Genomic DNA, 70,324 nt, shown 5'->3' with positions numbered 1-70,324 from the left:
ATTAATAATTTTGTTAAGGGAAGTAAGTCTTTACGCAAGTAAATCCTCACGCATGTAAAGTGGTGGTCGCTGACATTAGCGGTGAGGTAAGAGCATAATTTATCCTTGATTGAAATCCTTCTGTGTTGTTTGAATCGGGGTTGCACGATGGTTAACTCCTACCAACCTTCCCCCTAGGGGCATGCGAGTAGTACTTTGCTTCGAGGGCTAATAAAACTTTCACAATAAGTATATGAGTTCTTTATGACTAATGTTGAGTCCATGGATTATACGCACTCTCACCCTTCCACCATTGCTAGCCTTTCTCGTGTCACACAACTCTCACCGGTGCATTAAACCATCCTTATACCTTCCTCAAAACAGCCACCATACCTACCTATCATGGCATTTTCATATCCATTCCAAGATATATTGCCATGCAACTTCCATCATCATCATATACATGACTTGAGCGTTCATTGTCACATTGCTTTGCATGATCATGATACGTCTCCAACGTATCTATAATTTTTGATTGCTCCATGCTATATTATCTATTATTTTGGACAATATTAGGCTTTATTTTCCACTTTTATATTATTTTTGGGACTAACCTATTAACCGGAGGCCCAGCCCAGAATTGCTGTTTTTGCCTATTTCAGTGTTTCAAAGAAATGGAATATCAAACGGAGTCCAAACGGAATAAAACCTTCGGGAACGTGATTTTCTCACCGAACGTGATCCAGGAGACTTGGACCCTACTCCAAGGGAGTCCAGAGGCGGTCACGAGGGTAGGGGGCGCCCTCCCCCCCTAGGGCGCGCCCCCTGCCTCGTGGGCCCCTCGGAGCTCCACCGACGTACTCCTTCCTCCTATATATACCTACGTACCCCCAAACGATCAAATACGGAGCCAAAAACCTAATTCCACCGCCGCAACTTTCTGTATCCATGAGATCCCATCTTGGGGCCTGTTCCGGAGCTCCGCCGGAGAGGGCCATCATCATGGAGGGCTTCTACATCATCATAGCCCCTCCGATGAAGTGTGAGTAGTTTACCTCAGACCTTCGGGTCCATAGTTAGTAGCTAGATGGCTTCTTCTCTCTTTTTGGATCTCAATACAATGTTCTCCCCCTCTCTTGTGGAGATCTATTCAATGTAATCTTCTTTTTGCGGTGTGTTTGTTGAGACCGATGAATTGTGGGTTTATGATCAAGTCTATCTATGAATAATATTTGAATCTTCTCTGGATTCTTTTATCTATGATTGGTTATCTTTGCAAGTCTCTTCAAATTATCAGTTTGGTTTGGCCTACTAGATTGGTTTTTCTTGCCATGGGAGAAGTGCTTAGCTTTGGGTTCAATCTTGCGGTGTCCTTTCCCAGTGACAGAAGGGGCAGCAAGGCACGTATTGCATCGTTGCCATCGAGGATAACAAGATGGGGTTTATTTCATACTGCATGAATTTATCTCTCTACATCATGTCATCTTGCTTAAGGCGTTACTCTGTTTTAACTTAATACTCTAGATGCATGCTGGATAGCGGTCGATGAGTGGAGTAATAGTAGTAGATGCAGGCAGGAGTCGGTCTACTTGTCTCGGACGTGATGCCTATATACATGATCATACCTGGATATTCTCATAACTATGCTCAATTCTGTCAATTGCTCAACAGTAATTTTTTCACCCACCGTAGAATACTTATGCTCTTGAGAGAAGCCACTAGTGAAACCTATGGCCCTCGGGTCTATTCTCATCATATCAATCTCCATCACTTTATTATTGCTTTGCTTTTTTCTTTGCCTTTTACTTTTTTCTTTGCATCTCTATATCAAAAATACCAAAAATATTATCTATCATCTCTATCAGATCTCACTCTCGTAAGTGACCGTGAAGGGATTGACAACCCCTAATCGCGTTGGTTGCGTTGAGCTATTGTTTTGTGTAGGTACGAGGGACTTGTGTGTGGCCTCCTACTGGATTGATACCTTGGTTCTCAAAAACTGAGGGAAATACTTACGCTACTCTGCTGCATCATCCTCTCTTCTTCGGGGAAATCCAACGCAAGCTCAAGAGGTAGCATGAAGAATTTCTGGCGCCGTTGCCGGGGAGTCTGCACAAAAGTCAACATACCAAGTACCCATCACAATACCTATCTCTCGCATTACATTAGTTGCCATTTGCCTCTCGTTTTCCTCTCCCCCACTTCACCCTTGCCGTTTTATTTGCCCTCTCTTTCCCAATCCCCTTCTCCTTCTCTTTCTCCGTTTGCCTTGAAGTCTTTCTTGGCTCGTTTTCTCGCTTGGTTGAAATAGTTGGGTATTTATTCCTAAACAAAGAAGCTAATATCTATGGATCCTCATCCTCTTGCCAATCTTTTTAAGAGATCCAATTATTATGAACCAATTCCTAGTGATTTGGATGCACTAGATTATCTTTATAAGCTTTGGCCTGAAATTCGTAAATCTGAAAATTGTGATAAAGTGCTTCATGAAGTGATTCAGGATAGATCTTTGAATAAAAAGCATGATTGCAATGATGTTACTATAAATTCTCTTGATGTCAATTGTGCTAATAATATGCAAAACCCTAAGCTTGGGGATGCTAGTTTTGCTATGCCTACTATTTGTTGCAATGATCATGATTGGGGTGATTCTTCTTATGATCTTGAAAATTTATTTAAGCCCCATGATGAATATGAAATTGATAATATTGTTTGCAATAATATTTAAAGTGGGTTTGGAAGAGTGTCGACTTTAAATCCCACATATTTAGTTAATGTTCAATCTTATGAAATTTTTTATAAAAGTGGGCTTGGAGAAATCATGACTTTAGTTAATGATAATCCCACTATTCCGGAAGAGTGTCAACTTTGCATGCATGTGGATCATGTTGAGAATATGTTTTGTGATAGCTATATTGTTGACTTTGCCTATGATCCTACATGTAATTATTATGAGAGAGGAAAATATGGTTGTAGAAACTTCATGCTACTAAATTACCTCTCGTTATGTTGAGATTGCTATTGTCTCTTTCCGCTTCCTTGCATATGCTAGTTTTTGCTTGCTACGATAATTTGTTTGCCTATAATATGCCTATGCATAGGAAGTATGTTAGACTTAAGTGTGTTTGTCACATGTTTTATGATGCTCTTTTTGTGCCTCAATTCTTGTCTTTCTTGTGAGCATCATTGAAATCTCAATGCCTAGCTAAAAAGGCTTTAAAGAAAAGCGCTTGTTGGGAGACAACCCAATATTTTTCCTTGCTGCTTAGTAATAAATAACCCATCTACCTTCTGTTTTGATGTGGTTTTGTGTTTTAATTAGTGTTTGTGCCAAGTTAGACCTATTGGATCTTCTTAGATGATAGTTATTTGATCTTGCTGTAATTTCCAGAAACTTTGCGCTCAGTGACTGAATTATTAAAAATCACCAGAACGTGATAAAATACTGATTCCAATTGCTGCTGATCAATAAACAAATGGTATAGGTCGTCCAATTTTTGTAGAATTTCTGGAGTTCCAGAAGTTTGCGTTAGTTACAGATTACTTCATATTGTTCTGTTTTTGACAGATTCTGTTTTTCGTGTGTTGTTTGCTTATTTTGATGAATCTATGGCTATTAAATAGTTTATAATCCATAGATAAGTTGGAATACAGTAGGTTTAACACCAATATAAATAAAGAATGAGTTCATTACAGTACCTTGAACTGGTCTTTTGTTTTCTTTCTCTAACGGAGCTCACGAGATTTCTGTTGAGTTTTGTGTTGTGAAGTTTTCAAGTTTTGGGTAAATTCTTTTGATGGATTATGGAACAAGGAGTGGCAAGAGCCTAAGCTTGGGGATGCCCATGGCACCCCCAAGATAATCCAAGGACACCAAAAAGTCAAAGCTTGGGGATGCCCCGGAAGGCATCCCCTCTTTCGTCTACTTCCATCGGTAATTTACTTGGAGCTATATTTTTATTCACCACATGATATGTGTTTTGCTTGGAGCGTCTTGTATTATTTGTGTATTTGTTTGTTAGTGTGCCACAATCATCCTTTCTGTACACACCTTTTGAGAGAGCCATACATGAATTGAAATTTGATAGAATACTCTATGTGCTTCACTTATATCTTTTGAGCTTGATAATTTTGCTCTATGTGCTTCACTTAGATCTTTTAGAGCATGGTGGTGGATTTGTTTTATAGAAACTATTGATCTCTCATGCTTCACTTAGATTATTTTGAGAGTCTTAATAGCATGGTAATTTGCTTAATAATAATATGCTTGGTGTTCAAGATTTGTGAAACTTTCTTTTGAGTGCGTTGAATACTAAGAAAAGATTGATGCTTGATAATTGTTTTGAGATATGAAGATGGTGATATTAGAGTCATGCTAGTTGAGTAGTTGTGAATTTGAGAAATTCTTGTGTTAAAGTTTGTGATTCCCGTAGCATGCACGTATGGTGAACCGTTATGTGATGAAGTCGGAGCATGATTTATTTATTGATTGTCTTCCTTATGAGTGGCGGTCGGGGACGAGCGATGGTCTTTTCCTACCAATCTATCCCCCTAGGAGCATGCGCGTAATACTTTGCTTTGATAACTTCTAGATTTTTGCAATAAGTATATGAGTTCTTTATGACTAATGTTGAGTCCATGGATTATACGCACTTTTTCCCATCCTTCCACCATTGCTAGCCTCTTTAATACCGCACACTTTTCGCCGGTATCATACACCCACCATATACCTTCCTCAAAACAGCCACCATACCTACCTATCATGGCATTTCCATAGCCATTTCGAGATATATTGCCATGCAACTTTCCAACGTTCCGTTTATTATGACACGCTCCATCATTGTCATATTGCTAGCATGATCATGTAGTTGACATCGTATTCGTGGCAAAGCCACCATTCATAATTCTTTCATACATGTCACTCTTGATTCATTGCATATCCCGGTACACCGCCGGAGGCATTCACATAGAGTCATGATTTGTTCTAAGTATCGAGTTGTAATTGTTGAGTTGTAAGAAAAATAAAAGTGTGATGATCATCAATTTTTAGAGCATTGTCCCAAGTGAGGAAAGGATGATGGAGACTATGATTCCCCCATAAGTCGGGATGAGACTCCGGACGAAAAAAAAGAGGCCATAAAAAATGAGAAAAGGCCCAAATAAAAAAATCAGAGAAAAAGAGAGAAGGGACAATGTTACTATCCTTTTACCACACTTGTGCTTCAAAGTAGCGCCATGATCTTCATAATAGAGAGTCTCTCATTTTGTCACTTTCATATACTAGTGGGAAATTTTCATTATAGAACTTGGCTTGTATATTCCAATGATGGGCTTCCTCAAATTGCCCTAGGTCTTCGTGAGCAAGCGAGTTGGATGCACACCCACTTAGTTTCTTTTGTTGAGCTTTCATATACTTATAGCTCTAGTGCATCCGTTGCATGGCAATCCCTACTCACTCACATTGATATCTATTGATGGGCATCTCCATAGCCCGTTGATACGCCTAGTTGATGTGAGACTATATTCCCCCTCCTTTTGTCTTCTCCACAACCACCATTCTATCCCACATATAGTGCTATATCCATGGCTCACGCTCATGTATTGCGTGAAGATCGAAAAAGTTTTGAAAATGTTAAAGTATGAAACAATTGTTTGGCTTGTCATCGGGGTTGTGCATGATTTAAATACTTTGTGTGGTGAAGATAGAGCATAGCCAGACTATATGATTTTGTAGGGATAACCTTCTTTGGCCATGTTATTTTGAGAAGTCATAATTGCTTTGTTAGTATGCTTGAAGTATTATTATTTTTATGTCAATATGAACTTTTGTCTTGAATCTTTCAAATCTGAATATTCATACCACAATTAAGAAGATTTGCATTGAAATTATGCCAAGTAGCACTCCGCATCAAAAATTCTCTTTTTATCATTTACCTACTCGAGGACGAGCAGGAATTAAGCTTGGGGATGCCTGATACGTCTCCAACGTATCTTTAATTTTTGATTGCTCCATGCTATATTATCTACTATTTTGGACTATATTGGGCTTTATTTTCCACTTTCATATTATTTTTGGGACTAACCTATTAACCGGAGGCCCAGCCTAGAATTGCTGTTTTTTGCCTATTTCAGTGTTTCGAAGAAACGGAATATCAAACGGAGTCCAAACAGAATAAAACCTTCGGGAACGTGATTTTCTCACCGAACGTGATCCAGGAGACTTGGACCCTACTCCAAGGGAGTCCAGAGGCGGTCACGAGGGTGGGGGCGCCCCCCCCCTAGGGCGCGCCCCCTGCCTCGTGGGCCCCTTGGAGCTCCACCGACGTACTTCTTCCTCCTATATATACCTACGTACCCCCAAACGATCAAATACGGAGCCAAAAACCTAATTCCACCGCCGCAACTTTCTGTATCCATGAGATCCCATCTTGGGGCCTGTTCCGGAGCTCCGCCGGAGAGGGCCATCATCACGGAGGGCTTCTACATCATCATAGCCCCTCCGATGAAGTGTGAGTAGTTTACCTCAGACCTTCGGGTCCATAGTTAGTAGCTAGATGGCTTCTTCTCTATTTTTGGATCTCAATACAATGTTCTCCCCCTCTCTTGTGGAGATCTATTCGATGTAATCTTCTTTTTGCGGTGTGTTTGTTGAGACCGATGAATTGTGGGTTTATGATCAAGTCTATCTATGAATAATATTTGAATCTTCTCTGGATTCTTTTATCTATGATTGGTTATCTTTGCAAGTCTCTTCAAATTATCAGTTTGGTTTGGCCTACTAGATTGGTTTTTCTTGCCATGGGAGAAGTGCTTAGCTTTGGGTTCGATCTTGCGGTGTCCTTTCCCAGTGACAGAAGGGGCAGCAAGGCACGTATTGCATCGTTGCCATCGAGGATAACAAGATGGGGTTTATTTCATACTGCATGAATTTATCTCTCTACATCATGTCATCTTGCTTAAGGTGTTACTCTGTTTTTAACTTAATACTCTAGATGCATGCTGGATAGCGGTCGATGAGTGGAGTAATAGTAGTAAATGCAGGCAGGAGTCGGTCTACTTGTCTCGGACGTGATGCCTATATACATGATCATACCTGGATATTCTCATAACTATGCTCAATTCTGTCAATTGCTCAACAGTAATTTGTTCACCCACCGTAGAATACTTATGCTCTTGAGAGAAGCCACTAGTGAAACCTATGGCCCCCGGGTCTATTCTCATCATATCAATCTCCATCACTTTATTATTGCTTTGCTTTTTTATTTTCCTTTTACTTTTTTCTTTGCATCTCTATATCAAAAATACCAAAAATATTATCTATCATCTCTATCAGATCTCACTCTCGTAAGTGGTCGTGAAGGGATTGACAACCCCTAATCGCGTTGGTTGCGTTGAGCTATTGTTTTGTGTAGGTACGAGGGACTTGCGTGTGGCCTCCTACTGGATTGATACCTTGGTTCTCAAAAACTGAGGAAAATACTTACGCTACTCTGCTACATCATCCTCTCCTCTTCGGGGAAATCCAACGCAAGCTTAAGAGGTAGCAGATCGTAAGATAGCTAGCATGGTATTTTCATGGCTTGTCCGTTTTTTTATATCTTTGCTATGCTAGATCATTGCACATCCTGGTACACTGACAAAGGCATTCATATAGTCATCATGTATTAGTTTTATCGAGTTGTAAGTAAATAAAAGTGTGATGATTATCATTATTAGAGCATTGCCCCAGTCAGGAAAGGATGATGGAGGCTATGATTCCCTCACATTGGGATGAGACTTCGGACTTACAAAAATAAAAAGAGGCCAAAGAGCCCAAAATAAAAAAATAAAAAAATGATGAGAGAAAAAGAGAGAAGGGGCAATGTTATTATCCTTTTACCACACTTGTGCTTTAGAGTAGCACCATGTTCTTCATATAGAGAGTCTCTTGAGTTATCATTTCCATATACTAGTGAGAATTTCATTATAAAACTTGGCTTCTATATTCCGATGATGGGCTTCCTCAAATGCCCGAGGTCTTCATGAGCAAGCAAATTGGATGCACACCCAGTTAGTTTTCAGTTTGAGCTTTCATACACTTATAGCTCTTAGTGCATCCGTTGCGTGGCAACCGCTACCCCTCGCATTGATATCGATTGATGGGCATCTCCATAGCCTGTTGATCAGCCTAGTTGATGCGAGACTTTCTTCCTTCTCCTATTGATCCATACCACCGCATTCTATTCCACCCATAGTGCTATATCCATGGCTCACGCTCATGTATTTAGTAAAGTTGAAAATGTTGAAGCGCGTTAGAAGTACGATCCAATTGCCTGGTTTGACACCAAGGTGTTCGTGATTTATACTTTTTGCAGGGAAGACTGAGTGTGTCATGCTTACCACAATTAAGTGTAAAGAGGTTGTTTCCTTGATCTCCATTATTATGAAAGGCAATGATGAATTACATGCATGTCTTGTATTATTGTTTCGATGTCAAATGATAAACTGTTGCCTTGAATCACTCATGTCTTAATATTCCTTCCATGATTAGATTATATGATCAAGATTATGCTAGGTAGCATTCCACATCAAAAGTTATCTTTTTTATCATTTACCTACTCGAGGACGAGCAAGAATTAAGCTTGGGGATGTTGATACGTCTCCGTCGTATGTATAATTTTTTATTGTTTCATGCCAATATTCTACAACTTTCATATACTTTTGGCAACTTTTTATATTATTTTTGGGACTAACATATTGATCCAGTGCTTAGTACTAGTTCATGTTTGTTGCATGTTTTTTGTTTCGCAAAAAATCCGTATCAAACGGAGTCCAAACGCGATTTTTTTGGAATATATGTGATTTTGGGGAAAAGGAATCAACACGAGATGATGCCCGAGGGGCCCACAAGCCCTAGGGGCGCGCCCCCTACCCTGGGTGTGCCTGGGAGGCTTGTGGCCACCCCGTAAGGCGGTTGGTGCCCTTCTTCGGCCGCAAGAAAGGTAATATCCGGATTAAAAATCGTGTTACAATTTCAGCCCAATCGGAGTTACGGATCTTCGGGAATTTAGGAAACGGTGAAAAGCCAGAAAACAGGGTCGCGAAACAGAAGAGAAACAGAGAGATAGATCCAATCTCAGAGGGGCTCCTGCCCCTCCGCCTCCATGGAGGCCAAGAACCAGAGGGGAAACCCTTCTCCCATCTAGGGGGAGGCCAAGGAAGAAGAAGGAGGAGGGGACTATCTCCCCCTCTCTCCCGGTGGCGCAGGAACGCCGCCGGGGCCATCATCGTGACGGCGATCTATGCCAACAACTTCACCGCTGTCATCACCAACTCTCTCTCCTCTATGCAGCGGTGTAACACCTCTTCTCCCTGCTGTAATCTCTACTTAAACATGGTGCTCAACGCTATATATTATTTCCCAATGATGTATGGCTATACTACGATGTTTGAGTAGATCCGTTTTGTCCTATGGGTTAATTTATGATCGTGATTCGTTTGAGTTGTATGTTTTATTATTGGTGATTTCCTATGGTGCTCTCCGTGTCGTGCAAGCGTGAGGGATCCCCACTGTACGGTTTGCAATATGTTCATGATTCGGTTATGGTGGGTGGCGTGAGTGACAGAAGCACGGACCCGAGTAAGTAGGTTGTTTGCGTATGGGAGTAAAGAGGACTTGATACTTTAATGCTATGGTTGGGTTTTACCTTAATGATCTTTAGTAGTTGCGGATGCTTGCTAGAGTTCCAATCATAAGTGCATATGATCCAAGTAGATAAAGTATGTTAGCTTATGCCTCCCTTATATAAAATTGCAATAATGATTACCGGTCTAGTTATCGATTGCCTAGGGACAAATAACTTTCTTGTGACAAAAAGCTCTCTACTAAAACTAACTTAGTTGTTTCTTCATCTAAACAACCCCTATTTTTTATTTACGTGTTCTTTATTATCTTGCAAACATATCATATCACACCTACAAAGTACTTCTAGTTCCATACTTGTTCTAGGTAAAGCGAACGTTAAGCATACGTAGAGTTGTATCGCTGGTTGATAGAGCTTGAGGGAATATTTGTTCTACCTTTAGCTTCTTGTTGGGTTCGACACTCTTACTTATCGAGAAAGGCTACAATTGATCCCCTATACTTGCGGGTTATCAGGCCTCACCTGGAAGACGGTCGGCGCTTCACTATTAAGCTCGACGAGACCTTTGATGTTTGTATGGTACGCAACGATGAAGAGTCTTTTTTCATAATTAAGCATGCCTTCTGCTTCTTCAATGTGTAATTCCGTTTTTTACAATTCTACTAGTGCATCCCTTGCCATGCAAGACGTTATGTCCTGGAGAAGCTAGATTTCAAAGATCATGAGAATATAGAGACAAAGAGAGTTCACCTCAGGACCCATCATGGTTATGCTTTTGCCGTAAAGCTATACAATGCGGAGACCTACTCTCATTTTGGTTCCTCGAATTGGGAAACACTATGCCAGGCGTATGGTTTTCAGGAGGGTATGCATGTCACCTTCGATCTTGGTGATCCTGAAATGACATCTACGAAGATAATATAGACATTTTGGTCGATGTTGATACGCTTCCACTTCTACCTCTATGTGATTTTCTCAAACATATTTATTAAGTAATTTATATTGTTTATTTAAAGATAGTTGACATCTTATTTTCATTGATAGCTTATTTCCAATATTCAAGAAATGTACAAAAAGTAATAGACAAAATCTACTACACTTATGGGTCTGAGCTAACTTGAGAGGAGATAAATCATTTTGTTTCATGGATTAAAGATGTTGAGTATTTTAAGACATGTCGTAATACTTCTCCAAGTTATGATCAATACGTGTCACTAGTGCATGTGTTGAACTACGGTAATATCCACCGAGATATCATGGTAAGATTTTTCCTACTATGTCACCCGTGCATCTTTTGCATACATTCTTCTGAAGCTAAACCACATTTTGTTAAGTATGTTATTATGATGTTCTTCAACAGAACCTCCCGGCGGATTGTGTGCCTCGTCTTATGGAAATGAAAGGTCAAATGAACATTATTAGCTTACGGCCAAGGTGGCCTATGTGTCACTTTAGTTCATACACAATTCATAAAAGAGATGGCATCCTCATGATCAAAGACTGGAGGAAAGTTCTGAATGATCGTAGGGAACTACTTGGGGGCAACATCAAGCGCAACCCGCAAATAGGAGATAGGTTCAACTGTATTCTCCATAATGGAGATTCAGGTGTTTACCTGTTTTATGCTATTTTACCTTTGAGGGAGTAGCAGGTCTTAGGTAGTTATGTGCTACATTGTGCTGGAATGATGAGCTAGTTCTTATATGACTATGATTATGAGTTGTTATCATCATGATGGTGCTGAGCTTATTCTTATATGACTATGATGATGAGTTGTTATCATGATGATGATGAGTTATGTGCTACCTTGTGCTAAAATGGTGAGCTAGTTCCTATATGACTATGATGATGAGTTGTTATTATAATGATGATGATGATGATGATGAATGAGTTCTTATATGAAAATAATGATGAGTTATTATGATCATGTTGAGTTATTATATCATTGGGTGGAAGAAACACGGATTAGATCCATATGACCAAAAGTTGGATTAGTCGTCCTACTAATCCAACTTTTGGTCACATGGATCTAATCCATGTTTCTTCCACCTAATGATCATATAAATAGTAGTGGCCTGGGTCAGAGCCAACGTCGCTACTACTTAGCAGTAGCGCTAGCTCATAAGCACGCTACTGCTATCATACTATAGTAGTAGCACGACCAGCACTACTGCTAAAGTTAAGTTGTAGTGTCGTAGCAGTAGCGCTGGTACCCGCGCTACTACTAGGCAAAAAACCAGCGCTACTACTAGGGTTTTTCCTAGTAGTGTTCTCCCCGCGAGCAACTAACGAAGTACTCCTTCGGGAGCCCCTCAAGGGTCATCTGGGGTGGGCTTTGGCGCGCTCTCAGCCGTCGTCATGTGTCGCTCTCTGGGTGCTACCTTTGATTTTTTTTGCACGTGTTTTTCATTTTTTAGATAATTTTTTGCTTCTTTTGGCTTTTCGGTTTCCCCCCGATTTTTCTTAGTTTTGGACCCATAAGATTGATGAATAAACATGTTTTCTTTCTGTTTTCTTCTGTGCGTGCCTCTCGAAAATGGAAAAAAATATTCGTTTTTTTCCTGCGCGAAAGACACGGATTTGCTTTCATGAGGAACAGTCGTGCCTCTTGGAAACTGGGAAAAACGACCGTAAGAGACACAGTCATGCCTCTTGAAAACGGGAAAAATATATCTCTTTTTTCCTTACACGAGAGATATGGATTTGCTTCTGCGAGAGACATAGTCGTGTGCTACCTCTTGAGCACTGCGATTGATTTCCTTGAAGAGGAAAGGGTGATGCAGCAGAGTAGAGTAAGTATTTCCCTCAGTTTTTGAGAACCAAGGTATCAATCCAGTAGGAGGCTACGCGCGAGTCCCTCGTACCTACACAAAACAAATAGCTGCATGCAACCAACGCGATTAGGGGTTGTCAATCCCTTCACGGTCACTTACGAGAGTGAGATCTGATAGAGGTGATAGATATTATTTTTGGTATGGTATAAAGATGCAAAGTAAAATAAAAGGCAAAGTAAAAAAGCAAAGCAATAATAAAGTGATGGAAGATTGATATGATGAGAATAGACCTGGGGGCCATATATTTCACTAGTGGCTTCTCTCAAGAGCATAAGTATTCTACGGTGGGTGAACAAATTACTGTTGAGCAATTGACAGAATTGAGCATAATTATGAGAATATCTAGGTATGATCATGTATATAGGCATCACGTCCGAGACAAGTAGACCTACTCCTGCCTGCATCTACTACTATTACTCCACTCATCGACCGCTATCCAGCATGCATCTAGAGTATTAAGTTCAAGAAAATAGAGTAACGCCTTAAGAAAGATGACATGATGTAGAGGGATAAATTCATGCAATATGATAAAAACCGCATCTTGTTATCCTCGATGGCAACAATACAATACGTGCCTTGCTGCCCCTACTGTCACTGGGAAAGGACACCGCAAGATTGAACCCAAAGCTAAGCACTTCTCCCATTGCAAGAAAAACCAATCTAGTAGGCCAAACCAAACTGATAATTCGAAGAGACTTGCAAAGATAACCAATCATACATAAAATAATTCAGAGAAGATTCAAATATTGTTCATAGATAAACTTGATCATAAACCCACAATTCATCGGTCTCAACAAACACACCGTAAAAAGAAAATTACATCGAATAGATCTCCACGAGAGAGGGGGAGAACATTGTATGGAGATCCAAAAAAAGAGAAGAAGCCCATCTAACTACTAACTATGGACCCGAAGGTCTGAGGTAAACTACTCACACTTCATCGGAGGGGCTATGATGTTGATGTAGAAGCCCTCCGTGGTGGATTCCCCTTCCGGCGGAGCTCCGGAACAGGCCCCAAGATGGGATCTCGTGGATACAGAAGGTTGCGGCGGTGGAATTGGGTTTTTGGCTTCGTATCTGATCGTTTGGGGGTACGTAGGTATATATAGGAGGAAGGAGTACGTCGGTGGAGCAAAGGGGGGCCCATGAGGCAGGGGGCGCGCCCTAGGGGGGCGCCCTCCACCCTCGTGGCCACCTCCTTTCTTTCTTGGCGTGTGGTCCAAGTCTCCTGGATCATATTCGGTGAGAAAATCACGTTACCGAAGGTTTCATTCCGTTTGGATTCGTTTGATATTCCGTTTCTTCGAAACACTGAAATAGGCAAAAAAAACAGCAATTCTGGGCTAGGCCTCCGGTTAATAGGTTAGTCCCAAAAGTAATATAAAAGTGGAAAATAAAGCCCAATATGGTCCAAAACAGTAGATAATATAGCATGGAGTAATCAAAAATTATAAATACGTTGGAGACGTATCATCGTGCCTCTCGAAACAAAAAAAATATGTTTCCTTTTTTTCCTTCTATGAGAGGCACAAATTTAGTTCTCGTGGAAGCACAGATTTACTTCGCGGGAGGCACAGTCGTGCCTCTTTCGAATAAGAAAAAAAAAGATCGTCAAAACCTATCAACATAAAATCTAGTTTAAAGATCTCGACGCGAAGAATCCAACAACGAAAATGATTCGAGATTTATACACACGCAAAGGTGGGAGTGACCTATGCATTTATTTATTTATTTTTAGAAGAGTGCTCCTGGTCACTGCGCCCACCAGCCTGTACAGTGGACACGGCCCAGGCCCACGAACAGTACCGAAGCACACCTCCACCAGTCAGTCGCCTCCGACGCCGGCGCCTTCCCCCCTCTCTCGCGCGCGCCCCTCCCCACGGACTCCGGCAACCGGCGGCCACCCCGCCCACCCGATCCACCAGATCCCTTCTCTCCCCCTCGGCCGATCCACGCGGGCGGCGACCCTCCGTAGCCATGGTGAGTCCATTCCCCTCCCCTTCCTCTCTAGATCCTCCCCTTCCCTGCGCGCCGCCGCCGCCGGATCCTCCCCTTCCCGCGACTCCGTTCAAATGGGTTCTTGTGTCTCCGCAGGCCAACACGCTGCGGCTGTACCTCACCTGCATCCGCAACACTCTGGAGGCGGCCATGTGCCTGCAGGTACGCACCAGCTCCAGGATCGCCATTCCGCTCGGCAATTTCTTGATTTGCTCAAAGAGAAAATTGATGTCGCGCGTGCTTGTTCCTTGTGCCGCTAGAATTTCCCTTGCCAAGAGGTCGAGAGGCACAACAAGCCGGAGGTGGAGCTCAAGTAAGCCAATTCTTTCACCTGGACACCGTCTCTGTATTCAGAGCTTGTGTTGGTTCTTTCTCTAAGTGATTCGGTTCAGACCAGTAGAAGATTCTGCGTATTATAGATCAAAATCGACGCAACCTTTTTCTCCTGCAAAGATAACGGCCTTCCGCTTCTATTTTTCGTATGTGCATTTGTGTGTGAAAACCTAGTAGAAACAAACTGGAGATGTCTCCAGTTTATTCATAGGATGTAAATTTCAAAGACAACAATCTAGATTGCACCGATACGGTTACGCGTACCAGTATGAGCGCGATACAGTTACTTAAATACATCATCTCTGAAAGGGAAAAGCGCCAATACCCGGATACGGTTGACTAAATATGTTATCAATTAAGCATCAAACCATTTAGCATATATTTAGTCAGTGCAGTCCATTATCTTCTACCTTTATCCATGATTCCAACAAAAGCAAGAACCAGCAGCCAAAGGGTAGCCGCAATTTACCAAACATAAAAGTTCAATTAGAGAGAAAGGGAGGAGCAGGAGAAAATCAGCATTCTACAGGATAGTGGGGAAAGGGGAGCAGGAGCACCGGGAAAGGAGCCCCCCACCGGCACTACTAGAGCCTGAGAGGTATCGGGGATGTATGGTGAAAGAATCAGTATCAGAGATGGTATCCGGTACGGATACGTTAGTTGCTTGAAGTATCGGTGTTTTCTTGACAACAATAGTGGCACTATCTCTGGCTTCCTTTGATAGTTTATATGCCATTGTATCCCTGCAATCGCATTCACATGTGCCCATGTTCCCTTTTTGTTTACACCTCCCCTCCCTGAAGCTCATGGATGCGAGTAAATCATGTTTTGCTGACATCGTCTTTTTTAATCCCTTTTACAGGACTAGCCCTGAACTTCTGCTGAATCCGGTAAGGGAGATTTCAGATATTGATTCTGTGATGTTGCTAAGAAAATCTTGTGAGAGTAATTCCCTTCTATATATGAATTTGATTTTTATCCATGCGTTCTCCTTTTCTCATACGGATTTTACAGCAATTTTTTTCCCAGCTGCAGAATATTGTGGTGATTAGACGGTAGTGAAAAAATTGTTTGAAATGCCTCTTTGTAATATTTCGTTATGCACCAGTATTGTTCATTCCTCAGAATGGCAACACTTGTTCTCAGTTTGGAGCTAAAATTTCTTTACTGTATTGTGAAGTGAGCAGAATATATATCTGCAGACACCTGCCCAAGAAGTATATGGTAATTGCGTGTCATTTTAAACTTCTAACAGATACACTCTTCATTAGACTATATGCTGGAAATCATGAATACATTGTTCTTAGTACTTTAGTTAACGTTGTTCTTAGGCAAGCAAAATTCAGCCTCACAGGACAGTGGATGTTCTTTCATCTTTCATCCTGTCCTATAGTGAAATTTCCAATGTTCCCTTTATAAGACCTGGTCTTTGGCTAGGCGATGACAAGTAACATAGGCCAGCACTGATGCCAATTAGGTACTTAAATCAAGATATAAACAAGATGCTTATACGATAGTATTAAACTGGAAAAATCACACTTTCTCAATTTTGTACTATTCAAATGGCTGTGAACTCGACATGCTAGAATTTCTGATTTATGTACATGCGTAGCATATTAGAGTATAGGATCGAATATTGTTATTGTGTTCTAGAATACTTGCCTGTAATTATTTATTGCGTTTGAGAACACTTGCCTATAATTAAATAACTCGGCATAGCAAAAGTTATTGAATGTATTATTAAAGTTCCCTATGTGAAATTGATATGTGCTACTCCTTCCGTCCCGAATTACTTGTCGCAGAGATGGACGTATCTAGACGCATTTTTAGTTTTAGATACATCCATTTCTGCGACAAGTAATTCGGGACGGAGGGAGTATTTGCAAAACTCTGAAATGGGTGACACAGAGCATATGCGATAAAGCAGAAGTCTAATGAAAACCATATTGTTTAACACTGCTGAAACCTACTGAATCAATTGGTGATATCTTGCATATGTAGTCTGTACCATCTCTTTATGACTATGCTTCTCTGGAGATGAACTTGAAATAAAAAGCAGTTTCTTCAGAATGGTGATTCATAATCAAGGTTTTCCTCTTACAGGTGCTTATATGTCGTAATGAAGCCGAGAAGTGTTTGGTAGAGACTTCAATCAATTCGATCCGTATAAGCTTGAAGGTAGTGAACAATAGCTGGTGGATACTATGATAGTTCTTTTCAGAACATTGTAGCTCAATCATTTGTGATCCATTATGCCATCATATACTTGTTTTCTTATTTGGCAGGTTAAGCAGGCAGATGAACTAGAAAATATTCTTGCAAAGAAGTTTCTTAGGTTTTTGTCGATGAGGGCAGAGGCATTCCAAGTGTTGAGGAGAAAACCAGTTCAGGTATTACAATACTGTGTGCATGCATTACTTCTGTACCTCTAGTAATCGACTACTTGTAGTAGTACACAAACTTTATTCAACTGAAGTTGGGCCAGTAGGGCTACTTGATACTAGGGGATTACACATAATTGTCTTTTCTAACTAATTACTCTATCCGCTCTGAAAGTTAAGAGGTCTATACATTTTAGGAATTTAGTTTGATCAGCAGTTAGACTTGGATTAAGTGTTGAAACTGGAAATTTCAAGTGTCAAATTGAAAAACTTGATATCAGCAATACAGTATTCAGGACAACTAAATAGTAGTCTCTATGTTGCCTGGAGTTTTACCAGCTTTCGAGTTTTCCATCTTGATGACCTTCTCACAACGTTTATTAGCCATGTGGATCGAATTTGTTTTGGTACTTGCGGGAATGTTAGTGTACAGCATTTTATCCAAGGACACCATTGGAAAATGACTAACTTGGTTTTCTTTTGTTTCAGGGTTATGATATTAGCTTCCTCATAACAAACTACCACTGTGAGGACATGCACAAGCATAAGCTCATAGATTTCATTGTTCAGTTTATGGAGGTAAGTAAAGGTCTAGTAAATGAACAGCTGACAGCAAGAGTAAGTTTGGACATGTTTGTAGTTTCTGAAATGTTTATCTTACGTGCCTCTATGTAAAATAAGCACTCAGCAGTTTGTACTAAAATCACAAATGAATCCCTTATACAAATAATTTTAGAGTACATCTATCATGAAACGGCTGTGCGCCCAGCTTGGCGATTGCCCATAAAGTGTTGCCAGTCTTGGATTGCCCATTTTACAAGTGAAGAAGAACGAAATGCAGAAGACTCACGATCACGTTTTTCTTTCACAGTAGAGCTAAAAAAAATTGCCCATAAAGTGCTGCCAGTCTTGGACATGCTTTGACACACATATGCTTCTTCGTGTTGTAGGACATTGACAAGGAGATCAGCGAGCTCAAGCTGTCGGTGAACACACGTGGCCGGCTGGTGGCAACCGAGTTCCTAAAGCAGTTCATCTGATCTCGCTATCCGACTTCTCATCGCGGAAGGACCAATTCTCCATTGGGAGTTTCTCAGCCTCCTCCTTGGAGGTGTTGGCTGCTCTCCTCAGGTTAATGAGCTTCTGGAGTATTGGTGCACCCGGTCGATGACAAATGCAAGGAACAGTGTGTGTCCTGCTAGGAGCGATGAACTGTTAGAAGTGTGGTGCCAGGTTTAACTATGAATGTGTATTCTACTCTACTTAATTGTTTGATAGAGGACAATATTAGTGTATTAGACATGGAAAAAAATGGAGTTCTGCATTTATCAGAGTGTAGCCTTAATGCCTGGAAATAAAATCTTTGGAGGTCCTTTTTCGTCATTTTAGTTCTGAATGTTCCTATGTATGAACTGTAATTTGAAGGAATATTTGTGTGCTTGTATGGATACAGTACACTGTATGCTACAGAGTACAGACCAATATACCAAGTCCAAATGGTACACCATGACTTCAGGCTCTCCCGTGAAACATTACTTGACATCGCAATAATTATTTCAACTGCAACGGATTCAGTTGCAAGCAGGGCTTATATACGAACCTAAGTGAATCATGGAAACCAAAATTAGATCATCTTTGATTTTATTAGCTGCAACTGACCTAGTTTGCGCAGGATGATTTCCAAATTGTAAGATCTCCAGTGCAAAGATAGTACACTGGTTACTGGTAATAAAAAAGACCAACAAAAAGGTAAACAGTACTACGATTTAAAAAAGGGAAGTTGTTTTTGGTATAAAAAAATGCAACTCTTCTCAAGATGCAAGCCTTCTTAACAAAAACAAAATGTACTTGTGCATATTATGATTTTCCTTTTCTGGAAGCACGGTGAAACATTATAGAAGACTGTTCAAAAACTAGAACTACTATAGATGCTAACCAAAAATGATCCCCGTGTGTGCAATTTTTCAATGATCGTGTCCAACTGAAAACAACTATGTGTGCAATTGAAACTACTATAGATGCCAACAAAAAATGATCACCGTATGTGTAACTTCCGAATGACCGTATCTAACTGAGAAAAATTATGTGCGCAATATCTAAAAGTACTATAGATGCCAACAAAAAATGATGGCTGTGGGTGCAACTTCCCAATTATCGTATCCAACTGAGAATAAATATGTGCGCAATTAAAACTAGTATAGATACCAACAAAAATGATCACCGTGTATATAATTTTTGAATAATCATGTCCAACTGAAAACAACTATGTGTGCAACTAAAACTACTATAGATGCCAACAAAAAATAATTGCCATGTAAAATGGTGTGACGATCTGAAGGAGCAAACTCAATCTCTCGAGGAGAATGGAATGACAGAAGAATCAGCTATTAATGTGTAAATATTGAGCAGTAGTAGTCCGTTTGTTCAATCAAGAATTAGTAAAACACTACAAGAAAGAAAGGGGCGTCGATTTCCGCATCTCCCATGCCCTTCCTCGCCGCTGATCGATGAGATTTGGGGGAATTCTGTCTTGACAGCGAACAGGGGAGGTTGAGCCCTTCCCGACCAGGTGGCACCTGGCACACGCGCCTAGCGATCAGGATGCTATCGTGTGGCCGCCCGAGTCGTCCAAATAGTGCGTATGCACTTTTTATTACAGTAGCATTTAGGCAAAATCTTTGCGAGAATCGGAGATAAATTACTGCATTCCAACACATGGTCTAATCAGTTCTACAAAGCGCATTCCGAAACCCGATATTTCTCCCATATCCATCTCACCATCCCTGACTTTTCCAGTGCCTCAAAACAAACTACAGAGCACAGAGTACATCCATCCATATCACCATAAGTTAGAGAGGGGAATGAAAGCCAAGGACCACATCAAGAGCCTTGGCGATGAGCGCTTCGAGTTCGAGATAGTTACATGCCGCTGGTCAACCAGTTCAGCCTTTGTAGTGAAGCTGGGACTGCAGGATCTGGTTGTCCTCCAGCAGCCGGTCGTACTCGAGGAGCAGCTCCTCGGACTGCTTCTGCAGGGCGTTGACGTGGGCCTCCGCGTCAGACGCTTTCCTCTGGTGATCTTCAGACTCGGATTTCAGCTTCTTCATGTCCTCGCTCAGCTTGGCCATGTCCTGCTGAAGCTTCTTCATCTCGCTGGCTGACTTCTCCTCCTTCTCGCGCAAGGACCGGTTCTCCATTTGGAGCTTCTCAACCTCCTCCCTTGAGGTGTTGGCTGACTTCCTCAGGGTGATGAGCTTCCGAAGGTAGTGGTGCAACCGGTCGATGACAAATGCGAGGAATAGTGTGTATCCTGCAAGGTGCGATGAGCTGTTAGAAGGTTGAAAAAAGATCCGGCATTCCAACTCAGTATCAACATCGATAAAAATGAATGTATGCTGCATTCCTGTCGAACTACAGCCTATAATGTCCCATGCCAACTGCTCAAAATAAAATCTTCTAGGAAGTGATCTTTTGAGGCCTACCTTTCGACATTTAGTTCTGACCTCCCCACGTTCAAGAACGAAAATTACCAGACCAGACTAACAGCTTAGAATTTTGAATGAAATGGCATGCATTTCACTTGAAACTAGCTCACATGATTACTTATTGGTGCCTAGTTAATTCATTAACTGATAGTGCTGCTCTTAGCTGATAGTACACGAGATTCTGTTTCTACAGGCCAACAATCCCCCTTTATAGTTGTCTGGAAAAAGTACACTGCAGATTCAACAAATCCTCCACCTGTATAGACCCAAACCATATATACCAAAGTCCAAATGGCCCTAAATTGCAACTGCGCCAGAATCAGTTTTAAACAGACCCTAAATTCCAAGTTCGGTGAATCATGAAAATCAATATTAAATTTGCTCTATCTTTTTGCATGACAAAAATCATCCCTTAATTTTATTAACTGCAACTGCCTACCTTGAAGATGATGATTTCCAAATTGCAAGCAAGATTTATAACGCAAGAACAGTATACTGGTATGACTGACTACACAAGTAAACAGTACAATAATTACTAAAAAAAAGTAAGTTGTTTTCTGTACAAATAAAATGCACCTTATTTTCAAGTCCTGTTTATTGATCTAAACCTTCATAAGGAGTCATGAACGAGTAAGATAGTTGCCTATCTAAATTTGCAACGTTTACAGGCCCTAGAGTTAAGACTAAAAGGGGCCTTTGACATACCCCTTAGTCGATGCATCAGAAGCCTGAACATTTTTACAGAACTAGGTGTCCAATCCTCACCAATAATGGACATGATGTTAATTTAAGGCATAATATTGCACGCCATTAATCAAAACAGATCTGTCTCTAGACAGCTTTACTTTCAGCTAAGAATCTGTCACCCAAATTCCGGCCAAACATGAAAGCAGCATAAAGCCTATGCAAGCCTAAGCATATCAGTTCCTGTTATATTGTATCCAACCCAGGCTTGTATAATATAATGGGATCCCTAATATAATATTTCTTGATCAGTTGACCAACACCACATGGAAGACTAATGTTACCAACACGTAAATATAATAGCCACATTCTTTAATTACAGAATCAGATTGCGGTTATATACTAGATTTCCAGTTTCAGATTGAAAATGCACAAGTTACAGATTGCAATTTCTATACTCCGTAGTGGAACCATAAGATACCAAGTGGATTCACAAACATGTATGCTAGGACCTGAGACAACATTTGGTTGATATAACCCTTTATTCAGTACATCAAAATCCTGAACATTTTTACCAAACTATTTGTCCAATCCTCACTTGTAATGTCCAAACTCCGGCCAAACATGAAAGCAGCATAAAGCCTATGCATAATATAGCATGGCATTAATCAAGGCAGATCTGTCCCTGGACAGCTTACTTTCAGCCGTCCAAACTCCGACCAAGCAAGAAAGGAACATAGATCTGATGCAAGCCTAAGCAATATCAGCTCCTATTGTAGTCAACCCAGGCCACTACAATATAATATTTCTTGACCAGTTGACTAACACCACATGAAGGACTAATGCTACAGACACATATAAATATAATAACAGGATTCTTCAACTACAGAATCAGACTGCAGTTTTGTATTGGATTTCTAGTTTGAGATAGAAAATGCACATGTTACAGACTGCAATTTCTATACTCCGTAGTGGAACTATAAGATACCAAGTGGATTCACAAACATGTATGCTAGGACCTGAGACAACATTTGGTTGATATAACCGTTTATTCAGTACATCAAAATCCTGATCATTTTTACCAAACTAATTGCCCAATCCTCACTTGTAAATTGTAATGGACATGATGTTAATCTAAGTCATAACATAGCATGCCATTTAGCAAAGCAGATCTGTCCCTGGACAGCTTACTTTCAGCTAAGAATCTGCCATCCAAACTCCCACCAAGCAAGAAAGGAACATAGATCTGATGCAAGCCTAAGCAATATCAGCTCCTATTGTAGTCAACCCAGGCCACTACAATATAACATTTCTTGACCAGTTGACCAACACCACATGAAGGACTAATGCTACAGACACATATAAATATAATAACAGGATTCTTCAACTATCGAAAAAAAGGATCAGACTGCAGTTTTGTATTGGATTTCTAGTTTGAGACAGAAAATGCACATGTTACAGACTGCGATTTCTGTACCACATATCGGAACTATAAGCTACCAAGGGGATGCACAAACATGCATGCTAGGACTTGAGACTACATTTAGTTTGCGCATTGTTCATGGCCTATTCTAAAGTATACAGTGGAATTATAGATCTATGAGAACGAAAACAGCATCTAAAATGGCACCTTCATCTCCAAAGCTACCCCCCTTCACAACCTAAGCAGCAAATTCCTGCTTGTAGTCCATAACGTGTGATTTACATTGTAATTTACATACTCCTAGAATGGACTGCAAATTACCGGTAGGATCCGAAATGCTAAACGCACAATCTTGAGAGAGGATAGAACCTAATAGCAGATACATTGCATATTGTAAAATACAGATTGGTATAACAACACTTTTCTGTACTTGACAACAGGCGAAAGCATCGGAAATGACTAGTGGTTGCTAACTAGCAGTTGCTCGGCCCCTTCAGCAACTAAGCAGCAGCCACCACTATCCCAATGCTAACTAGTAGGATAGGAGTAGTTGGTAGCTAGCACCATGCCATGAGCAAATCAAGAACTAGTAGCAGAGGCATCTGGTGCTGTGGGAGTAAGAACATGAATCGAAGAAAGAAGGCATGCTGACCGATGAGGGATGCCTCGAGGAGGTGCGTCCGCCAGAGCACCTGGTCCATGGGGCTGACGTTGCCGATCTTGTGGCCCCTGTTCTGGATCCTGACGATGGCGGCGACGCTGGACATGAGGATGACGGAGAGCGTGCAGGCGAGCGTCTTGACGGTGGCGGGGCCCTTGCCGGTCTTGACCTGCTCCACGCCCCGCATCGCCAGCTCCCGCAGCGGCCCGATCTTGACCATGAGCAGCAGCGCCACCGCCCCCTCCGCGAACAGCACCAGGAACAGCAGCGGGATCATGGCGGCGGCCGCTCGCAGATTAACCGGATGTCGGGTCTCCTTGGATTCCGCCCGGGAAGTTAAGGGCGGGGCTTTTCAGCGGAACAACAACCGACCGGGTCTCTTCCACGGCGCGAGGATTAATTGGCGGAGGTCGCTCCGCCGCGCGAGTACGGCGGGAGGTCGTTTTCCGGCGGAGGAAAAAGATGGCGAGCGAATCCAGTCGGCGGGGAGATTCAACTTCAACTCGGAGGCGGAGCGGACAAGAACCCACCACCACCTTTCGTTCCCCTGGCTGTCCTGCGAATCGAATCAAGTCAAGAGGGTGGCGCGTCGTCGGCGAGCAAAAGGACGGAGCAGCTAAAAGGGGGAAGCAAATCAATTCATTCTTCGGGAAGGAGGAAGAAACCCCCACCTCGTCTCTGCCAAGAACCAATCCTCCTCCGGCGGCCTGCGGGCGGGCGCGGATCACGGGAGGATGGAGCGAGGAAAGGGGGGTGGGAAAGGGGGCGGAGGGGCGGCGGCGAAAGGCGACGGGGAGGGAGCACGCGCAGTAGCGGGATGGGGGGAGTGGAGTGGGGTGGGGAGTGTGGAAGAGCGTGAAGCTGGTTTGGCCCCCTCTGCCTGCCTGCCTGCCTGCCTGCTCATTCCCAGCCAGTACTACTCTTTTCTTTTGGACTTTTTTTTTCTGTTCTGTTAAATGAAAAATGATAAAGTGAGTAATAATAGTTCTTTTGGCCTTTGGGCTCTTTCTTTTCCATTAACAAAAATGATAAAGTGTGCTTTTCATTGTAGTGAGAATAATTCACAATGTGCTTGATGCCGCTGCAAATCTTGGAGACTTTAGGCTAAATAAAAGTCTCCCCCACATGCATGCTTAAGGAAAAGATGGAGCGCTACTTATGAGCAATGCATCGCCAAACCTTTGCTGGACCTCCCAACCTTTTGTAGATGGGTAGAATTACCAATGTACTGGTATGATCTCATCTCATCTTTTTGTAATGTGTTGCTTGCTTGCTTCACTTTTGGGAAAAGGGGGTTGGAGGGAGTCTCAATTAAAGTTTTGCATGTTCCAGTTTACTCCTCAATTGCCGCTGGCTTCCCTTTGCTTTCATTCTGGGCATAGTTTTTGTTTGGTCACAGTTGTGAGTGCTATGCTACTCGACTAGTTAATCTTCGGCTCGTTAACCTCGTACCCACTAAGGCTGGTTGTAATGGGGAGTATCATATACTAGTATCATGCATATGATACTAGTGTATGATACTACCTCCCTAATGCATAGTATCACATAGTAGTATCATGTAGTATTCTATTTATTGTCATGCATGACACAAAGTAGTGTAGCATTTATTATGATACGGTATCATGATATGATACTCCACCCTCTCTTTCTTCATTTAATACTATGACACCTCATCAAAACTGCCTAATTGGCATGCATGATACTAGTTATGATACTATCATTACGACCAGCCTAAAGCTCGACTTGTTAAGCTTGTTAACGAGAGAAAAAAAACTTTATTCAGCTCTGTTCATTTAAAGCTTGTTAAGCTCGCGAGCGCTCATTAACAGACTACAATGTGTTACAGGCCTTATGGCCTATGAGGTCAGAGTGTGGATGTAATTCTTATGAAGGAGTGTGATGACTATAGGAGGAGGTGCGCTAGTTTGCTTTCTCCCGCGAGTTAGATTAGATCAATTAGGTTGAGTAGATGGATCCGGTATATGCCATGAAATATTATGACGTACGATAAAATTACGTGTTATGATGTACTAACGAGTTGCTCGCGAAACTCGTTAGCTTGTTCGTTAAGCTAAGCTTGTTAAGTTTAACGAGCTGAAATCAAGATTGACTGAAATTACTTTTTCATCCGTGAGACACGTGTCATGTCCTCTACTATTCTAAATTATGAACCAGTAAACCGAACACTAAAAAGACTGCAAAGCCTGCTCCCTAGCAACTCCACTGCTAACATGCCTCAAGCCAAAGAGTAGCTCGAGTCCATAGCAGAAGTGGCACAATGGAACAATCGGCTTAGCAAGCCAAAAACGATCTGTCGGCTAAACACTCCGCCAATCGCATGCACACACTTCGCCCGCATAGCGATTCGTGTTCGCATCAACGTTTTTGCTTTTGCGGGCAGCAAATGCCGATTGCTGGTACAACTTCCATCCCGACCGGCAGTGGTGCACTACTGGGGGTGACTACTGCAAGCCAGCTACACCACTTTTTGGATGCCCCCCTCTAGGCTAGCACTGCCACCGGTGACCGTTGTCGTGGTGAGTGTTGTCTTCGAGGCTACAAGAGGTTGACACGGGGGACCTACAATTGACAACTAAAAGGCTAGCCGCAATCACCCGGGATGCAAACGCGATGCATCATCACCATTTGTGATCTATAGGTGCCGGAGACGACCACCGTCGTTGCTGCAACCAGCCGAGAGAGAAGTTCCGACCACCAATCCGCATTGCCGCAATCGGCCAGCGAGAAGTTGTGATCACGAGTCAACATTTGCTGGAACCGTTCGAACGATAAGTGCAACAGGCTATGGCGGAGCTGCAATGGGCAAATGGGATCCGCCGCAACCCTGTGGGAATAATGCAATGGATGACACCATATTTTGCTGGAATCAGAGAGAATAAGGGAGCTGCAACGACCAGTAAAAATGCTACAACCGCTGCAAATTTATGCTGGAATCAGAGAGAGTTGCAACCAGAGTGTGACAGAGTTGCAACCAACTATGGTGAATATACATCCAGAGCATGACAGAGTTGCAACCAGCGACACAAAAATGCTACTGATGTCAATTTTTGCTGGAACAAGAGAAAAGTGAGGGTTGCGAGTACGTCATCATCTCCACTGATGCTGCAACCATGGGGCAACACCGGCTAAACGCAAAGCTGTGATTGGCGGCGCATTTTTTTCAGGGACCGGCGAGACACGATGTTGCAACGAGGGGCAGGAGGAAGTGTTGTGATGTCACCAGCAAGGACCAGTGCTGCGGCCGGCGACTAGAGGTGGCTACCCATGGCTGCAACGGAGTATGAAAAAAATCTGCTATTGGCGAACTTTTTTCTGCGACTAACGGTGACAAGGACGTGAGCGTCGACGACGGGGGGAGTGGTTGGAGGGAGTCTCAATTAAAGTTTTGCATGTTCCAGTTTCCCCTCAATTGCCGCTGGCTTCCCTTTGCTTTCATTCTGGGCATAGTTTTTGTTTGGTCACGTCATAGTTCTGAGTGCTAAGCTACTCGACTAATTAAGCTTCGGCTCGTTAACCTCGTACTCGTTAATGCTCACCCGTTAAGCTTGTTAACGAGCAAAAAACTTTTTTCACCTTGGTTCATTTAAAGTTCGTTAAGCTCGCAAGCGCTCATTAACGGACTATGATGTGTTACGGGCCTTACGGCCCGGAGCAGGTGTGCTAGTTTACTTCCTCGGTCAGTTGGATTGGGTAGATGAATCTGTTATGCCATGAAATGTTATGATGTGAGATAAGAATATGTGTTATGATGTACTAACGAGTTGCTCGTGAAACTTGTTAGCTTGTTCGTTAAGTTTGTTAAGTTTAATGGGACGAAATCAGTAATTGACTGTTCATTTAAAAGCGAGCTATCAAGCATTTTCATTAAACTCGCGAGCTATGAGCTTTTGATCCAAACCTACTGAGTGCCCCCCCCCCCTCAAAAAAAGATGATTCGACAACGGGGCTGCATGGGAATCTGGAACTTGTCTTTGGAATTATCTTTTCATCAGCGAGTGCCCTGCCCCATGCTATTCTGTATTATGAACTGAACACTAAAAAGATCGCGAAGCCTTCTCCCTCGCGGTAGCAGCTCCACTACTAACAGGTCTCAAGCCGAAGACCAGCCTGAGTCCATAGCAGAAGTGGCACAATGGAACAAGTCGCTTAGCAACCCAAAATGGTCGGTCAGCTGAACACTCCACCGGTCACATGTACACGCTTCGATCGCGCGGCGATTCGCGCTCGCATCTACGTTTTTGCTTGTGCGGGCCACCACTTTTTCCAACAAATGCCGACTGGTGGTCACAACTTCTCACACGACCGACGATGGTGCACGATGGGGGGTGACTACTGCAAGCCACCCACACCACTTTTTGGATGTTTCCCCCTCCGGGCCATCGCTGCCATCGATGACTGTTGTCACGGTGAGCGTTGTCGTCGAGGCTGTGAGAGGTTGACACGGGGGACCTACAACTAATAGCTAAAAGGTTGTCAAGCCGCGATGGCCCGGGATGCAAACGCGATGCGTCGTCGCCACTTGTGATCTAAAGGTGTTGGAGACAACCACCGTCATTGCTGCAACTAGCCAGGAGAGAAGTTGCCACCACCAGTCTGCATTGCCGCAACCGGCTGGCGAGAAGTTGTGATCACCAGTCGACATTTGCTGGAACTGTTTGAACGATAAGGTACAACAGGCTACGGCGGAGCTGCGATGGGTAAATGGGATCCACCGCAACCCTGTGGGACAAATGCTATGGACGACCCCATCTTTTGCTGGAACCAGAGAGAAAAAGGGATATGCAACCACCGACAAAAAATGTTATAGTCGGTGCAATTTTATGCTGGAATCAGAGAGTTGCAACTAGGGACACAGTTGCGACCAGCGACACAAAGTGCTATTGATGTCAATTTTTGCTGGAACCAAAGAAATGTGAGGGTTGCAAGCACGATGTCATCTCCACCAATGCCGCAACCATGGGGCAACACCGGCTAGATGCAGAGTTGTGACTGGCGGTGCGTTTTTTGCGCGGACCGACGAGACAGGATGTTGCGACCGGGGGCGGGAGGAGGTGTTGTGCTATCACCGGTGAGGACCGGTGCTACGGCCGGTGACCGGAGATGGCTACTCATGGCTGCAACAGGGTATGAAAAAAGTTGCTATTGGCGAACTTTTTTCTGCAACTAACGACAACAAGGCGGTGAGCGTCGACGGCTGGGGAGTGGGTGGCCGGTGAGGCAACTGGCTCCTGGCAGAGTATGCGCTACACGATACGAGGAAGTGGCCGCCATTGTTTCCCGTGGGATTTTCTCATACGGAGGTGGTCGCAGGAGGATGAAAGAGTCGGCTAACTCATGTGCAACTGTCGCAAGAGAATGCATCTGACGGCATATTCATGCAAGTGCATACCATATCGATACGGATTCGAAACAGAAATTATCCGTACCATTTACATTTCTGCAGTGGAAACTCTCAATAAATTTATGTGTCTTGAGGGAAAAAAAACACGACCTGGCTCCCTTCAGGTGCACATGCCTTCAGGCTAGATCGAATAAGCTCTGGTGACTTGTAAGCAGTGGAGAATTTTAAAAACTATGAATAATGACATATTTAAATATATTTTGAACATGTTTATTATAAAACTAAATACTTTTTCGAATGCAAACATTTGTAAAAATGCGAACATTTTTTCAAAACACAAACAATCTTCAAAAAATAGAAACAAAAATTGAAATTCTGAACAAATTTTGAAGAAAGAGAAAAAAATGAAATTCCGAATTTTTTTGAAAACATAATTTTTTTGAAACTCCGAACTTTTATGAAAACGCGAACAAAATTTGAAATTCGGGAATGTTCCCAAAAATGTAAAGGCAACGAATATATATTAAAAAGGGTCGCTCGGGCATGTGCGAATCAGCGACTGTTTGAGGCAATAAGCGGCAAATATGGTATCCCCTACGTCTCGCCTACAACTTGGTGCTTTTGTCAGGCCCAATACTGTGTCTGCGCACGAGTGTTTTCTGTGTTTTTCCCCCTCTGTTTTGCACAAGTTTTTTTCTTTTACTTTTTATATTACATATTCAGCTTTTCCTTTTATTTTGAAATTTTCAAAAAATCTCTAATTTTGTTCATACACATTGTACATTTTTCGTATACATCACGACCATGTTTTCACACACATTTCACATTTTTCTAAAACATGATCAACATTTTTTTCACATATATGTTTTGATGTCTACTTTTTTCATACACATTGTATATTTTTGGCATATCTCTAAAAGATTTTCTATATATGTTTAACATTTTTTAAATACATGATTAACTTTTTTTTCAAACACATGCTTTCTACCTTTTTTTTAATATGTGCTAAACATTTTTTTCAAATACGCATTGAAACATTTTTTAGTTATATGATTGTTTTAAATACAGATTTTTTTACATTTGTATAAAAGATTTTTAAATTTTCACTAGCATATTTTTTTAATGCATGAGATTTTTAAAAATGTAATATACATTTTCAATGGTATGAAACAGTTTTTACATCGTATAAACATTTTCTGCCACATACGTGTTTTGAAATGTGTGAACAGTTTTTATATGTCACAAAACTTTTTTTAAAGCTACCAATATTTTTTGATAATTATGCTAACAATTGTTTTGCACTGCGTTAATATTTTTCAAATCCGCGGTTTACTTTTTAAGTAAATTAAGTTTTGAAATATATGTATTTAGATGTTTTTCAAAAATATAAACAAAGGTAAAATATAGGATGGGTGGGCCCCCACACCCTATGTGTCGCGCTTGGATTCGCTGGGGTTTGCATGCATGGATGCGACTGGCCGAAGCTTGGGCCGGTCGGTCGGCAGGAAGCGTTTCCCTTTTCAAAACAAAGGAATATTTCCAATATGTTTGAGTCACTGGAAAAGTTTCTATATAAATATATTGCAAACAACCCCTGACAAAAATGTAGTTCTAACAAATACATACGAAAAGTCATATTCAATCCTAAAAATCAAACACCCCATGGAAAAATAATCTAAATTTCCTAATCCTCTACTCCTCTAGATTATCAGTAAAAATGCTTTAGATTGATGTGTGACGCTTCTTTTATCTAACACAGAAAACAGAGTTTACCTTCACAGCTAGTCCGATTACTGTTGCATTTCCCTGCTAGTCTGCATTTATATTGCCCTTTCGTACAGAGAAAAGCAAAACAAGTTGGGGACACCCAACTTGAGAAAACAGAACAGAAATTCAGACAAACGAAGCGCCACACCAGGACACGAAGGCGGGGCAGTTTGCCAGTTTCACAGCCTCGCCGAGATCGCCGGAGTAGGCGGAGTAGCTTGGGTCCTCCTGTTCCAGAGCTCCAGGGCTCTTGATGCATACATTAGTTTGGTTACCACCCAGTCACTCTTGGCGAATTTTCTTGGTGCAGCAAACTTTCTCTGAACAAAGCAAGAAACAGATTTGCATCATACATCATGGTTCCATACAACAGCAAAATAAATCAAACGCCGGTAGCTTCCTACCTTATTCCAAGATATGAATGTTGTTTGCACCACAATATGTATGCATCAACTTATATATAGCTAAACAGCTTGAGGCCTACGAGATCGATTCAGCGTGAGGAGGCGCTCCGCGACATCTGTCATCGTGGGCCTTTGATCCGCGTCAAAGTTAATACATTCCACAGCAATCTCTGCAAGATGGCCAAGAATTTCCAGGTCTCCTGTTGTCACTGCAATATCCATGTCAAACCGATGGGTTGCTTTCTTCCCCTCTTTGTGAACTTCAACGAACCGCCTCGCCAGGCTGCGACTGCTATCATCATAATGATTGGGCTTCTTCCCGCTAATGACCTCCAAGATCACAATTCCAAAACAGTAGACGTCAGTTTTTTCGGTCAGCAGGCCTGTCTGCACGTACACTGGATCCCTAATATAACTCCCGCCGCCAACGAGAATGCTACTGTATCGCCAATCACTCAGATCAATCAACTTCGTTATGCTAACGTCTGAGATCTTTGGCACAAAGTCATCATCCAAGAGTATGTTTGCTGATTTGACATCACCATGCACTGTTTTGGCACGGGCTTGTGAATGCAGATAAGCCAGACCTTGTGCGGATTCTGCGACGATATTCAGACGCACATCCAAGTTGAGAGGCATCGCGGCTATGAAGAATTTCATCGAGGCTTCCATTGGAGACGAACTCATACACAAGCATGAGGGAGCCTGCTTCTAGGCAACAACCTATGAGCCTAACAATGTTCTTGTGGCTGACTTGAGACATGATGACGACTTGATTTTCAAATTCTAAATTCTGCAGCGAACTATAAGTAAACGGTATCTTTACCGCAACCTGTGTGTTATCAACATAGCCCTTGTAAACATGAGAGAAGACGCCTCTTCCAATCAAATTCGTACTCTTTATTATTGGCTTGAGCTCCTCTTTTCTGAAGATCTTTGTATTATGTAACTTTGCGAATGTGCACATGTCGATGCTATGGAGGTTCCTGCTTGCTTTCCTGTGGAAGACGTTCAATTTGTTTAACTTGCAGAACACCTTAGGGATACAGCTAGAAATGCTTGCGCCACAACGGTTAACCTTTTGCTTCATATCTTGCACTCCTCGTGATAGTGATGGTAATTGGTCTAGTTTCTGTTGGCCATCCTGGGAATGAAGCCATTCGATACTTTCCGCGACATCTTCCAGTATTTCAGAGTGTTCCTCGACATCCACTTGGAGGCTCCCAGCTGCAAGTTATCCAATTATTTCTCCAGGCTGTTCCTCCCTTGGACAACTTACCCGCGGCTCAAACAATGAACTGCCAATGCTAGTTTTGTGTGAACAGTCTGCACTTGCCATTTTATCAAGCCTGTTAACTATGTGTTGTGTAACTGGTCTCTTCTTTGGGTCCAAGTCCATGCACTCTACCGCTATCTTGCAGCATACACTTACTTGTTCCAACTGTATGTTGCCCTCTAATGCCTCTCGAATCATCCAACTTTGAACTACCTATAAGGTTGCAATCATGAGTTAATATTCATATAATAAAGTTTGATGATATATGTGATTATTACATTACAACTACCAGAGCAAAAAATGATGGAGAATCCTAAGAAAATGGGTCGTCATGATTTTCCTTCATGGGGACTATTTAATTTCAGTCTGCATATTTTAGCTTGATTTGTGTATATAGTGCCTATGTCCATAGTATAGAGAATGGGTACATAGGAATAATGCAATTCACACCTTGGTACATTAAAACTACAACTGAAGTATACAAAACATGATAACAGAATAATGATCAGTTTGTTTAGGTGCCATATCAAAATGTAGGATTTCGTAGTACATACTTCCATAAGTATAAATAGTCCCAAAACTCAACCGCCTCACTGAGGTTGTTTCATAAAGTAAGCATTTAAGAAAATTCAATGGTATTTAAAATCAACAATTCAACTTGGAGCAAACGCCTAGATTATGCTTACATCCTCATCTTCGCGATAGCACCTAACTCCTGCCACTATCTCCATTATTATTACGCCAAGACTATATATGTCTGACGAGAATGAGATTTGTCTTGACACTAGTGCAGAACCGGGCAATAGCACCGGTTCGTAAGGCCCTTTAGTGCCGGTTCCATAACCGGCACTAAAGTGTGGGCACTAAAGGCCCCCTCCCTTTAGTACCAGTTCAGCACGAACCGGTGCTAAAGGGCAACCACGTGGCACGAGCCAGCTCCTGGGGCCGGGAGCCCTTTAGTACCGGTTGGTAACACCAACCGATACTAAAATGTTTGGGGGTTTTTTGGTTTTATGAATTTTTTTCATTTAATTTTGTGTTTTCCATTTTAATTCTTTTTCGTTTGCTGGTATTTTACGATACTACACATTGTACACGTTATGCATATATATATAAATAGAATTTCTAGTAGAACCAATCATATATATATCATCAATGTCTCACAAACCACCATATTAATTCACACATACACACATGTATAGCTATGCAATTTCTCCTACATATGCATGTTGCCTTCGGAGCCAGTGGCATTAGCCTAATTGGTGCCTTCGGAGCACGATGACAATTGAAAGTGGTTCATGACCTGGTCGATGGGGACGGTAGCGGGTAATAGTTCTCCCTTCGGATTTATGACCTGGTCGAGCAAAAATCCCGCTATTTCCTCTTGAAGTGCTTCTACGCGCTCCGTTTCTAGGAGCTTGTCCCGCACCTCTGTGAACTGTTAAGAAGGAGATCAATATGCATGTGTATTAGTTGTGTGACTAGATATCGATAATGGTGTAAAAATTGTGAATAGTGTTCTGACAAGCGTACCTATTCCTGTCTTTGAGATCTGCTCCTTTCGGACGCCATCATGCGAATGTTCTCGCAAATGCAGAATGCACACAGATCAGTCCCCTGCGCCTGCTTCAGGGCCTTTATTACGAGAATGGAATTTAATTTGATCAGATAATAATTAATCAAGTATGATAATTAAAGAGATGACAGCTAGCTAGCTAGCTAGTACTACTTAATTACTTACCTTGGGTCGAAACCATTTCAGCTGTCATTTCCATTCACCTTCCGTGACACTGATGAACCTTGCCCAAGCCCTGCCCGCCGACAAAGAAAATGAATAAAGGGGTTATTAAATAGTTCATATCATGAAATGACAAACTAAATAGGCCGAGATATATAGTTAATAATGATTGAAATTACCTGTTGATTATCCTAAACAAGATGTTATAGTCACTATTTGCTTTGACTAGTGAGTCCAGTATTTCAACTGTTCCAGCGTCAACTTTAATGATACACAAGATCCAGTGAAATCTACATGCACACACGTTTGCATGTCTTAATTAAGCGGGCATATGTAAGCAAAAACATGTAGCTAGCTAGTAGGCAAAAACAGAGAATTTGTAGTACAAAAAAGTGTGACTCACTGGAAGTTGTAAGGAAGTAGTATATCTTCATTGTATTTGAGGCGCTTCAAGAACTCTAGCATGCTGTCTTCTACCTGCTTTTCATGATGCTTGTTTATTTTCCATATGTATTCATTAACGGTGTTTGGGTCAATGAACCCAATGCCATAGCGTCCACCTTTTCTCATTTCATACATCTTCATCCTGCATAATACCACAGAAAAGAATATAGTGAGGATAATTACAGGTAATGATTGATCAAAAGGATCACTACAGCTAGCTTGAGACTTAAATAACAGAAAGAAATCACTTACAGACAATAGCAACTGACGATAGATTTGTCGAGTGCGTCTTGATTGTATAACTGAAACAGTTCAGAATACTCAACGGCCACAGCTTTCTCATGGTAGTAATGATCCTTCTTGACATACACCATGAGGGACTCTCGATCGGATCTCTTGGTAATGTCCATGTACCATTGATGCAATTCATACATTCTCGTTGGGAGCTTCTTGACATCTTCTGGCTTGACCAAAGGTTGGCCCCGGACATATTTCCATTTTATTTCCTCCTCTGTAATCACAGGCATGTCCTCGATCTCGAGGAGTTGTCCAACAGTGATCTTGAGTTCTTCAGCCTGCATTATATGCTCCTGGGTTATTACCACATCGCCCACCTCGGGAACGTAAACTGTTTGGCCACAATAATATTGGGCGCGCGTACTGTCACGTGTTGTTGGCGGCACAACAAGCGGGGGGATCGATTGCGCCGCCTGTTCTCCCAGCTGGGCAACGGTTTTCCCGCATTTTTTGACAGCTGCTTGTTGTTTGCTCGAGCTCGAGCTCGCCTCCTTCTGTAGACGTTGTCGATGTAACTTCCTGATGTGGCGCTCATAGTCTGTGTCAACAGGCTTAGGAGCTGGTGGTTGAGCCATACGAATGAAGTGGTCAACTACTTCCACAGGCACTTTCTCCCTTGGCGGCGGTGGCGGTTTCGGTCCAAAATGGGCGTCGACTTCTGCCCGCACTATGGCATTGGTTTGCTCCTCGGTCCTGTCGTAAGCCCTCTCGGAAGAGGAGTAGTGAGGTTTGGACCATATTTATATCGCTTGCCTCCGCCTGTACTTCCTGTACTATGACCTCGACTCGTACCGCTACGTACCATAGCTGCGGGGTGTCTCTTCTGCAATTGCTGAGGCGGCGGAGACGGCTGACGGGGCTGAGTTGGACGAGGAGGAGTGGCCTGAAGCTGTGCCGGACTTGGAGGAGGAGTGGCCTGAGGTTGTGCCAGACTTGGAGGAGGAGTGGACGTCTGACGCTGTGTCGGACTTGGAGGAGGAGTGGCCTAACACTTTGCCAGACTTGGAGGAGGAGGAGTGGCCTCACGCGTTGGTGGACTTGGAAGAGCGGGGGTCTGCTGACTCGGTGGCGGACTTTGACGAGGAGTCGGGTGACGCGGTGTCGGTGGCCTTCGAAAGATGATGCAATCCTTTCTCCATAGGATGATACGATGTTTGGCATCTCCGAGTGTATGCTCCTCGTCACCTCCAGGAATGTCAGGCTCTAGCCCCGAATATTGGTCCACCACCTCATCAACTACGACACGAGCATAGCCTGCTGGAATCGGGTTGCAATGGAAGGTTGCATCGGGGGAATTTGTATAAGCAACGCCGTCCGCCACCTTCAAGGATATGTTCTTAATTTTGAAGTGTAGCTCGCAGTTAGTGTTCTCCGTGATGTCATCCACGGGGTATCTATCCAGCATTGCGTCAAACGGGGCGGAACCCACGCTGCTTCTCGGCATGGATGGGGCGGTGGTATCCAATGCTGGATCATCCGCTAGCTGCTGCAGCTGCTGAGACCCCCTTTGCTGGCTAAGTGAGTCGATCTGCTCCTGCTGCCGCTGGAATTTGACTACCAAGTCCGCGTGCGCTGATTCTAGGCCTTGAAGGCGTTCATAGTCCAGCTTCCTCTTCTCCTCCTCCATCTTCCTCTGCTTCTCCTCCGCAATCTTCCTTCTCGCACGGGTTCTGTAGTCGGCGTTCCAGTCCGAAAACCCCTCATACCACGGAATAGCGCCCTTGCCTCGTGTTCTTCCCGGGTGTTCAGGATTTCTCAGGGCACGCGTAAGCTCGTCGTTCTCTCTGTTGGGCTGGAACACCCCCGTTCGAGCCTCTTCTATTGCAACAAGTATATTATCGTCGGCTCCGTTCAGACATGCCTTCGTCGAAACTTTGCCTGTCTTCGGGTCCAACTCCCCCCCATGCGCATAGAACCAAGTCCTGCACCTGGGGGACCAGCTCTTAGTAGCCGGAGTGACACCTGCATCCTCCATCTCTTTCTCAGACTTATCCCACTTAGGCATTGCCACCGCGTAGCCACCTGGCCCCAGCTTATGAAACTTATCCTTTTTTTCGGCATTCTTCTTGTTTATTCTTGACCGTTCCTTAGCTAATTCTGAATCCTACGAAATCGTCCCAATGAGCACTTTGATTCTCTAGTGTTCCCTCGAATACTGGAGTCTTCCTTCCTCCCTTGACGTACTTGTCCCATTCACGATTCTTGTGGTTCTTGAATGCAACCGCCATCTTCCTAAGAGCAGCGTCCTTGACTTTCTGCACATATGCTTCTGTGAAATAATCTGGTAGGGTGAAATGTTCCATGAGAGTATCCTAAAGCAGACTTTTTTGTCTGTCGTCGACAAAAGTAAGATCTGGACGTGGCTTTGCTGGCTCTCTCCATTCTTGAAGGGAGATCGGGAGTTGGTCCTTCATAAGAACTCCGCACTGACGAACGAACTTGTCTGCAATCTTCTTAGGCGCTAATGGTTCGCCATTAGGTTTGATTGCCTCAATATTATACTTTACGCCCTCCTTCAACTTTTTGTTCGGGCCTCGTTTCGTCCTGATGCCTCCAACCGAATCATCCAACTTTGAACTACCTATAAGGTTGCAATCATGAGTTAGTATTTTTATAACCGATTTTGATGATATATGTGATTGTTATATTACAGCTACTACAATAAAAGTGCTGGTAACCTAACAAAATAGACCATGATGATTTTTACTGCAGTCCAGTGCATGTAGCTCCCGCTTGCGCAGGGTCCGACCACTTTGGGTCTATTGTACGCAGTCTTTCCTTACATTTCTGCAAGAGGCTGTTTTCAGGACTCGAACCCGTGACCTCATGGTCACAAGGCAACAACTTTACTGTTGCGCCAAGGCTCCCCTTCAACATGATGATTTATATTGGAACCATTTAATTTCATTCCACATGTTTTAATTTAATGGAATTTGCATCGGGTATCTTTGCGATTAAAGTATACATAATATCACACATGTATATTGTCAGTTTATTTAAGTGGCATACAGGATGCAAGACTACATCGTATGAATATGTTTTTCTTTCATAGTGAAAACACACACATGTTTATCTAAATGTGATTTGAATTCTGATGACTAGACTCATGCCTCACAACTCAACCACCTCACTGACAGGCTGTTTTCATAAACTAGGAACAAAGAAAATATCATAAAATTATATTTTTGCTAAGTTAAAGCAAAACACAATTATTTCAAAATATACACTGAAGCTTGGAGTTAAAGCCTTAATTGTACTTACGGTCTCCTCTTCGAGATACCACTTCACTCCTGTTAGTATCTCCAAGATTACAGTACCAAGACTGTATATGTCTGACGCAAATGTGGTTCTTCCTGATCTGAGGTACTCTGGATCCATATATCCCCTGTGAGAAGATTTTAAAGGTCTTAGGATAAATGAATGTGCAAATAAATGTAAAGTAATTAAGCCGTGCATAAAAAAATGAATAGCTTTCAGGAGGTTGTCTTACAGTGTTCCACACCGGCTTTTAGTAATTAAACGGGTCTGACCTTTATCAAGGCATCTTGATAGACCAAAATCACAAATTTTGGATACCATGTGAGCCTCTACCAATATGTTAGCAGGCTTAAGGTCTAAGTGAATAATCCTCTTCTCATGGAGAAGAAGTAAACCCTCACATATCCCCCTGATTATTTGATATCGCTCCCTCCAGTTAAGACCACAAGATGCATCGGCACAAAAAGCGACCGAGATACGTATTTTCTTACTTAATTTAGGTCCTGGCGATAATGTGACATAATAAGTCAACAACATGTTATGTATTTAAACCTTTAACTAAGTAAATATGGGAATAGACGTTTTCAACCTACCGGAAATGTGCTTATCAAGACTCCCGTTGCATACATATTCAAAACAGAGCAACCAGTTCCGTTGATCTGCCATGACAAGATTCCCCTCGTACTCTTCCATTTTTCCTTGCATGTCAGCGCAATAGCCCAGAAACCGTACTATATTCTTGTGCTTGGCCTTTATCAGGTTTCTAACCTCTTCATGGAATTTATTCTCGGGAACAGCAAACGTGTTGGACAGCTTCTTCACGGCAACCATGCATTTGCCGACCACTCCCTACAGCGACAAAGTACATTGTTTAACAAGAACTCGTGCGCGTGTGGTGGTGTGAGTTTTTGATATGTCTGTTTAGCTTTTAGACCAACTGTGATTAGGATTGGAGAAACAAGCTGACGGGGTCTAGTTGTGTGGTACCTTATAAACCACCGCGAACCCGCCGCTACCAATTTGGTGATCAACAGAGAAATGATTTGTGATGTCTTGCAGAAGTGAAAACGGCAGGTTTGTGGGGTCTGCATTTTCATCAAGCAGAAGCCTATCCAGGACATGAACTTGGCTTGTGCCGGCTTCATGGTCCATTTGCAATCACTGCAAAAGAAATGAAAGGACACTTAAAACAAGAGCAGTGATGATCTAAAAAAACAAGAGCAACTAATGCCTACATTTTACAGTGAGGGTAGCTACCAGTATACATAATTACACGATTAATCAATCATGGAAGGAACAATTACAGAATGAAGACCTGATGCATCACACAGCAATAGAATTGATCAAGTGCATGCTATTTTAAATTTATTTTGAAGGAGTCATATTTCAAGCTTTCCATCAAGGGACATACTATCTGATTGACTAGTTTGCCATATTGAACACACAATGTGATCTCCTCTGGGCATCAGTTCTTATCGAGACTACTCATTCACCCCCACATTAATTGTGTATTTACTCAGCTTCTCGACCATTTGTCAACACAGTACTGGGTGGAAACCATATTTTTGACATATGTGGTTGAAATTAAAAGGTAAATAATTAAGCAGGCATGCTCTTGGTTTCTTTGCTTATTCACAGAACTGATGATGTGATCACGATAACTAATTACCACACCCTGGTGTCATCGCAGGGTACTTTGACCACTTTGATTTGACCAAAAAGGGAGAGTCTTGAAGATGTAAGCTTCTCCAACAGGTGTTTTAACAATATATGTACGCTTGACATGCCAAGGAATTAGCTACTACTACAACCACTGTAACTTAATGCAAGGCGTTTTTGCAGTTTGAAGGGAGTACCTAGCAAGGAGACTCAGAGAGGAGATTAAGATGAAATCAGAATATGGACGCAAGATAATGCACTACGTAGCGTGCCGCCTTCCATCCGAAGAAAATCAGATCGACAAGAGATTGGTGAATTAAGCTACGAATTAACACATAAATACCTCGGCTCCAAAGACCGGTTGATGAATGCGCAAAGCAGTCCCTCGGCAGGTGACTTTTCTCTGGCGAGGTATGAAATGGATCTTGCTCACAGTGGCATGGCCGATGGGATCGATGGATATGTGAGGAAGTAGAGAGTCAATGCCCAGCCGAGCGAGCTAGCCTCACTGCTGCCAGTCTTGCTTTGATTCTCCCTGACAATGCCTAGGTAACCACACGCCCTTCTATGTTTAGTGACACTAGTATACTCCCAGCATGGATAGGTGGAACACCCCTCCCAGCATCCGCGCAGTATAAATGTATAGTAATACAAACCGGCGAATTGGCACAAGCTAATCAATCGAGCTCAACCAGTTTGTATCTCGAGCAAAAATGGATTGATTAATTTGTGCGCATCGATTTCCAAAAGACACTACAGTACTCTCACCGATGGGGGGGGGGGGGGGGGGGGGGGGGGCTGGAGGCGTGCAGGGATTCATCTTCCTCGATTCCGCCTTAAATCCAGGGACCGGCGCAAGTAGCAATGGAGGTTCGGCGCAAGAATGCTGATGGGTTGCGACGGCGAGGAGGGAGAGCGACGGAGTGGCTGGCACTTGGGAACCCCCGTTCTTCAGTGAGTATACCCTCTCTCTTTTTTTTTTGAGGGAGTATACCCTTTTTCGCAGGGAAAGAAACATATGGTTTATCTTTGATTTAAAATTGCTTTCCTAAGTATTTTAAGGATTTCATTTTTCAGGAAAGAAATGCATGGTTTATTTTTGGAACAGGTGATACGCAGAATTCTGCCAATCTACAGATTTACATAAACCGGTCAAGAATCACAACACCTGAATCACATAATGAATCCTGACAATATACCAAAGTACAATACAACTTCTCAAGTCTGTTCAAAATGAAATTCTCGCACCAAAAGCACAAACAAACCTGATTCATTTACTGTTTTTTCGACAAAATTCCCATTCACTGTTTGGAGAGCTTGACTGAAGATTGCACAAACACTGTGTGCTCTCTCCTTGAACACAAATACTCATGCAACTATCACTCTACCAGTCTAGTTAATACAAAACCACTGCTCACTTAACTACTGATTTCCCACCAAAGTGGACCAACAGATGTTCTACAAACGAATTTGGAAAGAAAGTACCGAAAATAGTCCAAATCGACAACCATCATAATTGTTAGAAGGGATACAGGGATTGGCGGAACATGATGGATGTATTACTGAGCCTCAAGGGCGAGTATATATTGAGTACAAGACTTGGAGGGCAAGATATATCTCTAACAATAATAATCAGAAAACACAACACCATATCCTTTGTTTGTTTTCAGTTCTTGAAAACCAAACGCTAGTAGTCTTTCACGCCAAGCAGCATCAGGCCTTTTGATATTAGTATAAAAGATTCATTAAGACCAGAGTTGATCTGCAGCAGTTCATTCGAAACACGAGGCAAAAGCTTTGCCCGTTTCATTAATTAAGAAGAAGGTTGCCCAGTTAATAACGGAAAACCGGGCGAAAACCGATACAAACAGGGCCAAGCCCCACTCGCCACATGGCCAAGCCAACTCAAATCGCCACACCACAAGGCCACACCACACTTGCCAACGATGCCACAACCATCATTGGAGCACACTAATGCCATACACAGATGAACCCACTGTTGCCGGAGAGAAGAAGCCACGACTGCTATGAGAGGAGCAGACCTGGGATGCTCCCAGCGCTGGTCCTCGAGTTTCGGAGGCCCCGGGGCGAACTCAAATGAATGGGCCCAGTGGCGACATTGGAGGAAAAAAATGAACCCATACATTGATAGAAAAAAATCTTGCAAAGCTATAATAAACAGTGGTAATTTTCCTTGGTGAATAATACTCCAGGTCATAAATAACAACGTCATACTTCAGGTCTAAATCAAATATCATAGAAGTTACAGAGCATAACAAAAAGTAAATCATATGCTAACGAACATCCAAGCCTCCAGCAATCATGAGAAACGGCTCCTTCGTGCATTTTTTGATGCAAAATCATTAATGACAGTATCAAGATCAATGTTATCCAACACATCCTTCTCAACACAACATATTGCCAATCCATTCAATCTTTCTTGCGACATAGTTGACCTCAAGTAATTTTTCAACAACTTCAATTTTGAAAAACTCCGTTCGGCTGATGCTACCGTCACAGGCATAGTTAAGAGAATTCGGTAAACAATTGACACGTTTGGATAGCAATCTGCAGCTCTAACAAACTCAAATATCTGATCTGCTGGCATGAGTGTATTTGGCAATGTCATTTGCAACACTTTCAGTTTAGAAACAAAATCATCCAAGTCAACATCTGCTGAGTTGTCATGAGAAAAAGTCTTTGCAAAATTAGTGCAACATCTTCTCAGGTCATTATCATCCAAGGATTTCAATTTTTTAGAGTTGAATAAGAAGCCAAATATACTCCCAAATGACTTAAGCTCATCAAATCTGGTGGTCAGGGAATTAATTGCAACATCTATCCTCACGAGAAAGTATTTAACTCTAAATGATTCCTTTGCAACTGCTTGCGCTTCTTCCATTTGATTATTTTCTTCACTACCATTAGTTTCATCAAAGTGCTTTTTTCTGATAACATGGCGTTTTACAGGAAATACAGGGTCTATATCCATGTCAGATGCAATAGATTTTGCAATGTTCACACTGGATGTAAAGCCGTCATTTCTGTACTTCTTAAAAAATGAGATGGCACCTTCAATTTGCTTAAGGGTAACATCAATGCACATAAACTCAGGCTGCAACTTCTTACTGACCATGTTGATAGTAAATAAAATATCATGCCAAATGACCATGCCAACTAAGAATTCAAAATTTCCAAGTGCAGTAACCAAAGATTTTGCATCACTCTTAGTTTTGGGGTCATCATTAGAAGTTCTCTGCAACTCCAATAGAGCTTTTCTTAACTGAGGTGCTTGATATCTAATAGCTTGAACACTCTTTATCCGACTCTCCCAGCGAGTATTACAGAGAGATTTAACAGTAAGGTTTGGAACATTATCAAGCAATACCTGCCATCTTTTAGTAGAGCCTGAAAACAATATGTAGATCCGTTGCACAACTCCAAAGAAAGTAATAGCTTTGCTGCAAGATTTTGCCATATCGCATAGAGTAAGATTCAGGCTGTGACAGGCACATGGCATGTACAATGCTCTCAGATTTATTTCAAGTAACCTCTTCTGGACACCTTGGTGTTTTCCCTTCATGTTTGAACCATTATCATATCCTTGACCTCTAACATCATTAACATTCAAACCAAGCAACCCAAGTGCAGTTATTAACTCTTTATAAAGTCCAAGTCCTGATGTATCATCCACCTTTAGGAACTATAGAAAATACTCATTTATTTTTGTAGTGGCACTTGACATGTTTACACATCTCACAATTAGAGTCAATTGTTCTTGATGGCTCACATCAGGGGTACAATCAAATATAACAGAGAAATACTTGGCATCCTTAATTACCTTTAAGATAGAATCTTTCACACTCTGAGCAAGAAGGCCAATTAACTCATTCTGAATCTTATGCCCAAGATAATGATAGTGAATTTCACTATTTTGAATGCGCCTAAGATGATCTTGCATAACTGGGTCAAATTCTGCTATCATTTCAATTACTCCCAAAAAGTTTCCATTGCTAACTTGGTATAGTTTCTCATTTGGTCCTCGAAAAGCCAAATTATGCTTGGCAAGAAACTTCACTGCAGCAACAATTCTAATCAGAACTTGTCTCCATCGCTCTTTCTCTTTTGCAATTTCTTGCTGCAGATCTTTATCAATTGTCACATTTTTACTTAGCCTCAGTCTTACCTCATTCCAAGTATTCATGTTAGTGATATGCTGAACACTATTCTCATGAAGTTTGAGCTTCTCACTTAGATGCTTCCAGTCCATTAGTCCTTCAGATGCTAGTAAACTTTTGCTACTTTCAGACTTGAATAATTTGCAGCAAAAACAGTAAACTTTATTCACATGTTTAGAGTACACCAACCACTTCCGATCACTGACCTCCCCATTACTAAGCTTTCTTGAGTAGTAAGCATACGAAAAATGTCTTCCAATATTATCCGTTTCGAATACAAGATTGTATTCCCTTGTAGGCCCTTTTTCAATCAGAATATCTCTTGCTTTATTGTCAAGAGCGTCCCAGTGTCGAGGGTCATAGATATCAAAAGGAGAAGACCCTTGTTCATCAACACTTGTAGGATTCTCACGGCCACTCAAATTTATAGGAGTCTCATGCGCATTGTTTTCCTCAATTGTGGTCTCATTCTCAGCAGGTTGTTGTTCTTCAGCACCATTGCCATCTAATTCATCAAGATTATCAGTAGTGTCATTCCTCACAGCAAATTTATGCATAGCTCCCTTCTGAGTTCCAATTAACTTATCTATTCTTTTCCTCTTTGTTCTTTTCTGGAAACCAGATAAATGTTTTTTGGGCAGCATGTTTGCAAGAAAAGGATTGAAGGCACTTGAAGGCTGAAGGTTGCAATAAATCAGTGAAAATCTGTGTTCTTCAGGCTGCAACTATCCATAGTCAATCATCAAGGAACAAGAAGTCCAGGACCAAGTCATCAACAACAGATCGGACTCTACTCCAAGAACACTACTGTTGTAAAAAGAAGAATATAGATTAATCACTAGATTAAGATTGAGGGCTAAGAGAAATTAATCTTGAGATTTACCTTTGTCTCCTGCTATTCCTTGCGAACGCATCTGGCGGCAGCCGCTGTCGAAGACTCGCAGTTGCCCGGTCGGCCGATCTGTGAAGGCGAACAGGCGAGAAAACGAACCGGCGTTCAGACTGAGGAGGAGGAGAGTCGCTCGCCTCTGTGCCCCTTGGCGAGAAAACGAACAGGCTAGAAAACGAACCGGCGTGACTTCGGGCCTCTTGGCAGTTGGGCTTCTGTTGGAGATGGGCCTCCCTCCGACCCTGCCTACAGCCCCTTACTTTTTTATTTGCGCTAATTCATATGGGCTTTTATATATACACTGTACCCTACAGGTCGGGGCCCCTAATTTCACTGGGCCCCGGGCCATCGCCCCTGCTGCCCTGGCCCAGGGCCGGCCCTAGATGCTCCCACAAGGTGAAGGTGCCTGCAATCCACCAAACGTGACGCTTGAGACGCCGCCGACAATATCGAGAGCAACCTCGCCGCCCAAGCGATACGAGGTGAACGCAATCGATGTTGCCAAACTCTCGAGGCCGCCGCCTCGACCTCCCCTGCTCCGTTGTGCCCTGCATAGTCCACCAGCAGTTCATTCAGAAGGAAACAACCATGTTGGACTCATCAGCTTGCCATGCGGTGTCCGAAAGCTATAGTCTGATATGTCCCCAGCAAGTAGTATTCATCTACAGAAAATTTCTCTGAACGAAGAGAGAAAGCATTACACATCATGGTATTTCAGTGTGTGTTTCAAGGATTTTGTGCACGACAGAAAAATAAATCCAACGCCGATAGTTGCCCATCTTATTCATCCACATGCATATTGTTCATACCACACAATACACATCAACTTATTGGCAAACAATTTTTGGCCTACGAGATCGATTCAGTATGAGTAGGCGCTCTGCAATATCTGTCATCGTGGGCCTTTGATCTACATCAAGGTTAATACATTCCACGGCAATCTCTGCCAGACAGTCAAGAACCTCCAAATCTCCTGTTGTTACTGCAATTTCCTTGTCAAACAGCTCGGTTGCTTTCTTCCCTTCTCTGTGAACTTCAAGGAAACTGCTCACTAGGTTGTTATTATCAGAATGAGTGGCCTTTTTTCTGCTAATGACCTCCAAGATCACAATTCCAAAACTGTAGACATCACTTTTCAAGGTCTGCCGGCCTGTTTGCAGGTACACTGGATCCATATAACACATGTCACCGATGATATGGACAGTGTGTTCCTTATCTCCTGTAATCAACCTTGATATGCCAAAGCCTGCAATCTTTGGCATACAGTTTTCATCCAGGAGTATATTTGCCGGTTTAACATCACCATGCAGGATTTTGATACGAACTTGTGAATGCAGATAAGCTAGCCCTTGTGCTGATTCTGCAACAATAGTTAGACGCACGTCCAACTTTAAGGGCGCATTATTGCCGCCATGAAGAATATCATTCACGGTACCATTGGAGACGAGCTCGAACACTAGCATGGGGTGATCTGCTTCTCGGCAACAACCTATGAGCCTGACGATATTCTTGTGGCTGACTTGAGACATGTTGATGACCTGATTGTGAAATTGTGCATGCTCTAACAAACTGGAATTAATCGGTATCTTTACCGCAACCAGTGTGTTATCAATAAATCCCTTGTAAACTTCACCAAAGGCACCTCTTCCAATACTATTGGCACTCCTTATTATTGGCTTGAGCTCCTCCTTCCTGAAGATCTTTATAAAATGTGACTTTCCTAATGTATGCCTGGTGTTCCTATTGAAATTTCTGCGCCCTTTCCAATTGAAAATATCCAAATTGTTCAACTTGAAAAACCCAGTAGAGACAGAGCTAGAATTGCCTCCACCACGACCGTTTGTATCTTGCACTCCCCATGGTAAGTGACCTACTTTCCGTTGCTCAGCAAATGAAGAACTAATGTCAGTTTCCTCTGAATAGTCAGCACTCGTATGTCGTGCATGTAATCTACGAGATCGATTCAGTATGACAAGGCGCTCTGCAACTTCCGTCATTGTGGGCCTTTGATCCACATCAAGGTTAACACAGTCCACAGCAATCTCTGCAAGACAGTCAAGGATCACCAAATCTCTCGTTGTTACTGCAATTTTCTTGTCAAAGAGCTCGGTTGCTTTCTTCCCTTCTCTGCGAAATTCAATGAAACTCTGCACTAACCAAACACTGTCAATATAGGTGGGCTTCCTGCTAATGAGCTCCAAGATCACGACTCCAAAACTGTAGACATCACTTTTTTCTGTCAGTTGACCTGTTTGCATGTATACTGGATCCATATAGGTCATGTCACCGATGACGAAGGAAGTGCGTTCATTATCTCTCGCAATTAACCTCGATAGGTCAAAGACCGCGATCTTTGGCACAAAGTTATGATCCAAGAGTATATTTGCTGATTTGACATCACCATGCAAGATTTTGGTACGAGCTTGTGAATGTAAGTAGGCTAGCCCTTGTGCTGATTCTGCAACAATATTTAGACGCACATCCAAGTTGAGAGGCACCTTGCTGCCGCTGTGAAGTATGTCATGAAGGGTTCCTCTAGGGAGGAACTCGTAAACCAGAATGGGGTTATCCATTTCTAGGCAACAACCTATGAGACAAGCAATGTTCTTGTGTATGATTTGAGACTGGATGATGACTTCATTTTTTAATTGCTTTTCATCAGCATTAAACATTTGCTTTACTGCAAGCAGAGCATCATCAACAACGCCTTTGTAAACTTTAGCGGAGTTAACTTCTCTGATGAGATTACTACTCATTATTATTGGCCTGAGCTCCTCCGTTGTGAAGATATTTATAAAATGTGACTGTTCTGATATACGCCTGTTGTTCCTATCGAAAATCCTGTATGCTGTCTTGTTGTACATGTCCAAAATGCTAAACCCATAGAACAGAGTAGATATAGAGCTAGAATTGCTTGTTTCATGGCGGTTGAGCTTTTCCATCGTATCTTGCCCACCACATAATGATAACTGGCCTAATTTCTCTTGGCCTTCTTGGAAATGAGGCCTTTCAATTGTTTTTGCGGCATCTTCCAATATTTCAGAGTGTTCCTCGACATCCGCTTGGAGGCTCTTAGCTGCAGGGTTTCCAACTCTTTCTTCAAATTGTTCCCTTGGTAAATTTACCTGCAGCTCAGTGAATGAATTGTTGATGCCAGTTTTGTCTGATTTGTCAGGACCCTCAATTTTATCAAGTCTATCAATTATATGGCATGCATCTGGTCTCTTCGCTGGGTCCAAGTCCATGCACTCTATCGCTATCTCACTGCATACTCTCACTTGTTCTAATTGCATGTCCCCCTCTGATACCCCCAATCGATCCATCCATCTTCCGACTGCCTATAAGGTGCAATCATGAGTTAGTATTTATTATAATGATATATGTGGTTATTACATTACAGCTACTAGAGAAAAAAATGCTTGAATCCTAAAAACAGGACCACAATTATTTTCTTTCACATGTTTTAAGTTTAATTTGTGTATGTACTGCCTATGTCTGTCGCACAGAAAATGGGTACCTAAAAACAAGTGCGCCTGTGATTTATTTTCATGCAATTCACTTGGGGTATCTTAAAATGATCAGTTTGTTTAGGTGGTATACCTAAGGGACTACATGTTACTTCCAGAAATATAAATAGCCTTTATTTCGTACAGAAGTGCACACATTTTTTTTAACAAATGAGGTGAATGCATGTATATGTAAATGTGAGCCACATGTTTTGAATTCGAATGGGTAGATCCATGCCCCATAAGTCGAACACCTCTCTAAGGGATTGTTTCCATAAAATATGTATAGACAAAAAAAAGGAAAGATATTTTGGTAAGTTAAAGCGTAACACAATTATGCCAAAATCTATAGTTCAACTTGGGGCAAACGCCTAACTCATTCTTACATGCTCATCTTTGCAATACCTCCTTGCTCCTGTCAGTATCTCCATGATTATAACGCCAAGGCTATATACATCTGACGCGAATCCAATTTGGCCTGATCTGATGTATTCTGGATCCATATATCCTCTGTAGGAACATTCATAAAGCCCCGACAATAAATATGCAGATAAATGTAGAGTCGTCGTGCCTAACAAAACGAAGAGCTTTCAAAAAGACTGGCTTACTTTGTTCCAAATATATTTTGAGTAATAGCACAGGTTTGTGCTTGACTAAGGCATCTTGATAGACCAAAATCAGCAATTTTGGGTACCATGTGACTGTCTAGCAATATATTAGCCGGCTTCAGGTCCAAGTGAAGAATACCCTTCTCACGGAGAAAAACTAAACCTGTAGACACCCCCCTGATTATTTGATACCGCTTCCTCCAATTAAGTCCACAAGTTGCATCTGCACACAAGGAGCAGCCAGGATTTGTAGTTTCTTACGTACTTTAGGTACATGGCTATAATGTCATGTTAATCTATGAGTACTAGGTAAAATAAGTATACACCATGTTGTGTATTTAATAACCTTTAACAGATTAAACAAAGATGGGAATAGACGATGTCATCCTACCGGTAATGTGTCTATCGAGACTCCCGTTGCATGCATAATCAAAACATAGCAGCCAGTTTCGTTCCTCTGCCATGACAAGATTCCCCTCGTACTCTTTCATTTTACCTTGCGCGTCAGCGCAATACCCCAGAAACCGTACAATATTCTTGTGCTTGGCCTTTATCAGGCACTTAATCTCTTCCTGGAATTTATTCTCATGAACACCATACGTGTTTGACAGCTTCTTCACAGCAACCGTACCTTTCCCGACCACTCCCTACGGTGACAAAATAGATTGTTAAAAACAACTCATGTGTGTGTGGTGGTTTGAATATCTGATACATATGCTTAGTTTTTAAATCAACTGTGGCTAAGACTAGGGAAGCTGAATAGATATAGTTGTGTGATACCTTATAAACCACCGCAAATCCGCCGCTGCCAATTTGGTGATCAAGGGAGAAACAATTTGTGATGTCTTCCAAAAGTGATAACGGCAGGTTTGTGGGCTCTGCGCTTTCATCGAGCAGAATCCTCTCAAGGACATTGTGGCTTGTACAGGCTTCACGGTCCATTTGCAAATTGCAATCACTGCAAACGAAATGAGTGGAGCACCCTTAACAATAACAATGATGATCTAAAAAAAGAGCAATGACTTCATTTTAAGGTGACCATGAGAACTAATTACCGTGCCACTTGTTGGCGGTGGCTACTTTGACCAATTTGTTTTCACCAGAAACGTAAGAGGCTTGAGGATGCAAGCTGTTTTCAGTATGTCTTCTCCAACAGGTGTTTTTACCAAGATGTACACTTCACATGACAAGATGCTATGTTTTATTCAAAATGTAAAAAGGATTAGTAAGGTAGTGATCTAAACGGTGTTATATTTCTTTACGGAAGATTAATTAACACACGAATACCTTAGATTCAAAAAAAAACACACACATGAATACCTTGGCTATGCGAGGAAGGACGAAGTCAACGCCGAGCGGATTCCGCCTCCGTCGCGCACGGGAAAGGTGGTGTTTTTCAGCGGAACAAGCAGCTCGGCGGCGACGGCAGCGGCAGCAGCTTCCCTCCTTATTCAGCATCAGATCCAGGAGAGCCGGCGCAGGGATTAACGGAGCTCCAAAGGACCGGTTACAGCGAGAAGGGGAGGGGAAAAACTACTCAGAGGAAGAAGGAGAAGAAGAAATCCAATAAGCAATTCGCCCGAGAAACTCAGATCAAGAATCTGCGGACCCCGGGAGAGTAGAACGGGGTGGATAAGAAAGACGGAGCTTCTACTGACCCTCACTCAGTGGCGCTACACCCTCCGTTACATAATGCAGTGCCTATAGATTTTTACAAAAATCAAACATTACAAACTTTGATCGTATTTATTAAAAAAAGTAGATACATCTAGAATACCAAATGCATATCATTAGATACATCGTGAGTTATATTTTCAGAATGCACATGTTTGGTATTGTAAATGTAGACAATTTTTTCTATATACTTGGTCAAAGTTGGTAAAGTTTGACTTTTACAAAAATCTATAAGCACTACATTATGAAATGGAGGGAGTACTACTTATCACTGGTGCTTGCCACTGTGGCATAATTGCATCCTCAAGCTATCCTCTCTGTACAACCAAATTCAAAATATTTGCGAATTAAAAAAAAAGTTCAACAAATCATAAAATGACTGTGAATTCAGAAAAAACAAATGTTCAAAAAATCATAAAATGTACTACGTGCATTAAAAAAGTGTCCCGACTTTGAAAAAAATGTTCACAATTTTGAACAAATGTTTGTGTATTCTAAAATTGTTCATTGGTTTAATTTTTTCTGCAAATTCAAATAATGTTCATGGATTTTTTAAAAGTGTTCACAAAAAAGGAAAAATGTTCGGAAATTTCGGTAATTGTTCCAAAATTTTTAAAATACACTTCATCGATTCAAAAAGTGTTCGCTGATACAAAAAATGCATGAATTCGAATAACATTCATGCATTTCAAGAAAATGTTCGTGAAATTCTAAAAATGTTCCCAAATTTCAAAACATGTTCTTCGATACAAAAAATATTCACGGGTTTCAAAAATGTTCACAGATTTGTAAAAAAAATCATGGTTTTTAAAAATGTTTGCAGATTTGTATAAAATATTCATGAATTTGAAAAAAAAAAGTTTATGATTTCGAAAAAATCTTCACACGGGAGTGGGAGATATGAAAAAATATTACCGAAATAGTTTTGAGAGTAACCTTAAGTGTTTTGGGGTTACCGGAAGGGTTTACGGGAATATCGGGTAATATCGGATAATGATATATAGGTAGAAAATATTTTCGGGGGCCTAATATAAATAATAGATGGCTCTGGTAATGATCCGGGAGGTCCCTAGGATTTATTTAGTGCCAATGGACTAAAGAAAAATACTAATTAGGCCTAATAGGGGAGAGTTAATGGGCCTATGGGTCCAATACGAAGGTCGCGCCCCCTAGCTTGTTGGACAAGCTTTGGGAGGGGGGCTAGTTGGAGAGGGACTCATCTCCCTAGGCCGTTGTGTCAAGGGGACGAGCCCTCCCCAAGTCAGTGGCCCCTCCGCCCCTCCACCTATATATACTTGAGGGGGGGGGGGGCACTAGAGAAACAAGTCCCTTTGATCTCGGGCGCCCCCCTCTCTAGCTCTCCCCTTCTTGATCTAGACTTGAACTAATTTTACTATTTTCTAGTCCTCGTAATTGAGAAGCCATGTGAGTTCTCTTCTCTCTCCTCTAGTTCTTCGGTGACGCAAAGCTCTGGACGGCGATGCACTACCGGATTGTGAAGCCCGTACGCGTGCAACACGTAGAGAGGTCGGGCTTTCGGTCTTTTGTTCGAGGGATCATTGTGGATGGTTCAAGGGATTACCGTGTACGGTTCGAGGGATCATTGTGGATGGTTCAAGGGATTACCGTGTATGGTTAGAGGGACTTCAAGAACGATCTATGCCAACTGTTCTTCTGCTGCAACTCAAAGTTGGTAACTATCCGATCTAACCTTGTATGCATCTTCATAGTGACGTCTCCGACATCGTTGTCATAGAAGCCTAACCGCACACATTGACGGACAAACATCAACCGAACGCAATGGCATGCACGTCCAACCCGCGGGAAGCATCAATGGAACAAAGCTCTTCAAGACAACGCCCTAAAGAGGGGAAACAACGCTGAAGATGATGACAATGCCCGACCCTGCAGCAGGATCTAGGCTTTCGCTCAGAGATCTTTATCCGGGAGCCGGGGATGTATAGATCTGCCCAACGACGCCTCCAAGGAGGATAACGTCGCCGCCGGCCGACAAGCACCGACCAAGCTTTCATCTGGAGCAGCACAACCACCACGCCCACACTGCCGGCCAAGGCCAACAAGTACCTCCACTGGACCAGGCACCCCCTACGCAACGAGTACGCTGGCGGCGCGTGGGGCCTGGTCGGCCTGCCCACCCCTACCGCCACACACCCACTAGAGGCAAGACAGAGTAGTTATTGCCTCGAACCTCCAACACAATGAGTTGAGCCCAAATCTAGTCGGTGTGCCCCCCACAACGCCACACCACGCCCATGCTAGGCAGCAATGCTAGCTAATCCTCCGCGCTGGGCGGCGCCTGCGCACCAAGCCATTGACCCCCAGCCACAGGCCCGCAGGAGCCCAGGACAGGGCCGACTTCCTGCAACTACACGCCATTGCGGCACTCGCACCCTCGTTGCCCCGGCAACGTGTGTGTGCACCATCGCGCCATCTAATCCGAGGCCGCCAGCCCGCAGAGCCCAGATCCAGCCCGGCGGCTGCGACCCCTACTCACACAGGGTGCTTGTGGGCGCGTCACCGAATGTAACAAGAGATGCTAGACTAACCGGACTTTACCGGGGGATTATGAGGTGGTTAGGAAGTGAGGCGGGGCCACTAATGAAAATTGGGTGGGACGGGGAAGGGCATTTAGAGAAGCGAAAATCCTACACGTACGAAAGAACCTACGTACAGTTACGAAACCTTGTGTCTAATCTAAACATCCCCCCTGATTTCAGGCCGGTGGGCCCGGGCCTCACCCAAAGACCAATCCTAATCATCCACGCTTGTTATTACTTATTGCGTAAGTTACGTAGCCAGGTTTACGTAGGTGTAGCATTGCTCTTAAGAGAAGGGCACGCAACGAAGGGTGGTCGGTGAAAGTCCGTCGCTTTTGCCCCGTGTGTGTAGTATTATCTGAATGTAACACTTAAGTAAAAAAAAGACGAATGTAACACTCCACAAAGTAAAGCTAAAATTCACCAACATGCATGCTAGATACTACATGAACGGTAAATATGATTTCTTGTTTCCACATTAGTATGGCAAGAAGCAGTCAGCCAGTTAAGACGATAGGTTAACGATAGGTTACCGGCAGAGCTAGCTAGCCAAAGTTAAGACGGACACCACACCATGATTGATGGAGACTACTCCCTCCCTCCAGCACAGCAGCAGGCAGTATTATTAAGGCGATAGGTATAGTAGGAACTAGGAACAGGGGGAGGCCCGCCGTAGGAGCCGTGCAGGACGGAGCCACCACCACAACCTCTACTCGACTCCGGCTCCACCGCATCACCCATCATCCACCAGTCCACCACCGCATCCGGCAGCGGCGCGCGGCGGCGGGGAAGCCGGGGGAGGTAGGCGGGCAGGCAAGCGACAGGAAGCAGCAGCAGCAGCAGCAAGAAGAAGAAGGATCCGACGCCATAATGGTCAAACAACCACGACTCTTCTCCCCTCCTCTCCTCTCCCAGCTACTCCCTTTTCTCCCTCGCCTAGTCTCGCTAGTCCGGTCCTCCTCCTCCTCCTACCCCCTCCCCTGCTGCCGCCCTCCTATTGGCCCTCCCGATTTCCTCCTCCTCATCCCTTGAACGACGCGGCGGTTGCTTCTTCTCTGAATCCCATCCATCCATCCATCCAGGAGGCCGGCAGGGGCGAGCGCACCGACGCGTGACGGACTCGCCGCCGACGCCTTCTCCGGCGGAAATGGCCGTAAGTCCTCGCTCCATTCATGATTGGTTGGTTGGCAGGCTCGCCGCTGCTGTCTCCGAGGTGGGGGTGGGGACGTGGGGTGGCCGTGTTTGCTCGGATCCGTGGGCTGACTGGTGTCGTAGGGAAGATTCTTCTTTTGGGCGGCCGCCGCTCCCTCTTGCCGTCTGCGCCATGTGGGATTTCTTCTTGGAAGGAATCGCCTTCGGATGGCAGAGATGCCCTTCCCTTTCTTCCCCTTCAGATGGTTTGACCAACTTGTCATACTCTGCTTGCTGCCTGGCTGGCTGGTGGGGAGACAGATTGCGTCAATTTCTTCTCCATGGAATCAATGTGCCGATTTTTCATTTTCACCAAAATGGCAACCAAGATCTAGTCTTTCTGTTTGTGCATCCAGAAATGTGATTTTGTTGCGTATCCCGTGGTACAAGGATAGTTGGTGCCAAAGCTTGTTTGGGTTGTCTTAGTTGTCTTATGCACTAGGCCACTAGTACAATTTGATCTGATGAAAATATGATTGGTTGAACAAAACTGCAGTTGACACAACAAGACTGAAATGAGCAAACATTATGCTATCAGGCGAGGTCAAATAGCAATCCTTATTTTAGTGATGATTAGTCAAATGGAACTCCCCTCTACATCTTATTCATGTGTGTGTGTGTGTGTGTGTGTGTGTGTGTGTGTGTGTTATACTTATATGAAACAAAACATGCTCAAGTGGTAACATCTTGTATTGTACTCCATTATCTTATCATAATCTTGTGTTCAGAGTAGATTAACATGCTCAAGGAATACTCCATTATCCTATCATAATCTTGTGTTCAGAGTAGATTACAAGGTTCAGTATTCTGTATGCTCTGAACCATTATCTTATCTCTTTGTCCAGTTGTGCTTCTGGTCTCTGGAGTCCATTTAGTATGCCAAGTGCCTTGCCTAAAAAATTACGCGTCTTAATTTAATCTGCTCATCACATGGTAATACTAATAAACTGCTTCCTTGTTCAACCTTACCAGCAACATCAAGGAGTTCCTAAATTTGGGAACTGGGAGGACGAAGGCCAAGGCTACACGCAGTACTTCGAAAACGCCCGCATGGGCAAATCTCCGGGGAGGCCTGTCAACCAAAACGATCGCAATGAAGGCGCTGCACAGGCACCCTCGAACGACCTGCCTTTGGTCAAGGCCTCCCCCTTGAGGCCGGGGTCCGAGCCGGGGCTGCGGAAGAACAGGGACGAAAGGCGTGCCACCCGAGAAGACGACCTCCGTCGCCACGAGGCCGCTGCCCGGAAAACGCATGCCGAGTCACCTAACCACAGATATGGTGACCAGACCAACTACGACGGCGCTGCGAGGAAAGCAAGCAATGAGAGGTCACCCATCCATCCTCGGCAGCAGGCAAGGCTTGCAAACAAAGGTGGGGTTTCATCTCCTATTGCGGATCGTAGGGGTTCTGCTCCCACCACACCTGGAAGGTCCAAGATGAGGCCAACCGGGCGCGGCGATGAAACGGTAAAGCCGTAGCTGCTTCTTTGAGTCTCAGTCAAATGAAAACCGTTCTTTTCCTATACTGACTATGAATGAAATAATATATATTAGGCAGAATGTAATTGCATTATGAGTATTACTGCTGGTACGTGTACTTTCTGAAGTGCTGTTGTGTGATTTTTGCACGTGCAGCCCGAGAGAGGATCAGCTGTGCCAAAGTTTGGAGACTGGGATGAGAAAGATCCTTCGACTGGTGAAGGTTTCACTGACATATTTGAGAAGGTGAGGGAGGAGAAGCAGTCCGGTGCGGATACTGTCGGCACCAGCCATGCATACAAGGACCGCTACAACCAAGGGGACAGATATGAATCTTCGGTGAGTCTGCTTTTAATTTTGTGTACTGCTGCTGGTTTCACCAAAACTATTATCATACATGTGGAGTAAAGATTCCCTATTTTGCTTGTGGAACTAGTTTTCGCCGCTTTAATATCAGCAGCATTGGCCATTGAGAATCAAGATGGTGCACCTAGTATAGATACCTAAGATAATTGATTGCTTCCATCTCCACTGCTTTTAGAGATCATACCGCCATGCTTAGTTCCACAATAACTGAAAATTGGCCAAGCACTAGTTACTTTCAGCGGTGCAAACTACAGTTCCTTTGAATAATTGTCGCAAAATATTGAATACAAAGTCAGCAGTTCCGCCATGCTTTTGTAGTTTTGTTGATGTTGGTTTCACCACAAATGTTGTCATACATGTGGAGTAAAGATTCTCTTGTTTTGCTTGTGGAACTAGTTTTCACCGCTTCAAGCATTGGCCATTGAGATGCAAGATAGTGCACCTAGATACCTAAGATAATTGCTTGCTTCATCTCCAACATTGCAATATACAGTTCCTTAGCAGAATAATTGCAAAAATATTAAGTACCAACCCAGCAATGTTACTTCTGGACTTCTGGTTGTTAAGGGTTGTGTTATGCGGTACAGTAGTTGCTTATGGTAGCAATTCAGTCGTGTTCAGTTCATTGAAAATGTGATAGTGTCAATAAATCGCATCTAATAGATGGTGCATGTCTACTTCTTTTTCAGGGCTGCTCATGCTTCAGCTGGTTCAAGAAGTGACACCCACCCTGTCTGTAACATACCTGTGGCGATTGTATCGTTGTGAAATGAGTAGCCAAATCTGTTATTTTGTTGAGATGTTATGTTATAGCGAGACATGTATCGGAGCATGACTTATTCGCAAGGCTGTGATTCAGCATTTTTTTGAGCATTTGTAATCAGTGGTTGGTTTCCTGAATTTTGCAACAATTGTCTCATTGCTGGATTAAAGGGGAAGCAGGTTGGGAAATAAGGACGATTTGTAAAACTTGTCACAAGCCATGAAAAAGAATCAAAAGGCCTTGCATTTACAGACAATAGTTGATATTCTGATCGTACAACAGCTGAGCAGATTGTCTGGTAAAATTCATATGGTTATTCAGGGAGAAAAGGTGTGATACACGTTTTGAATATATCATTGTAAAATCTGGATTCTGGAGGTGACAGGCTAGTAAATTCAAACAATGACAGCGATCAAGGTCCAGCGCTCTACCACGTATAAATCTCACGAATCTCCAACCTAATGAACAACACCAGACATATCTACGCAATCCCAAGGACCTATAGGCAACATGTTCTATGTACTGACAGTATGTTTTACATCAAAACTGGATGCTATCTTGCTTGTCTTTAGGGGCGACGCACTGCCAGAGAGACCTGTAGGATTCGATTTCTCTCGCGTCTATTCCCAGGGTACGAAGGTTCCGCGCATATTCCTGCAGAACAATGCACGTGAAACAATGTGTCAGCGACAGCACAATGCACGTCTGATACACATGTACTTTCTAAACATGTTTAATCACATAAGCTGCCTCAACACGTTGTCTGCTATGTTCTCTGTTCTCCTAAATACAAGCCTTTCTGTGTGTAGTGTAGCAGAGATTGCCAATGTTGCAAGTCTCGCATGCAGAAAATGGAGTTCAGGTTTGATGAAGCTGGTAAGGGAAAGAATATTGTACATAGAAAGAACCAAAAGGGGGAACGCCACACCAAAAGAAAAAAACAGTTGATGAAAGATGGATCTATATGATTTATGAGCATGAGGGTAAAAAGACAGTTAGTGGACCTGAATATCAAGGAATAGCTGCATGCAGATCTTGTCGGTGTCAGATATGATGTTATCTGAGGCATCAGTACTACCGCCTATTCGTTTTTGTTGTCCTTGGCGCAGTCTTTGCAACGAAGATTCAGTTTTCCTTGCCTTCATATTGAGAAGATACAATCTGAGTAACTCTTAGGTAGAAAGGTAGAACTGAAATTTCAAAGGCAGGCAGGCAATCCTTATACTTACCACATTGACTACTTCAGATACCATGTCATAATAAGTTGCCGTGATCTTATCTGTCGATCCACGGCGCAGCTTAGTTTTATCATCTTCTGATAAATAGTGCACACGATCTCCTTCAAGAAACACCTAAGAACACAAAGGAAAGCTCATAATGAAATAGCATGAAATGAAAACAGCACATGAATATGTTATAGAAGTTGAAACAGGGCCAATAAATTACAGCACACAAAAAAGGCATATGACCATAACTCAAATGCAGACCATAAAACTAATAAATGTAATATGACCTACTTTCTCAGAAGAGAGAGCAATAAACTCAGAAATTTTAAGCTAAAATGCTGTCGGTTGAACACAAACAGAAAACCAAACATGGTAGTTCATTCACCTTAAGTGGATGCAAAATCCCAGACACATACGGAGAATGCCTCACAGGAAGTTTATTGGTCATCCTATACGTGGCCGTTATTCCCTTCAGGTGTTTCAGATCCTACAATCAATTAAAAAACAATGTAGTTACAATCAGAGAACAAGAGGAACGTGGTCTTAAATGTTCCATTGAATAAAATTATTTACAAATGCAACATTAGCTCCTATATTTAGCAATATTCCATGCCAGAATAAAAGATATGTATGATGATAGTATTGCCCTTCTGTTGGCATCGGTCTACTCACCTCATTAGACCTTTTAACTATGACCCCAATCATGACATCCATTATGCTAGGCAACAACTCCTTCAAAGGCTCAACAGCTTGCAATATACTTTGTTTCACAAGGGTAAGTACTTCAATGGGGCACGATGCTAGCAATTGATTCACACGTCCCACAAAGTCGCCTGATTCTGAAAGCTCGCCAATTACAGCATTTACATCATGCATTACCTGCACATCAATGATAGTAACACTTAAATCCAAAGGAAAAAAACTGTCGAGCCTATAAACTGCTAAGCGGTCTGCTCAACATTGTTAGCATATTCAGAATGTAACAAGGACTACGGAAGGACAGGCCAGGACAACAGGAAAGCTGCACCTTGCCCTTTTATTGCCTCGCAGTTGTTAATATGAATCCCGCCATGTATGATGCTGGTAAAGCTAAAGTACAAGTAGCCAGCCAGTCAGCTTCACACTGACCTGAGCACTAAATCTTTAGCATGGAGTCAACTAATCACCTTATTGTCAACTTAATATCATAAATCACTAACTTGAAACGAAAGCATACACTCAAAAGAGTAACACATGGTGTACACAGCTAAGATGATTCAGTACTGAGAAGTGCTAGGTCTTGGTCACTGAAATGACATGGTAAGACTTCAAATAATTCTATAGATGCGACATACATATATGAAATCTTCCACAGGTACAAAGAGTGCCCACTCAGAATCTGCAGGAGAACTCGAGCTCCCATCAGAAGCATTACGTGCAGCCAGACCAGAAGAAAGCCATGTTGTATACCTTATTGTGCAAGGACATGGAGAAAAATAAAAGGTCAGCCTCCGGATGATAAATCATGAAAAGCAAGTTAGAAAATATCATTTGTGATAGTTATACCTTGAAATAAGCTGCAAGGACAATCGGAGGAATTTATCAGAGTGAGAGAAAACAAGAACATCATCACTCCAGCAGGACTGCAAGCTTTCTAATAGCTTAATACTTTGCTTCAACAATAATGTCTTCTGCTTCATTTGGTTCTCATTCACTCCGACAGGGCTAATTGTGGCTGTAAGAGCACCATCAAGACCACCAGCAATTTCCTGGAATCTTGTGTAGTTGAACCAGTAGAAATGAAGTCAGAAACATAGTTCTGAAGTGCGTGTATAACACTAACAGAGATATTTATGCTTACCTCAGTGAAAAGTAGACACTAACATGCCACAGTCGCATGAAATCTGTGTAAGCAGGCTCAGAGCGGAACTTTGTTATAGCAGACTTGGAAGGACAGTAGCCTACAGAAAAAATAATAGGTCAACCATGAGTTCAAATAATTGTAAGCATCATCCTCATAGAACTTAGAAATGGAGATGTGTTGAGCTCTGCAACTCTCTGTAACACAACAAGTAATAAGATACAATGCAAACTTCAATGCCAACACCATTGCTAGCTGATTCTAGCACTTGATTACATATCAAGGTGTTAGAGACATTACTTGCTCAGCTGAGCAACGACCTCCTTCCCTTTCACCAATTTAATTGTCAGTACACACACACTATCAAAAACATACAATAGCACGCTTTGCAGGCAAGCATAGTACTCTAGTAGATTTAGCAGACCAAATCACAGAAAACAAACCACTTTATGACAGAATAATTAAGCATACCTTCAAGAAAGTCAAGAAACTTTAAGCTCGCTTTGTAGTTTCTCAGGAAGTCTTTAGGTTTTCCAGGAGAACAGGCCCCAGGCTTTCCCTTCATGATTGCAGAATGGACTTCCTTGAGTATTGAATTGGCCAGAAAATCAAAAATATGAAGTCCAGAGTTTGCTGCAAATGAAACAAAAATCAATAAGATGTTATCTATCTATAAGTCCATATGCAGCATTTAGGCTTCATCAGAATATTAAGTAACAGAATTTACAACTACCTGATGAAGATATTTCCAAAATAAATTTGCAATCTTTCTCTACACATTTCATTATCTGCTCATAGTCATCCTCCAGGTCGTCAGAAGATACCCCAGAAACAGCTTTTGCATAGTTTTGAGGGACAATTTTCTGAATCAATGGGGAGACCACTGTTGTACGGAAAAGCTCTTCAGCTGAAGATGTGTTGTCAATGGCAGCATAAGCGCGCAAGCAGTTGTATATTACTTTTGCGTCCCGATGTTCTAGACCAACCACAAAGCAACGCTCCAAGCTACCATCAAGTAGTTTTGTAGCACCTTGGACCCTCTTCTCCATGTTCTCAATAAAAGGAAGGTTCTGCACTGCCATAATGTAACAGAATAAGAATCATATATATGTTGCATTAAAATGTATATGATGTATCCAGTTAGACATAAAATGAGTGCTGCCAAAAAAAAATTGGGTTGGTACTTTGGCAGTTTGAGAATAAGGTTCTAGCACAAAACTTCAAGAAGTGAATGAACTTAATCATGGCCATGAAATACAACTGGCTATTTCTCGTACTTTATTAAGACACGATTACACGTATTATGATGACAATGTATACTGCCCTTTCAACGGTGACACAACTACCAAATATTTTCGTGTGAACTAACTGTAACCATTTTACATTGTAATTTTCCTAGGGTTCTGTTTGACAATATACATAAACCATAGAAAAACTCTCTCTATATATTAGAAGCTAGAGATGCCCAAGGAGGCAAGGACCGGTAGTATCTGTTGGCACAAACCTGTGCGTGGCTGATGTAAAATTTGAGTCGGTTCATCTCGCTTGCGATTCTTTCTAAGAGAATGCTTTGTGTTTCTCTGACATCTGTCCCTGCCTCCACATTTGGTGACGTAGTATCATTGCCAGGGTAGCCCTTATCAACTGAACGATCTTCAACATCTGATGAATCAGATGGTGCTGTTGGTAATTCCTTGATCAGCTTCTCAACCTGAATGAACAAAACAAACCTTTAGGTTTCGTAAACAACACGACATGAGCTAAAGCAATTTGGTAAACACATATCAAACTTGCTTTGATGAAATAATTCTGGAGGATCAACTGATGACAAGGCAGAGGAGTTATTTCATTGGAAGAAAATCTCAGCATCATGATACGCCGCACCACAAATTTCGATAAGTATGCAGTGGCATGTGAGCATTTATACTGAGTATGAAATTTTAGTCGGTAATTTATTTATGCAGTCAGACCCAGCAGTGTTAATGAACTAGCTACATTGGCATTTAGATTTCAGAAACAATGGGCAAAATTTCCACCTAAAAATGAAACGAGGGCAGGAACAAATTGGTGAACATGTATTATCACACTTGCTTTAGTGCCAAGCTTGATAGAAAAATCTGGATGGTCAACGGTTCGAATGGCAGAGATTTTCTTTCATTGCCAGGAAAAAAATTCGCCGCATTACAATGTGTTCCGATGACAAGTATGATATGACATATGAATACATGATCATTTATACTAGAATTTTGATATTGATGCAAAATTGGATAAGTATGCAATGACATATGATCATTTATTCTAGCTTCATGATATGACACAATTCAGATGATAAGTACGCAAAGGACATGTGATCATTTATACTACTAGGTGGTGAAACTGCAGTGAGGTGAATGAGATGAAGCATCGGTATGCAGGGACAACCCAGAATGGCAGATGATATAGTCTACTAGTTATGCAGTCGGATCCAGCACCAGTGGTATAAACTGAGGTACAGAGCAGCGAATTAGCCACATTGGCGTTTGTTTAAGGCGGGAGCAAGGCCGAGATCGGATACCTTGGAGACGACGTGGGAGGTGTCGAGCAGCAGCTCGAGGAGCTCGCGCGCCTGCGTGGCCGCGGCGCGCTGCTCGAGGCCGGCGCGGAGGGCGGCGAGCGCGGCGGAGGCGGCGGCGCGGAAGGCAGCGACCTTGTCCCTGAGGTCGGCGAGCGGGGCGCGCATGCGGGCGGCGGCGGCGTCGACGCCCTTGAGGCGGGCGCTGAGGCCGACGAAGTCGGCGTAGTCGCGGTTGATGAGGCCGACGAGCTCGGCGCGGAGGGCGGCGAGGTGGGAGCGCAGCTCGGCGGCGAGGCTCTCGAGGGGCACGTAGGAGCGCAGCTCGGCGACGTAGGCGTCCGGGTCGAAGCCCGCGCGCAGGAAGGCCTCCGGCCGGAACCACGGCGGGTGCGCCTCGATCGTCTCCCCGAAGAGGTCCTTGGCCGCCGCCGCCGGCGGCGGCGGCGGCTGCGGCGGGGCGGGCGCGCGCGGCGCCGCGGCGGCGAGATCCGCCATGGCGAGAGGTGGATCTGGGCGGAGGGGAGGGAGTGCGGTGGGTTTGGACTGGACGGAGATCTAGCGGGTAGCGGCGACGGGACGACGCTCCATTTCTTCTGCTACGGAGGATGGAGTGGACCGTCGGCCCGGGTTACTGGTTGGGCTTGCTAACGGTGGTGGGTCCTAGTCCTCCTGCTCTTCGGCATTTACAAAACCGAACTTATGAAATTTTCAAACTTGTCTCAAAAAAATATGAAATTTTCAAACATTTTTCTGTTTTTTCTTCATAAAAAGGGAAAATCGAAAAAGATGTAAAGAAAGAATGGAAAAAAAAACTGGACCATAACCTTCTATAGGGTTCCCGAAACCGGAAAACCCAGGGAACGAAACCTACTAAATAGGCCGGCCCAGTTGCTTGGCTCGTCTTTGTGCGATATGTGGACAGTTGTCACTACGAGCGGCAAATAAGACATTCCCCTTTTCAGAGGATCAAATCCGGTGCCTTTTTGTCCTGCCAGGAAAGAAAAGATGTTGTACTGGCAAATTCTTAGGAAATGATGTTTCGGCTCTTGAGGGCAACCATAGCACCTAGGCCGTTTTGGTTGGACTAATAGACCGAAATCTCTACTCCGAAATGGGGAGTCCATATGTCGTTCGTTCGTTTGCTCATGACTCCCTTCGAATCTTGTAAGATCTTCCCTCCACCCACCCCCCCAACCCCCCCCCCCCCCCGGCGATCCCACTGATTTTTCTATCCCTGTAAAAAACGGTGGAGAAAACCCCACAAAAAAATCATGTGTTCAATGGGAGTTTGGGTTTCGTTGTTCCCTCCTCCTAACCCCATCGATCGATCCGAGTAATTTCTCTCCTACCGATTCCTTTCCTTCCTCCTGTTTCAGTTTTTACTACATGCTCTTTTTAGTTCCCTAATATCTATATATTCCCGATTTTCTAACACGAAGGATGGCTCTTCTCCGAAAATTCCTCATTCTTTCTCCTCAAATGTGTTATTGTGTGCTCCCCAAATGCTTGCCACTTCACGTGACTATCCTTGGGGTAAAATGGAATAGAGAGTGAACGAAAACAAACAATGTGTACAACAAAATGAAGTATAACTAGTGGTTGCCCCCCGCCCCTGACGTCGCCTGAGTGGAAGCTAGTGGCAGGTGGGATGCGACCCTTTTCACTCATCTCTTTGTACTATATAGTGTTATTGCATAAGATTCAAAGTACAACAATATGAAAGTATGGGTACATGTAAGTTGGTGACTGGAACAATAAGGCAGAGCAGTGCAAATGTAATACATTTCGAGGATGGATAGACCTTAGGAGGAAAAACAATGACATCATAAACATTAAGAGGCTTATATGAACGCAAAAGTGGTAGTTTTAAAATTTAGATGAGTGACTACAGACAATACAAGTGGTTCAAAAGTGATAGAATGATAGTACTTGGTAATATAAACCGCCACCTAACTCAAAAATACAGCAACACAAAATATATGTCAAGATCAAATCAAAATGAGCAGCGCGTGGAGCGACACTGTTGACTGGTTCACCTGACTTGACATACAACATCCCAATCCATGAGAGTCCGCTCTCCTCCTATGTGGCCTGATGCTAAATCAGCCTCAAAGAGGCCCCTACTGGACAATGGACATGGACAACATCTGACAAGGCAAGATCAGGAAACATGATGATAAGAAGAGACAAAAGTGAGAACGAGAGCAAAGGGACCATGCGGCGTCACTTACCTTTTATCTGCTAACCATCGTATCAGTCATCGCCGTCGCTTTCCATCGCCTCACCCACCAGGCCACCACCGCTGATCAACACTATCTTGCACCGCGCTGTCATTTTCATGGCAATACTCTGATAAAGTTAAGAGCCTTGCTTCGGTACAACCCCCTCACAAAACCGTATAAGGGCAGTATGGTCATTTGACCATAAAGTGTACCCATCATCGTATGTGGCATGTACGAGCTGTACGTATATGTACACAACCGGTATGCCAAACACATCACATAGACAGGCGCACACCCCTCCATCTTGGGCCTAGCCCATTTTTTCAACCTTTGAAAAATAGGTACGTGAGGTATGATTCGAATTCCCAAGCCTTGGTTTACTTCCATCCACTTTAACCAACTGGACAACTCACTTGTTGTCCCTAATTACTTCTTTTATTCTTCTTGTTGTGCACCCTCTTAGTCTAGGTTTCTTCTTCTTTTGGTTTCTTTTGGCCATTTTTTCTTTGTTTTTTATTTTTCTTTATTTCTTCTTCCTCTTTTTTTTCATTTAATTCAATTCATGAACTCCTTCAATTTGTGAACTTTTTCAAATCGTGAACTTATTTTTTGAATCCATGAACTTTTTAAAATTAATGAATGTTTTTCAATTTCGCAAACTTTATCAAATTCATGAAATTTTCTGTCAAATTCATGAACTTTTTTCAAATATATAAACTTTATTTCAATTTTGCGAACTTTTTCAAATTCGTAAACTTTTTTGTGCAAGTAATCAGCTTGGCCCATGTAATTGACGTCCTTGCTGCACGCGCACGCTGGTCGTTACATATGGCGGAAATTTTCCAACACCAACACAGAAAACTAAAAAAATGGTTTTTTGGGGTCGGTCTTTGGTTTGTCGGTTTTTATGCCCACCCCTAGCTCCAAGGATGAAAAAGGTTCATCAAATTGAAAAAGTTCACCGATTTGAAAAAAAGTTCATGAATTTTACAAAAAAATGGCATGCTTCAAATGACTCCAGAAAATTTCCATGAGCTTATATGAACAATTAAAGGCATTGTGCCAAGTTTTCTTGGTTTTCGATAAATTTTCCATTTCCTGGAGTTTGCTCGGTCAAAAAAGACCCGTAAATGGCCGGACGTGTTGTAACTTGGATAAAGGGTCAAAAATCGTTCAAACCCGCCACGTGTTTGCAAAAAAGCTTAGAGTTTCAAAAGTTGCTCGTGTGATTTTTGTTGGTATTTCAAACTTTGTTCTCATTTTAAAATGTGTTCCAATTTTTTAAAGGTTATTCGTGTTTTCAAAAAATTGTTCTCGTTTTAAATATTGTGCACAGATTCAAATAATGTTTGCATATTAAAAAAATCATGGATTTCAAAAATGTTCGCGAATTACAAAAAGTTCATGGATTTCACAAAATGATTGTGTTTCCAAACACTTTTTTGGAATTTCGAAAAATGTTTCTGTTCTAGAAAATTGTTCACGGAATCTAAAAAGTATTCGGTATTTAAAAGATGTTCTCAATTTTCAGTGAAACGTTCTAAATTTTGTAAACACTGTCTCAATTATGCCGCCTCTCTGTGTTAATAAAATATCCGCGCTAGCTTAAAATCAGAAGCTACTGATAGGTCGACTAGCTAGCAGCAACATTAAATGGTCTAATGTCGCGAGTTCGAACCTTGGCAGCGACTTGGTTCTTTTGTGACTTTGCTCTATTTCACTTCCTGGTAGTGGGCTGGCCCAGTAGCGGGTCCTCTTCCAAACTGAAGGCGCCAAATAGGATTCAGCGTGATGTTCTGAATGTGACCGAATGTTGGCTCGAGGAGATCCTTAGTTTTTTGGTAACCAGCCTCTTGGCTGATTGCATGGGGAACACTTTTGTTGAATAAAGCTCTCTGATTTGCCCGTAAAAAAAAATCTCACCCATCTCAAGTATGGAGGGCAATATGTGCAGGTCTTTATGTTGAGAGCACTACACCCTCGTTCTGTAGACCCTCCAGTTTTCGTCAGTGAGTTAATAGATGAAGCAACAAAGTCTTGGAATCGACAGAAAGTCATGCGACACATGCAGACCCCAGATTTTTTTTTTTGAGAATCACATGCAGACCCCAGATGTTAATGCAGTGTTGAACATTAGATCAGAGAGGTATTTTTTCTGTTCGGTTAGGGCCATTTTTAGTGTACTAGCCCAACGACAGAAAGCCGAAGCCTGCGGGCCGCCAAGTTAAGGAAGGCCCAACGCAGCAGGGCTGTTGTTGTTTCTTGGCGGTCCAATACTCCGGTAGCCCTGTATCCACATACAACCCCGCACAAAAAAAAAAGACTGGTTCTAGACGATGGCTGGTAAGGGAGAAAATTCCTTATTTGACACTATCTTAAAATCTGCTTCCTTATTTGACATTGGGAAAAAATTTCTTTCCTATTTGACATAAGTTTTAAATTTTATTCCCTATATGACATTTTCGTTCATTTTGAGCCTAAATGACACCTAAAAAGACTCTTTTGCCCCTCATGTGGTATGTCTGTGGGCAATGGCGGAGCTTGAAAGAAAAAGCTGAGCGGGCCAAACTAAAAAAGCTTTACTGAAAACATGTTCAACACTCGCCGTAGAAACTGGAACAGTATTGAGTAAACGAAGTAGTCTGTCAACCAAATTGTAGATGGTCCTTTCTCCACAAGGCATCAACAAAAATCAATCCGCAAGTGCCCTTTTTTTTAACTAAAAAAACAAGTAGACAGAGAACTTTTGCAGCACCTTCAAATCCTAAACTGAACTTTTCAAGCATGGGATTGTGCTAAGATTACAAAAGATTCACGAGGCTACTGGTTAGCATCTGGGTAGTCAAATCATTATCCAACACTGGAGAAGTAAATCATGTAAGCTAATCTGAACCAACCTACAGCTAAGTCATGCAGCCCACTCTATGCGATGGAGCGAGAGGACACGTTTCATGTCTTCTGTAGGTGTCCGCGAGCGGTCGCTCTTTGGAAGGCTATGGCGAAACACTGGAAATTGCCGGAAATTGCAGGAGTTCGTCCCACGGGCGTGGAGTGGCTATTTGATGTACTGCATGAACTTGGAGATGATGATCGCATGCGTGTGCTAATGATTTTTTGGCGTACTTGGCATGTACGTAATGAGATAGTACATGATAAGCCACCACCACCAGTGGACGCATCATGCCAATTCTTGCAGAGCTATGCACATTCGCTAATTGGCATCAAGTATGGCCCTGCAACCGATCAGTTAAAAGGAAAGGCTCCTATTGATGTTGACGGACGCCCACTGGTTTTAATACATGAGAAGGTTGCTACTCAGGCTGCTAGATGGACTCCTCCTGTACATGGCCGGGTGAAGCTAAATGTAGATGGCGCTTACATCAAGGAGACGGGTGAGGCAGGTGCCGGGATGATCCTCCGCGACAGCATCGGTGGGATAGTTTTCTCCGCATGCAGAAATCTCCTAAGTTGTGCGAGTCCATTGCAAGCTGAGTTAGCTGCGTGCCTAGAGGGGCTCAAGTTTGCACTACAATGGTCAGACTTTCCGATCGATGTTGAGATGGATTGTAAAGTCGCGGTAGATTCCATTCAGTCACAGTCCATGGACAGATCGATGAATGCAATGTTGGTGAATGAAGTGAGGAAACTTCTTGGTGAAAGGGATAGCTCAATTTCTCATATTAGTAGGAACCAAAATGTTGTAAGTCATAGACTAGCTACTTTTGGTCTTGTTGAAGCCCGTATGGCTCTATGGATTAGTTCGGGCCCTGCTAATGTACCACAACTTTGTATGGAGGACCTCTCTCCTAGTTGAGCAATGAAATCTCTTTAACCCCGTAAAAAAAAGTCATGCAGGCTTCAAGTAAATAGAGAACACTTAAAGAATCTACAGACGGCAGCTCCCAGGATACAATCGTAAGACAGTAAAAGCAGCCCAAGATCGTATTTTTACACTGAACTTGGCGCCGGTGAAGGACAGGAACGCCATCTCCTCTCCTCTACCTCTGCTGCCGGCTTTGCCCTAGTCCCGCTTGCCCGTGTGCTCCCTACTCCGCTTTGCTGGTACGGGCCGAACTGGGTCGAGACGGATGCGTTGCCTACTGAGGCTGAGCCTATGTGAGTCCTGCTCTGGACTGCAGGTGGGCTGGGCATGGAAGATGCATAGGTGGGCACCAGTACGAGGGCAGGAGCACACATGCAGCAACACATACACATGCACCAACATACACGCACGCGCGCGCACACACGCAACAACACGCACGCGCACACGCGCACACACACGCAGCAACACACATGCACGCGCACACACATGCAGCACACACACACACGCGCAGCAGCAACACACACGCAGGTAGCACATAGGCACGCAACAGCACGCACACACACGCGCGCACATACACACACAGTAGCAAACACACACGCAGCGGCACACATGCACACACACATGCAGCAGCAGCACACATGTGCGCGTGCATCCACACACGCAACAGCACACACGTGCGCACATACATACCACATGAGGGGCAAAATCGTCTTTTTAGGTGTTATTTAGGCTCAAAATGGACGGAAGTGTCGTATAGGGAATAAAATTTAAAACTAGTGTCAAATAGAGAAGAAAAAATTTCCAGTGTCAAATAAGGAACCGAATCTTAAAATCTGCTTCCTTATTTGACATTGAAAAAAATTCTTCCCTATTTAACACAAGTTCTAAATTTTATTCTCTATATGACATTTCCGTTCATTTTGAACCTAAATGACACCTAAAAAACTCTTTTGCCCCTTATGTGATATGTGTGTGGGCAGTGGCGGAGCTTGAAAGAAAAAGCTAAGCGGGCCAAACTAAAAAAAGACAGCTTGATGAACGATCAAAAAAAGAAAAAGAAAAAAAGAGGACAGCTTGATGGAGCGGTAAGACACTGCCTCCGGACGATGGCGTGAGAGTCTGAAGAGGGAGGCGATTGTATAGCATATATGGACCATGGATACACCTTTCCTTGTTGAAGTTCTAGCATTCATAGATGCCATATGTTGCCGTCCATTGCACAAGGTCTTGAGAAAATCGTGATTGAGACATCACACACACATTAACGTGTGGGAGAATGGTCACGTGGTGCATGCTGGTTGGCCGTGGTGAGGAACTTTTCAATTTTTTTAGATTTTTTTTAAAGATGGAAGTGAGACTTTTTTTTTGATAAAAGTTTTTTTAGAGATTATTTTTGGAAGTGGCAATTTTCTTTTTCTTTTTGAGAAAAGGTTTTAGGCTTTTTCTTTTTCTTTTTGAGATGGATGTGATGTCCATTTTTTTCTGAGATTTTTCTGGTAGATGAAAGTGAGACTTTTATCTTTTTGACTATAGTTTTTTAGGCTTTTTCGTTTCTTGTTGAGATGGATGTGATGTCGATGTGATACGAGAAAGTTTTTTTAAATTTTGAGATGAAGATGAGGTATTTTTTATAATAACAGATCATGTTCAAGTAAGGTCGTTTTTTTTCTTGAGAGGGAGAAATGTGCGCATAACTTCCTCTCAAGAGACCCGCAATGGCAGGCCCCAACCATTGGTATACCGTCAAATGGTACAAACTTTGTGGCTATCTGAGAGCATCTCCAGTGTTTGGAGGCAACCCAGCCTCTAAGCTGGGTCCCACGAGCTGCCTCTAAATTTTA

At 42.7% G+C, this 70,324-nt stretch overlaps 8 protein-coding genes across 9 annotated transcripts; 2 read left to right on the top strand and 6 right to left on the bottom strand.

The window, feature by feature from the left end:
* Window positions 1-14,197: 14,197 nt before the first annotated feature.
* On the top strand, window positions 14,198-18,531 carry ARPC4 (binding protein). Its single transcript, XM_048716945.2, has 8 exons — window positions 14,198-14,416; window positions 14,531-14,596; window positions 14,695-14,747; window positions 15,630-15,657; window positions 16,871-16,945; window positions 17,053-17,157; window positions 17,638-17,727; window positions 18,099-18,531. Exons 1-8 carry the CDS (start codon window positions 14,414-14,416, stop codon window positions 18,186-18,188), a joined length of 510 nt encoding a protein of 169 aa, XP_048572902.1. The 5' UTR covers window positions 14,198-14,413; the 3' UTR covers window positions 18,189-18,531.
* A 1,294-nt stretch (window positions 18,532-19,825) lies between these two features.
* On the bottom strand, window positions 19,826-24,241 carry LOC125553162 (uncharacterized). 2 transcript variants are annotated; one of them, XM_048716946.2, is made up of 3 exons: window positions 24,073-24,241; window positions 23,393-23,957; window positions 19,826-20,458 (listed from the first exon to the last, which is right to left on the bottom strand). In XM_048716946.2, exons 2-3 carry the CDS (start codon window positions 23,676-23,678, stop codon window positions 20,091-20,093), a joined length of 654 nt encoding a protein of 217 aa, XP_048572903.2. In that variant the 5' UTR covers window positions 23,679-23,957; window positions 24,073-24,241; the 3' UTR covers window positions 19,826-20,090. The 2 variants fall into 2 exon arrangements, with proteins under 2 accessions (XP_048572903.2, XP_048572904.2); XM_048716947.2 differs by having other exon boundaries at window positions 23,393-23,952.
* Window positions 24,242-30,994: 6,753 nt separating this feature from the next.
* Window positions 30,995-39,102, bottom strand: LOC125553163 (uncharacterized). Its single transcript, XM_087521091.1, is given in 6 exon segments — window positions 30,995-31,577; window positions 31,579-32,423; window positions 37,951-38,074; window positions 38,180-38,405; window positions 38,544-38,796; window positions 38,935-39,102. Coding segments are annotated over 6 exon segments (2,196 nt in total). The 5' UTR covers window positions 39,100-39,102.
* A 2,676-nt stretch (window positions 39,103-41,778) lies between these two features.
* On the bottom strand, window positions 41,779-45,273 carry LOC147977176 (uncharacterized). Its single transcript, XM_087519185.1, has 2 exons — window positions 44,668-45,273; window positions 41,779-44,591 (listed from the first exon to the last, which is right to left on the bottom strand). Exon 2 carries the CDS (start codon window positions 44,426-44,428, stop codon window positions 43,310-43,312), a length of 1,119 nt encoding a protein of 372 aa, XP_087375311.1. The 5' UTR covers window positions 44,429-44,591; window positions 44,668-45,273; the 3' UTR covers window positions 41,779-43,309.
* LOC147977177 (uncharacterized) lies at window positions 41,927-43,084 on the bottom strand. The gene has a single exon (XM_087521090.1). It carries the CDS (start codon window positions 43,082-43,084, stop codon window positions 41,927-41,929), a length of 1,158 nt encoding a protein of 385 aa, XP_087377216.1.
* Window positions 45,274-45,426: 153 nt separating the features above from the next.
* LOC125553168 (receptor like protein kinase S.2-like) lies at window positions 45,427-50,463 on the bottom strand. Its single transcript, XM_087519184.1, has 7 exons — window positions 50,108-50,463; window positions 49,843-49,981; window positions 49,568-49,745; window positions 49,179-49,434; window positions 48,788-49,010; window positions 48,566-48,689; window positions 45,427-48,011 (listed from the first exon to the last, which is right to left on the bottom strand). The coding sequence occupies exons 3-7, from the start codon at window positions 49,727-49,729 to the stop codon at window positions 45,501-45,503; spliced, it is 3,276 nt and encodes a 1,091-aa protein (XP_087375310.1). The 5' UTR covers window positions 49,730-49,745; window positions 49,843-49,981; window positions 50,108-50,463; the 3' UTR covers window positions 45,427-45,500.
* A 3,435-nt stretch (window positions 50,464-53,898) lies between these two features.
* On the top strand, window positions 53,899-57,009 carry LOC125553167 (RPM1-interacting protein 4). The gene is made up of 4 exons (XM_048716953.2): window positions 53,899-54,172; window positions 55,183-55,677; window positions 55,846-56,028; window positions 56,745-57,009. The coding sequence occupies exons 1-4, from the start codon at window positions 54,167-54,169 to the stop codon at window positions 56,775-56,777; spliced, it is 717 nt and encodes a 238-aa protein (XP_048572910.2). The 5' UTR covers window positions 53,899-54,166; the 3' UTR covers window positions 56,778-57,009.
* A 100-nt stretch (window positions 57,010-57,109) lies between these two features.
* Window positions 57,110-63,057, bottom strand: LOC125553166 (oligomeric golgi complex subunit-like protein). The gene is made up of 12 exons (XM_048716952.2): window positions 62,439-63,057; window positions 61,389-61,595; window positions 60,618-60,954; window positions 60,356-60,517; window positions 59,885-59,984; window positions 59,590-59,799; window positions 59,379-59,493; window positions 58,717-58,923; window positions 58,430-58,531; window positions 58,048-58,170; window positions 57,823-57,957; window positions 57,110-57,472 (listed from the first exon to the last, which is right to left on the bottom strand). The coding sequence occupies exons 1-12, from the start codon at window positions 62,931-62,933 to the stop codon at window positions 57,359-57,361; spliced, it is 2,307 nt and encodes a 768-aa protein (XP_048572909.2). The 5' UTR covers window positions 62,934-63,057; the 3' UTR covers window positions 57,110-57,358.
* Window positions 63,058-70,324: the final 7,267 nt, after the last annotated feature.

This window comes from Triticum urartu, chromosome 4A (assembly GCF_056163025.1).
Source record: "Triticum urartu cultivar PI428250 chromosome 4A, HENAU_Tu73, whole genome shotgun sequence".
NCBI lineage: Eukaryota > Viridiplantae > Streptophyta > Magnoliopsida > Poales > Poaceae > Triticum > Triticum urartu.
This window is presented reverse-complemented; position numbering and strand designations above follow the sequence as displayed.

Excerpts from the sequence above, each read along its gene's own strand:
- LOC125553166 (XM_048716952.2), bottom strand. The coding sequence starts at position 62,933 with ATGGCGGATCTCGCCGCCGCGGCGCCGCGCGCGCCCGCCCCGCCGCAG. Across the intron at positions 58,924-59,378 it reads CTGTGGAAGATTTCATATAT|GTAATGCATGATGTAAATGC; the intron begins GTATGTCGCATC and ends ATTGATGTGCAG. Across the intron at positions 58,171-58,429 it reads GGATTTTGCATCCACTTAAG|GTGTTTCTTGAAGGAGATCG; the intron begins GTGAATGAACTA and ends TTGTGTTCTTAG.
- LOC147977176 (XM_087519185.1), bottom strand. The coding sequence starts at position 44,428 with ATGCTGCCCAAAAAACATTTATCTGGTTTCCAGAAAAGAACAAAGAGG.
- LOC125553167 (XM_048716953.2), top strand. Across the intron at positions 55,678-55,845 it reads CCGGGCGCGGCGATGAAACG|CCCGAGAGAGGATCAGCTGT; the intron begins GTAAAGCCGTAG and ends TTGCACGTGCAG. Across the intron at positions 56,029-56,744 it reads GGGACAGATATGAATCTTCG|GGCTGCTCATGCTTCAGCTG; the intron begins GTGAGTCTGCTT and ends CTTCTTTTTCAG.
- LOC125553162 (XM_048716946.2), bottom strand. The coding sequence starts at position 23,678 with ATGATCCCGCTGCTGTTCCTGGTGCTGTTCGCGGAGGGGGCGGTGGCG. Across the intron at positions 20,459-23,392 it reads CCTCGAGGCATCCCTCATCG|GATACACACTATTCCTCGCA; the intron begins GTCAGCATGCCT and ends CGCACCTTGCAG.
- LOC147977177 (XM_087521090.1), bottom strand. The coding sequence starts at position 43,084 with ATGGCAAAATCTTGCAGCAAAGCTATTACTTTCTTTGGAGTTGTGCAA.
- ARPC4 (XM_048716945.2), top strand. Across the intron at positions 14,748-15,629 it reads AAGCCGGAGGTGGAGCTCAA|GACTAGCCCTGAACTTCTGC; the intron begins GTAAGCCAATTC and ends TCCCTTTTACAG. Across the intron at positions 17,728-18,098 it reads TCATTGTTCAGTTTATGGAG|GACATTGACAAGGAGATCAG; the intron begins GTAAGTAAAGGT and ends TTCGTGTTGTAG.
- LOC125553168 (XM_087519184.1), bottom strand. The coding sequence starts at position 49,729 with ATGGACCGTGAAGCCTGTACAAGCCACAATGTCCTTGAGAGGATTCTG. Across the intron at positions 48,690-48,787 it reads CAAAATATATTTGGAACAAA|AGGATATATGGATCCAGAAT; the intron begins GTAAGCCAGTCT and ends ATGTTCCTACAG. Across the intron at positions 48,012-48,565 it reads GGTATTGCAAAGATGAGCAT|GCAGTCGGAAGATGGATGGA; the intron begins GTAAGAATGAGT and ends TGCACCTTATAG.